Source organism: Centrocercus urophasianus, unplaced genomic scaffold (genome assembly GCF_019232065.1).
Source record: "Centrocercus urophasianus isolate 14NV4802_14NV808 unplaced genomic scaffold, USGS_Curo_1.0 seq_7, whole genome shotgun sequence".
NCBI classification, from domain to species: domain Eukaryota; kingdom Metazoa; phylum Chordata; class Aves; order Galliformes; family Phasianidae; genus Centrocercus; species Centrocercus urophasianus.
The window spans coordinates 1,223,840-1,295,928 of record NW_024885310.1 but is presented as its reverse complement, the minus strand read 5'-3'; the positions used below and the strand labels follow the sequence as shown (position 1 = coordinate 1,295,928).

The 72,089-nt window shown below is 38.5% G+C and overlaps 1 protein-coding gene across 3 annotated transcripts; it reads right to left on the bottom strand.

The window, feature by feature from the left end:
• Positions 1-14,681: 14,681 nt before the first annotated feature.
• PRMT3 (protein arginine methyltransferase 3) lies at positions 14,682-63,053 on the bottom strand. Of its 3 annotated transcripts, XM_042837273.1 has the most exons (15): positions 62,874-63,053; positions 62,595-62,677; positions 61,340-61,389; positions 59,888-59,990; positions 58,813-58,966; positions 56,692-56,833; positions 53,933-53,998; positions 50,011-50,132; positions 46,497-46,596; positions 39,351-39,429; positions 33,926-34,113; positions 31,450-31,536; positions 23,387-23,437; positions 23,104-23,191; positions 14,682-15,415 (listed from the first exon to the last, which is right to left on the bottom strand). In XM_042837273.1, the coding sequence occupies exons 1-15, from the start codon at positions 63,038-63,040 to the stop codon at positions 15,306-15,308; spliced, it is 1,590 nt and encodes a 529-aa protein (XP_042693207.1). In that variant the 5' UTR covers positions 63,041-63,053; the 3' UTR covers positions 14,682-15,305. The 3 variants fall into 3 exon arrangements, with proteins under 3 accessions (XP_042693207.1, XP_042693208.1, XP_042693209.1); XM_042837274.1 differs by lacking the exon at positions 31,450-31,536; XM_042837275.1 differs by lacking the exons at positions 50,011-50,132; positions 56,692-56,833.
• Between the last annotated feature and the right edge of the window lie 9,036 nt (positions 63,054-72,089).

Sequence of the window (72,089 nt, the reverse complement as noted above, 5' to 3'; positions counted from 1 at the left end):
GGGACTCTGTCTAAAATATCCAATATTTTCCATGTCAGAGCATGCATGACTGTGTATTGCGCCTATGGCATCAGTGGTAAGACTGCAGACACAAATCAGCAGAAGATAAAGAAGTTATCCTGCTATCCTAAAGTTATGCTAAAGTTATCCTAAAGCAAATCGTTGCTTGTGGTTTGTTTCCCTCCTCTGTGGGTGATTTTGCTATGTTTTGTGTTTGTTTCTCCATTTTTATTTCTTTCCTTTAAAGTAGTATTTTGTTCTAACAGCAGCAGTGGAAAATAACCCCAACATCTAGCTAGTTTTTATTGTTTGTCTTTTTGCCAAAAGAAAGAGCTTACTGTTTTTAGAACTTCACAGAAGAGCTAACAGAAGTTATTTTGTTTCCCTTTTTCTATTTGTTTCCTTGATGTAATCCTTGATGTAATGTGTTAATTTAAAAAAAAAAAAAAAAAAAGCAGTGATACAGTGATTGGTTTCATGCCTCTGTATATTTCCCAGTTCAAAGAAAACCATGAAAGAAAACCAAAATCACATTACTTGTGAAAGACAGAAGTAGATGTTTATAATTTTTTTTTTTTTAACAGGTATTTAAACGGTTTCAATATTTCAGCTGAACTTCTAATTATTCTGATGAGAGATAATACTAACTTTTAAAAGTGTCAGCTCAACAACCAATGTAATGTACCCTTGTTGCACAAAGAAGAGGTTACGATTACTTTCAATCACCTTAGAATCATAGAATCACAAGCTTGGAAAGGACCTACAAGATCATCCAGTCCAACCATCCTTCCACCACCATTGCTACCACAAGCACTAAACCATCTCTCATTGCTCCTCATCCAGATGCCTCTTGAACACTGCCAGGGACGGCAACTCCACCACCTCCTGGGGCAGCCATTGCAGTGCCTGACTATTCTTCAGGAGAAGAAGCTTTTCCTTATGTCTAATCCAAACCTCCTCTGGTACAACTTGTGGCCATTTCCTCAGGTCCTGTTTGTTACCTGGGAGAAGAGGCCAAACCCCTGCTCATCACAGCCCCCCTTCAGGAAGTTGTACAGTGCAATGAGGTCTCCCCTGAGCCTCCTCTTTTCCACACTCTGAACAATCCCAGCTCCCTCAGCCGCTCCTCATAAGAATTCTGCTCCAGACCCCTCACCAGTTTCGTTGCCCTTCTCTGGACACGTTCCAGGGCCTCAATGTCTTTCTTGCATTGAGGGGCCCAAAATTGAACACAGTACTCGAGGTGCGGCCTCACCAGTGCTGAGTACAGGGGATGCTCACCTCCCTGCTCCTGCTGGCCACACTGTTTCTAATGCAGGCCAGGATGCCGTTGGCCCTCTTGGCCATCTGGGCACACCTCGGCTCATGTTCAGCCGAGCATCAACCAACACCCCCAGCTCCATTTTCTCTTCACAGTCATCCAGCCACTCAGCCCAAACCTATAATGCTGCGTGGGGTTATTGTGGCCAAAGTGCAGGACCCAGCACTTGGTCTTGTGTAGTTTCTAAGCAAACAAGCTACCACACTAAATTCTGCTTTGTTGGAGACCATGTGTATTAAGGACAAATGCTAAATATTAGTATTTCAGCATGTCTAGATATCCTTACCACAGAACTGGAACTTTTTGGATGACAGGCTTCAATTATAGTGGTTCACTAGGTGACACTACGAAGACTTTTCTTTTTCCCCCACTCCTCTCCTCTTAATTTACTGCTTAAGATTATGTTTTCTGCTAGCATTATACTAACCCCCCTGTTCTCTTCAAGCACATCTAAAAAATAGAGGATAACCTACAATTCACAAACCTGCATCTCCTGTATTATGGTAATAATCTCTTTTACTATCAAAACCACATTCCCATCCCACCCCTGGGATGTAAGCTGGGCAAACTAGTAGAAGCTACATACTTACTCATGTGATGTACTTGAAAGAGAGTTTTTGACAGCAGAAATTGATGCTTTTCTGTCAAGGCATGCTGGTTCTGCCACCTCAGCATAGCTGTGGGATTTGGCCAGGCGAGGAGATGGAGGGGGGCTGCTGACTCTCTTTTGATGTCACCATTCCCATCACCAAATATAAAATGGCCATGGTACCACTCAGGTTTGGGTATCACACCGTAGTGAGCTATTTGGTCAAAGACCAGAGACAGTTAATGCCTGTACGGATGTATGCAATATATCCACCTGGGCAAACCAATTACTTCAGTGTCATTATTCTCGCCTCTGCTATGTCAGAGGAAATTTTTCAGAGCAGTAGTTGTTACTTTATAATTGAAACAAAATGAACAGAAACTTCTTGGATCTAGAGTGAGGCTCCCATCTCTTTTCACCCCATCTGCTCATCCTCAAAAAACACATCGTTACTCAACTTCAAGCAATGACATTTAGACAGACAAAATTGATTTTGATGTCTGGAGACTCGAACCCAGAGAATTTCACAAAACTTGACCAGACATTTCTTCCTCCAGCTTTCCTGCTGGGATTGACAGTTATTAGTGGTTTCACTTCAGATAAAGAAATGTTTGGTCTGTAGCAGACAGAGGAAAATCCAAGTATCACATAGCCCTGATGCTGAGGAAGAACAAAGAACCTCCAAAGAAAGTGAAGGAGCATACAAGCACACACTTCAATGCAATTTTGATAGAGACAGAAATTAAGCATATGTGAGATACAAGGAAAAACAAAGCCAGACCAACATACAGGCTGGAAACAATTGCACTCTGCAGGGAGTAGCAAAAAGATTTGCAAGACAGCACTGTTTTGGTTTTTTTTTTTGTTTTGGTTTTTTTGTTTTTGTTTTTTTTTTTTTGTTTTTTTGAATAGATGTTCTGGGAACTACCAACAGCCCATAGTGTTGGCTGGTGGTCAGCAGTGTTTGATCAGGACACCCAGGGTCTCCTCATCTGATTTTTAGCTTAGCAAGGTAATAAAGAACTGCTGCAAATCTCAGACCTTGTGACTGGACAAGAGGTGACTGGACATGACACATGGCAAGAAAGCGACATATACCTGCTTGGTATTTTCATCAAACTCTGAGTTTAGAGAGCTTCTACATGGAATCATGAAAATATTAACACCTATGGCAACTTTTTTGTCCCTTTCAAATCCAGAAAACTAGAAGAAACCAGAGGAAAGCATGCTGGTGCAAACCCCAGTCCAGACAGCGTACTACAAAGATTAAGTGTGATCTGTACAATCTACACTGGCCTTCTATCAGATTCACACGTAACTCCCTGTAGAAATCCTCCAAGTGATAGCTCATACTTTCTTTTCTGTTTCAGATAATGAAAAATAGCTTCTTCATGTACACTGCAAGAAGCTGCTAGGGAGCAAAAGGAAAATGAAATTAGACTTGTAGAGGCCTTCGTGAAGCACTGGCAAATGTAATGGGCTCTAGTGATGTTCTGAGAAACCATATTAAGTTCTAAGTTGAGAATTACTACACCAAGTTCCAGGAGAGTGTTTTTGTTGTTGTTTTGCTTTGTCTCGTATTAACTTTGCCTACCATCTGTGCTCTTGATATGAGCTTGGCTTACGGACCCTTTTTCCTTTATTCCTTTATTTCCTTTATTCCTTCAGTTCAAAAGAAAAGGTAAATTGCATTTGACCAAGTCAACGTAGGATTTTATTCTAGATGCAAAGAGAAGATCAAGCAGAGGAGAGATAATCTGGACAGAGGCTGTCTATTGAAAATACATTATGCACAAAAGCACGTAACAAATCCATTTGTTTCCCTACCCTTGCTCTTTTTCTACACACAGTCCATTCATCACCCTACACAAACCCAGTATTCAAGAACCATTTTTATCATTGTTCCTGTTCATTGGTTAAAAAGCTTTTGGCCTTTTCTATGTCCAATTTCTTGATATTCTTATGACCAAATATCCTCTTACGGTCATTTAGACATGTTGATAAGGATGAGAAGCAATGTACAGATTTAAGAAAAAATTCTGACTCTTGCTTTATTATATAACTTAGTATCAGCAACTCTGATTCTCTGGACTAAGCTTTGTTGTGTACTCTGCACAGGCCACAAGTGGCAGCCTGCTCTCATTTCATATAGAACCATATATTCTAGACCGTAGAATTGCCTGTTTCAGTGAATCTCACCACACTTCCACTCTACAGATATCTTTGAACATTTCTGCAGTGCATAAGACACTTAATGTTCACCTCAGATACTGCATCTCAGTCTTAGCTTGATGCTCAGATCACGCCTGAAGTTCAGGTACTGAAATTGATGTGCCCCTATAAATTCAGATAATTATAGCTTTCTCGCACTTTTCTATGTCATAGTCGCAGACCAAAGGTTCCACTGGAGAACATTTCATAAGCTCAAATTTCTACGCACTGAGAAATCCCTGAACGGCTTGAAGTTCTGCTGTAATATTAGGTAAGCATAAATAATCCTGGAAGGGAAGATGCTTAGATCCAGCAGTAGAATTTGCACTGACTCCACTTTTAATAGAAAGATGCCCCCAAACTCATACATCAACACCTACCTTTCCATAGAACAAAGTGCTTCTTTAAAGATCATCCTTGGTAGTAAGAAAGCTCAGTCTCCTATATGGTCTGGAAGGTCCTCTGCTTCCCATCATATCATGGAATCATATCATAGAATGGTTTGGGTTGGAAGAGACTCTTAGAGATCATCTAATTCCGACCCCCTGCTAGAGGCAAGGACACCTCCCTCTAGACTAGGTTGCTCACAGCCCCATCCAGGCTGGCTTTGAGTGCTTCCAGGGAGGGGACATCCACAACCTCTCATTACTGAGGCTTAGTTTTGGATCCTGCCCCTCTTGCTGCAGCTGTGTCACTGCCATTCTGGAGTGCCTGCCTGCTGCCTTGTCATTCTGCCCCGTTTCCTCAAAATACTGCAACCTGGGCTCGATCACTCGCTCCCAGGAATGGAAACAGTTTACAACCTACAGAGGATTTTCCTAATCCAGAAGTCAGCATCCAAACCAGGGCAACAAACCCTAATTGCCTCCACTATGTTTTCAAACAGATTGGTTAAATATTGTCTAATGTGGAAAAAACACCCAACCAATAAATCAAACAGTGTAACTATAGACTTCTGCCTCTTTCTTCCTCAAATAACATAAAGCTGCACATACCAAGTAGAGAGAATGCAGGTGTGGGAGATCATCTAAAAATATATGCTTGTCTTTTTTCTAAGGATCTATATGCTCCAGTGCTTTAAAAATATCTCTGGCAATGACCAACTCTGCTGAAAAACAGATTGATCAGCAATAGCTTACTAAAAACAAGGCTTTCAGTACCAGTAATCTATTAGCTGGGCATGCTGACTAATGGGAACGACTTCCATTTTGTTTGCAAGGCTATAACAAGTTGTATAAACACATGAAGTTATTGAAAACATTAAAGCACAGAATGGTCTCAGAGGAGAAATGGCAGGACTCAGGAAAAACAGGCAGATTGTGGCAGGCATATGAAAGAGGAACGTTTTATTCCAACCTCATTAAACTCTCCTACAAACTTATTTCCCAACCCTTTCCCAACTCTGCCTTTTCCCAACTCCGCAGACTACTATGACAATTTTCTGCTGGTAATGAATTTAAGTGGCACAGGGAGACAATGAGAAGGGTGTAATAGTTCAACCATTGCTTACTTTTCCCACTAACAGGAGCAGAGATTTCAGATGTTAAAGAAATAAGGTAAGATGGTAAGACCATAAGATGGTCTTCGAGGGTTGACAGCTCTCTGCCATCATCTCAGTTACTTCAGGAATAATTATCTGCCATATGGATGATTAAATCAGGCAGAAAATCTGATTTGGAAAAAAACAATGAAAAAAAAACCAGTGTGTGAACAACAAAATTCCATCAAAGAATGGTCTGAACCACAACCCCTACTTCATGATAGATTCCTCTGCTAACATTGCACCTAACTTTCAATGGAATGCACTGACTGAAATCTTGAATCAAAATGAACTCTGAAAGGCATCACAAATTCAGACTTTAATATAGCCATTACAATACCTGTCACCTTGCCTGTATTCAATATTCATTTTAATATAGGGAGATGAGAAATAGCATGATGCCTTTAATGATTAAAGCAAATGATTAAAGCACAGACCCAGTTAATCTTAAGAAATAATTTTCGGGAAATCTATTTCAGAGAAAATAATCTTAAACTGCATATAAAAATAAAGACTTCCCTTTTCAACATGTTTGGAAGAGTACAAAAAGTCTCTATTTTACCCCAGGAATTTCTGGTGTTATCTCACCTCATTCTTCTTTTTAAAGCTCTTGGCAGCTACATAACAATAGCAAATTGTTGTCATACACAGATATCAGAGGAGCTGGAGAGTCCAAAAATGACCAAAAATATTGACAACTATTTACTTTGATTCTCAAAAACGTTGTTCTTCAGTTAAGATATCACAAAAGGGCTTTTCTTCAGGCATTTCAGAAAGATGAACTCTTGCAAAAAAGAACTGTTTCAGCAGATAAAAAATAATTAAAAAATTAAAATCATAGCCAAATGGTTTGATAGTAAAAGAGATTGATATGTTTTCCTTAATATTCTTTACTTCCAACATCATCAAGCTTTCTGGCACATGCATATTCTCATGAAACCATTCTCCTTCCATTTTCCTCAGATGGCAGCGTTCCCTGATGCTCCTTGCTGTTACTGCCAAGAGATGTTGGTCCACTTTAGGTGACAGAGAGGAGAAAGAAAAAAAGAGGCCACCAAGCTCCAACTAGGTTGCACAGTCTGATAACATTTCTATCTGGTAATATGAAGGTGGTCAAAATTGTACTCAAATCAATTTGCAAGACAATCGTTTCCCTCTCTGGGGACCCTGTATGGTATTTATTACCACCTAAGCTAAATATACTTTAGGGCCCAAATAGATGAAACAGTTGTGAACGCTCTAAATACATAGGCTTCAAAATGAACAGTATTCAGAGTAAGACTTCGTATTAATTCAAGCAGGCAAGTATAGTGCCACTGTAACATGCGAGTTGCAGAGAAGTCCTTCTTCTCACATCCAATTTTCCAGTTGAGTAGGACTTTGTTTCAACAGTGTCCAGTGCTGTGACAGAAGTCAATATTATTAGGAAATTCCCTCTCTGCATTGCTCCTCTTTTTGCATAACCCATCAGATGGTTTAATCAAAGTCCAATCCTACTTACTGAATCCTACTTGTGTTTCGGGCTTAATTATCTGAGCCATCATTATCTAGACTGAAGCAACAGTACTTCAAAGGAGCTCTCATTGATAGGTGCCACCCAGAGCCTGTAGATTCAGTGCACCTCCCACCAGCAGACCTTGCACACCTCCAACACTTTTCACCCAAGCACACTGAAACACACTGGAAAGTTAAAAATAGTTCTTCGTAAAACTAGTATTTAATGAGAACTATTGCTAACAGGAGTACTGGAGAGTACTAAAGAGGTACTGCAAACTTATAGTAATTTGTTTGGAAAGTACCAGAGGAACTTTCCCTGTTTTACAGATACATAGCTCATGTAATATTTTTACGCTGCATGAAAACCACCTCCTTATGTGGATACAATTTAAAGCCAGGTGGGAAGATACAAAGAGAAGCCTACACAGCACAGATTACGCTCTGGTAATACTGCATGATACTCAACATGTGTTTTCACCCATGGAAATCTCCCAAATATGAACATCTTCAAGGTACTTGAATCCATTCCTTGTTATTCGTTGCATACTACTGTAAAGATGTACTCTCTCAGTTAAGGCAAGCTGTTTTTGAAAAATCTGCCCATCATTTCATGTATGTTGTAACAAATCTCAAGATGCCAGACTGGTAAGGAGAACAAAAATTGGCATCCTCAGTTCTGCCTAGCTTTCTTTAGGAGGAAAAACAGAAAGGAAAAAAAGAAATCAGAAAAGTCTCCAAACAACCATGTAAAGCAGGATTATTTTAGCATCTGCCAACTGAACCCAGGAATTGTTTTATTTGGTCTGTAGCTCTCATTTGTGGAGAGATAGCTTCACTTTGCTTGTTTTCCATGGGACATTTTTGTTATCACTTGTTTCCACTTTGAGTCGCACCCAAGTGGAAAACAGAATTAACATGCTGAGTAAGCTTTATTCCTCTTTAATTTGTTATTGCTGTCATTAGGAGTCATTTCAGTTCAGTTAATTGTTACAGGAACAGAATAGAAACGTTATAAATCTGTAAGTTGATTGCTGTATGGTACAATTCTTTCATTGGGAGAGCCCTTCTCACTTATCATGGTGGAGTCCAGGGAGTACTGGAACCTAGATGCATTCTTAAGTCAAAGAAACTAACATCCTTGCCATTTAGAAAGGTATATAAGCAAAGTTTGTTTCCATTTTGATATATGAGAGGTAGCCAAGTAAATAAAAGCTAGGAACCTGTTGGTGCACATCAAGAAACAGGTCACTAGTTACAGATTCAGAAAAGATGGTCTGAAATATTCCACCAACTGAACTTAATCTCCATGTTATCAGGACGTGTGAGCTCTTTGTCTCTCCTGTCTATGACGGTAAATCACCACTAAGAACATTGCTTTTAATTGCAAATTTGATCATCTACCTATGAATTTTATACAAGGTCAAATAATATATCAAATAGTAAATATTCAAATTACTTGGAAACCTGGAAACTGAACCATACTCAGATTCTTCTCCAGTCCAATTAAATAAGCTTCTTAAACATTTTTAACCAAATAGACTCTTCTGCAAACTCTCTGTCATGATCATAGCATTAACTGTGAACTATTTCAATGTTCTCCCTTGTCTTGTCGTGCAATACAACATTTGTCTTTTCACTGGATATTGTACTGCACTGGTTTTAACGCCTGTTATAGCCTGCATAAACAGAAGATAATAAAATCTTCGTGATGTTTCTTTGGAAGCCCGCACACCAGGAAATGTGCACAGGACTTGAATTTATTTTTGTTTGCCTTCAAGAACCCTTCAATTCCATTGCCGTGCAGTCAATCAGCGTTGTAAAGGCAAGAACATATTACACACAAAATCTGATTTCTAAAAAAACTATTTGTCATCACTTTCGTCATCACCCAAGCTGTTAGTTTCAACTTTTAATCTTCAGCTTCCTTTCCCGTACAGCTGTGGGCTCTTTCTAATTCTCCCAGAAAGTAAGTCAGACTTAGTTTGTGACATTCCTCTATGCTTGATAAATACACCATTTTTTCCTCAAAAAAATTTAACTCAGGAAAAAAAAAACAAAAACAAAAACATCACAAGTCATTAAAGGGAACTTCAAGCACTATTAAATAGACCACAGACAACTTCCTGGAAGAAAAGAAGTCTTAAAAACTAACTGCTTTCTCCTTTTTGAGTTGGTAGGCATATCCTCCCAACCAACTTTCTGAACCGTCTCTAGACCTTTAGCTACTTGCAGTTTAAGGTTTGCTTTTCTCTGGATGACAGAAGCTGGAGCTACCTCGTTATAGCAGGCTCCATCAAAGAGAATTCAGAGGGTCAAGCTAAGGTGCACATGGAAAAATCCTATTAGAGACCTCAGCACGATGCACACGAAAGAGACATTCGGTAGGACCAGGAGCATTTATCTTTCTTGCTTACCTGCTCTCCGATGGGTACAAAAAGGGTGAGCTTTGCACTGTACAGAAGTAAACATTTAAAAGCATTACAGAAAACAAAGAAGATTAAATAACAAATCACCAAAAGGGAAAAAAACCTGTAGTTCAGCATCCACATGGAAATGGAGCTGTAAGCATCGATAGTCTTTTCAGATGGAGTTATTTATGTTCAAGTGTGCACACACGGATTTCAGGACACAGACAGGTAGACAAGAGAATGTAAGTCAATCTTCAGTTTCATATGAATATTAAAAGAACTTTTAAGAATCACCTGTCAATTTAACACATCTGACCTTGGGCTAAGTATAACAAAGTATTTAAGCATGAATGAAGATTGATATTTGAGGATTTTTAATTGGGAAAAAAGGTTGGATTCATTGTCCTCTGTGCTATTCAGGACATACTTTCCTAACCAAAAAAAAAAAAAAAAAAAAAAAAAAAAAATAGCCCCACCAAAAATCCTCAGTTATTTAACACCGAACAAGCTTTCCTCCCCTCTCCCCCAATAACCCAAACCAATTCCTATTCAAGAGAGAGCAAACATAAAAATAATTATGGGTTATTAAAGCTATTTCAGTAAGGCAATGTTTTCCTCAATATTGGTGCCTATCACTCTGCTAGCTAAAATAGCCCAAAGCACTTCCAGAGTTATTAACTTGCAAACTAATTACTGAATATCAGAAATGATCAATTTTTCAGGAATCTTGCTTAAAATGCCAGACTAGTCTCCTAAGATGTTAAAACTCACCTATTAGTTTTAACATTGGACAAAAAGGCTACCCACATGCAGACATTGATTTCATGTTCAATATCAACTGCAAGAAAACGTGAAATAAGCAAGATTAAGCCTTACTAACCAGAAAATAATTAATTGCTCACCCAGCAAACCACGTCGCTGACAGGTTAAGGTCTGAAACAGTTGTATTTATATTCTACTTGTTTACAACAGTAAGAACATTCCATTGCAGTTCTCAAGATATAAACAGGTCTCCACGATCTTCTTGGTGCTGGGGGATCTCAAGACAATTGCAACAGCTGCACACTAGTTAACACGGAACAAAGCCTTCCCTGACATGTAAATCCTGCCTTCCTGATATGGGCTTCTCTTGTTATGAAGAGTATTTTTGCAGAAGTTATCTTAACTACAAAACATTCACTGAACATAGTATTGGTCTATGAAGATTGTTATTAGTATACAGTATTTTGAAAATACATAGTGCAAACTCGAAGATTTCAGAGCACTTACAGTATTTTCATATATATCATGATGTTTACACATGTAAGCAGTTCCATGACACTAATACTCGCCATTCCTACCTGAGATTGTAGTTTGGCAAGCAAGCCATCTTTTCCAATTGACAGCCACTGACAGTTAGGGGAAAGGCCAACTTTCACGCTGTTGGGAAACAGGCATGTTATTGCCATCATGGGTTCATCTGCCCTTTACCATGTGCCAGTTTTTTAGTTTTTTGAGGGGAGGGAGATATACTTTACACATCTGATCACCAAAATGAAGTTATGGATCTTTGCACTGACTTTTTTTCTTTATATCCTCCTACCTGCCCATCACAGACTAAATCACTTCTGTATTTCAGCATATTTTAGCAGCTCTCCATTAGCAACAATAACTTGTTTGGCTTTAACTTCATAAGTTCTAGGGCCAAGACCTGTATCAACCCTTGTCTGTACCTGACTTATTGCATCAGCATTCTGTTTCTGCCATAGCTGCAAATCAAACACAGTCTGTACTGATTCCATCAGTACTGCTGGTAGCTAAAGCAAAACTCATGTTTGTACACAATTTTTTGCATCTCTCAAGAACAAACTGCCCTTTTGACCTTTCTGTAGGTAAGAGGCTGCAGCGAGAATGGAAGTAGTCTTGCAAACGGGACAGACTTGGGTAAGTCAGTGTCTTCAGACACCAGGAAGCTGCAGTCATCAGAAATAAGGGAACGCTTTAAGGTAGCACAAGAAACACAAGAGGAAGACTGAGTGGTATAAACAAGACCGCATCCAACCAGCAGCAGGGCTTGCTGCATGCATTAAAAATTGCATTTGTACATCTCAGTATGCAGAAAGGAGAGGGAAAAGAGGTAAGAGAAAAAATTCTCAAGGAAAGAGAGGCAGACAAATAAACGCCAAGTTTGAATTTCAAATCTAGACAAATATAATCTAATGTAATCCACAGGACACATTCATTTGGTATTTCTTAGTCAGGAAAAGACAGATTTTGACATACGAGTTGCTACTAAGAAAAGAAATACCATGAGATAAATTATCTCATTTCAGCTGGTCTGACAGACAAGCATCAGTGAAATTCAGCTTCTCTACAAAAAAAATTTTTTTTTTCATTCTTTTCCAAATACAGGTACACAAAAATCAAGTAACGTATCTATCTGAAACTCTGATTAACCCAATTGTTTAAAAAAAAACCCAAACAAACAGTGTGAACGACAGACAAATGACTGTCTGTACATTCCTAGAATTACAACTAGGACAGCATCTGGGCTGTATCATGATGTCATGGAAGGAATTTGAAGAGGATGGATATACAGCACCTTTGTCCTCAGAAACACAGAAGCTCTAGCTCAAAGAGCAATACCTTCATTTGCACCTTTGACCATATGCCTTAGGATAAAGGATTATAATCTTGGACTGCATGAGTTCTACTCCCAGCAGTTACTTGTCACTTTTCTGCCCCCAGTTTGTTTATTAATGTCTTCAAAAAGTGTTTAATGATCCCATTTCCTAAACTATTGAATTCTCAGAATTACAATTAGAAAAGCGAAATAACTGACTGTGCTCTCAAATAAATCCTGTACAATCCAATTCCTGGGTAGAGAAAAGCCATCTGTAATTGATTGGTTCCTTCCACAGGATGCCGTGTGATGCTGCCTATTGGATCAATTTTCACCCACGTGTACTGGAAGTTCTTTGAAACAGTAATGGATTTATCATGGTAGCATCAATCTGCCTTTTAGTCATGCTAATTAACTGTTACATTCGTTAACATCATTCACATCTCCCTCACATCTTGTCCCAAATTTGACAAAAAACAACGGTATGAGAATTTTTCAGATTTGATTTTTTCAAATTTAAATACCAACAGTGCCCTAATTCTTAACAATTATTACCATTTAGTCTTCCATCTCTGCACTCCAAGTGATTTGCATCCAGCTTTATCTGTTTCTACTGACCATCTGCTCATGCACTGGTCATGCTGCTTCAAAAGTTTAACTCCTCTTTAGTCCACCTCCTACTCTTTGCTCCTGGAAGACATAATGACCAAATCTCCTCATCTTGGTGCATTTTTGTTTGTTTGTTTTTCAATCATAGCTAACATTTTCTCTTTCCTTTTAAAAATTTTCGACTGTTCATTCATTATTCTCCCCTGCTGCCAAAGATCAACAACTCTTTAAAGGCCTTTATACCACTCTCCAATTCTGTTCCTTTTCCTCTGAGCTCTCCATCTCAACATTTATACAAACACACTCTACATTTCTACAAAATCTGGAGACTCACTGAAAAAATTAAAGTTAGAAGGAACCTTGCAAGATTAGAGTCCAATATCTCAAAATTCAGTCATGCTCGAAGCACAAAACTTCACATGTACATGAAACTCTCACAGTAAATTATGCACCAAACAAATTAACATCATATGCTTACAGCTTGATTGCCACAGTGCTGTGAATACCCACCCTGTGACACTTTCACTCAGTCTGTCAATAGATTGCCTTTCTACATAGTGGAATAGTTTGAGTTTCATTCCAAGCATTTTAACAAAAAACAAACAACTTATTTTTGAAAGGAATGTATGTTACCAAACTAGAAAAATGGTGGCAGGTCACAGAAACCTATGCATCAACTATATCACTGTTGTGCCAAATACTACTGGGAAGTAAATCATCCATCTTTATTTTCTATTCAATTGTCTCAGTTATTTTTACAGTAAAGCCTACCTTGAAAACAAAATCCTGAAAATATATAGAATTTGTCAGTTGTGTGCCATCTCACTTCATAAAACAGAAGCATCTAAACATCAGCAGAAGTAATGCATTCATAACTAGATGAACACAAGGTTTCAGTACAGGTTTAAATTCTTTTGGTGATCAAGCCCTTATTTAGGCTATTAAAATGAATTAACCAGACTAAGTGAATATACTGAACACTCCAATTAAGCTGCTCACATGAGCTGAGATCTTGAACATCTAATCAGGACATTTCAGGCTTTAATGGCAATTCATTAATTTCCACACAGGAAAAAGCCCCCAATCCTCCCAAGCACACAAAACGATTTGGATGCAGATGAGTAAGCTGTGTGTTTCCACAAGAGAGAATGAGACAGTGTTGAGATGGCACAGAAATCCACAAGGCTGCTTACAATTAAAAAATGTGGTAGCACTGTACTAATTGCGGTTTCCTCCCAATACACATTTCACTGTGTGAAAAAAGGGCTGCCTTGCAAGAGAATTTCAGCTTCTGTAATACAAACTTCCACTCTCTTGCCAAATTGGCATAATCACTGATAACATTCTACTAACCTTTAGTTACAGGCAAAAAAAAAAAAAAAAAAGGAATTTCCCACACTACAGTATCTAATTACTCAAATTTTGTGGAGCAGAGTCCAAGGCAAAGAATCTCTGTTTCTTAGTCCTTCAAAAAAAAAACAAAAAAAACCCCAAAAAACAAAAACAAAAAAACCCACTTTATAACAGCAGTTCAGAAGCAACTAGCAAAACGCTGTCACTTTCCTTGAAATGGCTTTTGAATCAACATTCAGTATAAATATTGGTGTACAACACAAGCTTGGTGTTAAACTACATTAGCGTTAGAACCAAGTGTGCTTAAACACCACGACACACACATCAATCTTTGACTTCATATTCAATCTCTGTAACCAGCCAAACCAAATGTACTGTTGCAGCAACTGTTCCTAGCATTTTTCCTAAAGCTGCAAAAATATACAGTTCCACCCACCCATGCTCCAGTAGGCTAATACAGAAAAAAACCTTAGTCATAAACAAATGAGCCATCAGTGGACAGATAAAAGAGTATCCAATTAAATGGGAAAAAAAGGAAGCAGGCAACTGCATTATAAAACACACTCAGATCATTTATTTAGATTAATGTAACTGAAACGTGATACGACTTTTTATTCACAGAGTTGTAATAAAAATAAAATCTTTGGTGCTGCAACCTGCAGTTGAAATTCCAAATTTATCCTCATTGTGATTTTCTAGCTACTGCTGAGCTGCAGTGGCACACCATTTAACTGCTCTTTCCATATTTAAAAAAAAAAAACCACATTTTTTTTTCTTATTCTTTAATGGTAAGCATCACTGCCAGCTGGAGAATAAAGTAACACTCAGATATCATGATTACTTTTCCTCACAACACAACTTTAAAGTCATTTTTCTCACTCAGCTGTCTCATCTAACCAAACCCAACTTCTCTTTCTTTCCCCCACGTTATGTGAAATAAAGCAGGATCTCATTTTGTCATTAGTTGCCATACGCATGTACAAGAGCATCCAAAATTTCAATTGAAAATTTCCAAAACTCTCTCTCTCTCAGTTTCAGGTACCCTTATCACATTGTTGTGCCTGCACACATATGAAGTTCCAAGAGTTTACCATTTTTGGCTTACAGAAACAGCTACCAACAGTTAAATCTAACAGTTAAATTGGACATTTTTCATAGCTATAGACATAGAACTTTCATTGAAGACTGTAAGTCTGCTTTACATCCTTGACCAAAAGGGTTATAACGAGGGACCGTGGATCTTTTCTGTTCTTGCGGACCGTTATCTTTCCCCTCAAGGCCTCTCCTGCAAGAATGAAGAAAAAAAAAAAAAAAACCATTAATACACTTGCATTACTGTATCATGTATGCTAAGAGGATGGATGCATTAAGTATGTTTATATTGCATGAGAAGTTGCTCTCAATTAATTAGGGTCTACAAAGGTTTCCTTTATGTTTTCAAAGCTCTGAGCAACAGTCCTAACCGTCTACAGTTAAACTGGTTGAGGTGTTGAGTCACACAGATGCTTTATCGCTCAGCTGACCCACCAAGTGCTCAAGCAAGACACTAACTTCGAGGTCCACAAGAATTTATTCAATGGCTTTCATTCAGGTATTCAAAAGGTCATTCGTGCCTCAGACTTATATGCATATTATAAATTCTTGTGAAAGCTTAGGCATGACAAATGCTGTTTCAATAGCATGGCTCAAGGTTTACAACCAACCTAAAAGTTACACTCTTTTTACATTTAGGAAAACTACCATCAGTCAATATTCTACTAAGTCAATTAAAAAAATCCACAATTACAAATGCTGCTTCATATCCTAAGGAAATAGTACCTATAAGGGATTTTTAGTCACATTTTAAATGAGCTTACCAAGCAGATGTCTTAATTTCACAATGCTTTTGTGAAGATTGCTGCTTCAGGATATTAGTAAAAATTAACCCCCTTTTATTTTCAGTCCTTAACAAGGCTTGTACTTTCAGTTACATTAGCAAGCATGTAGGAAATCCACTCAGACATTTCACACCATAAATTGCAACAGCAATTAAGTTTTCTGCTACTCTTCTTTTAGTCCTTGCTCCATTCACTTCCATGTCTCATGCCCACCATGCTCACTGTTGCTTTCTTAATGTGATTTTAAAAGCTACTGTTTGTGACCTGCTAAGGAGTCGAAAAAAGAACTGCAAAAATGGTTTGATAGTTTACAGAGACAGATTTGTCTGGTAGAAGGATAGATCAGAGAAAAAAAGGCATTATAGCTTCTCTTCAGTGGGAAAGTTTAACCTAGTTTGAACATAAAAACATTTTCAGAAATGCACTGCAAAATTCACTACTTCGTGTTAATGTTCCCTAATACCAAAGGTTTTTGAAACTGTATAGATTGAAGTAAAGAATCTCCACAAGCAGAATTAAAATTCTATGACTTAAATCAGCCCAGACTGAAGTCCTGCCACATAAAACATTTTAATACAAAGCAATACAACGAATGAAGCGGAGATCTAAATATAATTTCAAAAAATACAGCTGACTTCACAGAACAGAGCCCTCAGATTATGTTTATATGACAATTTCTGAAACAAAGCATTTTTCTCAGCTATTTTCATGCAGTAACAACGTTAGATCTGCCTTCCTAAACAGGCTTTTCTGAGGGCTGAACCAAGCAGCAGCACTGCAACCAAGTAACAGGAAGGTAGTTCTGAACAATTAATCAATGTCACATAGATATAAGATGACTGATGTTTTTTCACCATTGTCCTCTCCTACAAGCTGCCTGGAGGAAGCTGTCTGTGGGACTCAGCTGCATCACCTTGCTCTTATCACGCTTAGCTGAATGCAAGTAAACTGCACAGTGCCACTGCAGTTTGATTAGGACAAAACTGAATGCATTACCATCCCCTTCCAGCATTTTTATTAGACTTCGCTAAGTCCTGAGCTTTGTCCAGAAAGAAAAAAAATGAAGAATTCAGCAGAACTGCTGTAGAAGCTTGCTAGCACAGGAGAAAATAAACAAACAAAAAATCCCTGCTTCTATACTGACCCGCTACCAAGTAACAAAGCTCATTACATGCTCTACAGAACACTCTGTACACACGCTAACCCTTAACACTTGTGATCATTTATTTTGGTTCTGACTTTCATCACCACTGAAATCATAAGCAATCATAACTTTTAATTATGTCAGTGCAACAAAATCACCCATACAGCAATTCTGTGAGATAAGACACTTCTCAGTGCAAGAGCCTCTACTACTAAGTTATTTAGGCTGAGCAATCAGTACTTGTCAGTTTATAACTTGATTCATCTGATTTGACTGAACCTGAAGATTTTGTGCAACCTTCTGCATACGTATCCATAATACCTCTGTAAAGCCTGAAGTGACCCGTGTCAATGAGCTCGTAATGTGAAGACCCCCCCCGCCTTTTAATACAGCTTGGTATCCTCTCACTTTTTGATTACAAAAAAAAAAAAGGAAGAAATAAATGAAGGCAGGCAGCAATCAAGATCTTTCAAGGCTTTTTTCTTTTTGTGGAAGAGTTTAATGAAAGTAATTGTGAGGCAAGTACGAACATGGTACTTAAAGCATTCTTTTATTCTGACCCCCCGTTAAAGCTTGAGATCTTCAACTTCAAAGACCTTAAGATCTGTCAAAGAAAAATCTCACTGAAATTGTTTTAAATAGGGCTCTTACAAGACTGCAGTAGACTTCTGCTAAAGATACCTTAACTACCCAACTGCCATTGAGAAGTATCTTTAGAAATCCCCACTCTAGGGCTGTGACAATCCCCTACACAGCAATAACCACAGGCTTGTAGGAGGTAGACATTAATGTATTAACAGTGAGATTTGACACCTCTCTTAAAGGTAAGTTCTCACACAAGACTGACATTTTAAACAAAATCTTGTTTTCCTCTCTATTTTCAACAAACTGGAATGTTGCTATCTTAAGCAACAATGAGGTCTAGCAAGTAACTGAAAAAAAGCAAGCATCACTTTGGAAGAGTTGGCTAGAAAGCAGTTTCCATATATCATCCATCTTCTGAAAACGAAGAGGAACAATGAAAGGTAGAAATCATTTCTTGCAGAACAGAGAGCATTTCCCTTAAACTCTGTAACTTGTCCTTAATCTCCCCATTCATCCAGGTAATCCACAGGCACCTACAGCTGTAGGTGAACCATCACCTTCCCACTTGGCCGCGTCACTGAATCACCAACTCAATCTTCAATAAGCAGTTTCTGAATTAAGCAAAAATCACAGGCTTCCAGTATTATTCATCTCCTCTGTGACAACACTCTTATACAGTCTGTTTAGTTTAAATACTTTCTGTCTCTTCACTGTTCAGCCTGTTGTGAAACTATCTTAAGGCCCTGTGCTTTCCTGTCATACATGAGCCTGTTCTTTGGCATACAAACAACAACCAAATTGTTGTTTCAACACCCCAGGTCAAAACTGAAACAAAAAAAAAAACCCTGAAACTAAATCTAAAGAAGTCTACACAGCATGTTAAGTAAGTTAAGACAGCCTAGTATGAGCTGCCTAACATCCACAACCCACACGTGGCAGTGCAAAAATTCCCAATGTAGACCAGGCACCAGAAACACTTGCCGCAATGGACTGTGAGTACCATGCATCAAGTGGAGCTGTAGGAGCCAAACTGCCTCACCTAGAGCTAGTCTCAAGTCACTACATTTTATAACAGAGATCCATCGTGTGGCCTGTCTCAATCTTTCTCTCAGCAGTTGGAATAAAACTCTGAGAAAACCATACTATTGCTGCCATGTGTAGCTTATCTCCTTGCAACTTCAGGCTGTGCAAAAGGAAACAGTGTGGCACAAGAAATCTGTGCAACCTTTCTTGTACAGACATAGAACTTCTATTACCTTTCAGTGATAAGAGATTCTGCCAGCTCTGTGCCCAAAATACACATTTACAGATTCTTCTGACAAGTCAACAGGATAATTTTAAGCAGCAGACTTCACGAGTTACATCATAAGACATGGAACATCTAGTCTGACCTCAAGATCCAAGTTTTAATAATTACTAGATATCGAATGCAAACCATTTTTGGAGATGCTACTTGTAAGTAAACAAGTGACTGTTCTAAAGACACCACACTGAAACTGTAGACAGGCAAAACAAACAATAAAAAGCCAATTAGGAAACAAATTACCCCATTGGGACACATAATACTGAAGTATTTCAGTATAAGATCTAAACACTCAGACAAACAAACTGCCAGTGTTGTTTTTGTGTTTTGTTTTGGTTTTTAATGTTTTTCAGTTTGTAAATTTACAAACAGCTAACCAATTATAGAGACTGGGGAGCTAACGATAATCATGGATTTTATGGGGGGTTGGTCATGTAAGCCCTTCTATTTTGCTGTGCTGGCCCCTTTTAGCTCCACTGATAAACAAGTCAAGGCTTTATTTCCACTGCAAGGCAATACCAAGAACACAAAATGACGACAATATGCTGTTTTATTGCTAATAGAATTTGCTTGCATATAGATGTGGGTTTTAACTTAATGCACTGTTACTGAACAGATTCTGGCACCCCTTTAAATAAAAAGCTTACAAAAATGATTTTATTAAGTGCTTGGGTCAACCAAATGAAAATGATATGCTGTACGTATTTTTCTGCTTCTGAGATGAAGAAGGAATATCTCAACAAACAATAAAAGGAAAAGATTCACATTTGGAGCGTTTGTAAGAGAATGGCATGGCTCTGGCATCTGAATTTCAATTTTTTAAAACAAAGACTTTTTCAAGCTATTATAAGAGCTGCTGTGAAAAGCCTTGTACTCTGTAGGGAGTCCACAATACAATACTCTTGTTTGAGAAAAAACAGTTTTCTGGCAATAAAGTATCACGTGGCTTCTTTATTTCTACTGCATGCTAAGCAGTTAAAGTCTATCCAACATGCTGATGCTTTTTTTGGTTTTAGTTCATCACACATCATCTTCAAGTCTCTCAGGACAGTCTGGGAGGAGGGAAACCAGTTCTTTGAATACGTGACTAGTAAGAGACTTCCTCCACTTCTAAAATAAATCTAATCAGCAGAAATTATCCACTAAAACTATACACAAAGCACTCTGTCATGTTTACTCATCAAGCCAAAATTCAGTAGCAAAGCACACATAGCAGCTGCAATTTTGTCCTTCCAGCCTCCACATCTTTGGATCTAGGTTAAGCCTCTCTTATTTCCTCTCTCAGAGGATATGCAAACACTGCACACCTAGCAAAGGCTGCAGCAGAAATGGCAGAGCAGGGAGAATTAATTACAAGCCCCATCCTTTATCTTGTAATGGCTTGATTCTGTTACCATCAGAATCAAGATCAAAATATTCAATCTTTTTTATGACTGAGAAAATAGATCTATTTATACAACAAATAACCTGGAGTCAAAGAACTGAAAAAAAATTAAGAGGGTTAACATGGCAGAACAAAAGAATTCTGCCATGGCATGAAGCAGCATTTCTCTGATAAATACCCAGCAGGTTCAGATACCTGTAAGCTCAACCGATTTTGCAGAGCAAATCCAAACACAGTTTTACAGTCACTTCAAGCTTATCCCCAAAACCTGTAAAGCATCTGATAGAACTAAAGTCGATTTTACTATTTTGGTCAGAATTGGAAATCTGAAGGAACCATTTTTCTTTACTGGAAAACAAAACAAAACAAACAAAAATCATGATATCCAGAAGACATATTTACTGAACAGGAGAATGTATTACCTGTATTTATTATACCAACAAATCTGTTTCGCGGCCCATTAAAATACTGGAAACAAGTGCCCCCACTGCACCATAATAAATCAGTCAGTATTTAAATCAAACACTTAAGTAAGCAACTCAGTCTTTAAAACAGTTTTAAAAATTGACCAAAATCTGAAATTGGACCACGTGGCATATGCTGTGTGCTGGTTTACCCCTTTTGCCTTCCTTCATTGAATAAGAACTATACTTGGCTATTTTTTAAGCATGCACTTAAAGTAACACGACTTGGAAAAAAGATTTTTGGAATGCTGAAGGAGAAGACAACAATTACTTAGAAATAAAGCAACACTCCTATATGTAAGTATAAGGGAACACTCTCCGCCCTGATGGACTTCTATCCTCCATGAACAACAAATACCCCACAGAAATTAATAATAGAATTACAAAGGAGAAGGAGATTAGGTCCCAGTTTCTCTCAGAACCTTGCAATAAAAATGACAGCTCCGAAAACAAAAATGGTAATTCTAAAGAAGATGTAAAATTAGATGGAATGAATAAAAGGGAAAAGGGGGCTTAACGATAAAGAGAAGGAAGCAAATAGAAAGAAAAGAGAAACATGGCAACAGCAAGATTTGTTACTGTTATAATTTAAAGAAATGTGAGCTAATAAAGAGAAGGGAAGAAGTTATGACAAAAGTAATCTTGAAGGTCGACCAGATCGTGCTCACTGCTTCAAAGCACAACATTCCTGCAGTTGTCTTGAGAAAGTCATGGCAAGCAGACAAAAATTCTAGAACCAGACACGCCTCCCAATAATTTCAGAAGTTTTGTAAATGTCAAATGATCTATGTAATATTTAATAATGTGCGTATTCCAACAAATGTCACTGCACTTCTAAAAAATTCCCTTCACACTCTATGACATTGAAACGTAATGAACAGCAGCACAGAGAGCTTAGCCAGCCTCATCTAGAAAGAGAGGCTGAACAGAACAAATCCAAGCACAAATGCACGCAAGTACTTGTGCATCCCAAGTAGCAACAGGATTTAAGAATATGTAAGTATAAGTTATTTGAGAACATAAATTCAAGCATGACAAAAATGATTTGCCATGGAACATAGATCACTGTGCCTTTACGAAAGGAGCACCTGGTAAAAAGCTCTGATGGTAACAAGCTACCTCAGTTCTTCTCCACATCACCACTAAGCCTCTTGACTTCAGCTTATTTTGCAGAATCCACATAAATTTCTGCACACTTCTCTCCCAGTACGCCTGACCTGCTTATAGACTTTTCAGTTTGAGGCCACATATTACCATGAGTTTATTAGCTGACAGAAGAACCAAACCCCACTGCCAGATCCTCTCTGTTCTGATAACCTGTAAAAAAACCATGGCCTTCAATATGAGTAACATTGCTTTGATGCATGTTTCTCTGCTGCACAACTATTCCATGATGGTAATGGACACGTTGCAGTGTTTATAAACCAAAGGATATTTGACTACTTGCATGGAAAGTTACTGTCAAAACTTAATAAATACAGCTAAATAAAACCTAATAAACATCAGTTTAGTCCCCCAAACTGTACTTCAGCAATTCGCTGTCTGAACTTTGGGTTATCTCTGATGACAAGAAAAGCTTTTTTACTTTCTTCACATCTGAGCAACAAGGAGCAAATTACGGTACCTATCAAGTTTATTTCAACATTCAGCATATCCAAATGACATCTCCATACTTCAATGGGTCATGCTCTTGGCTGTGAGTTCTCTGAAACCATTTTCTATTACAGAGTAATCCCACAGCTCCAGGTACAAGACTCATCCACGTACTCATGATTCACATTAACAAGTGCAGCAAAGTTTACGAGCGGTACAAGGATCTCCATACAATCACTGATACTTAAGAACACAACTAGCATCAAAATTAAGAGAACATTAATAGCAGTACTCTGGTCTTAAGTTTTTCTTGCATCGGAGAAAAATCATTTGAAACACAAGTGAGATTTCTCACTGTACTGTATGGTACTATGTAAGTATTTCATATATGCCCATTTACGTATACATTTGCCATTGAATTTGTAGAATATATAGATATTGCCCACTGCTTTGCTTAAGCAAAAAAAAAAAAAAAAAACAACCCTAAAGAGTAGCTGAAGGACTTTATTACTAATCCTTTTTAATGCTTACATAACTCTTGAATCTAATGTTTTAGATTTAGATTTCATGATAATACCAGTGTAGCACAACTGCTGTTGCACCAGGACTGAATTTAAATATACCTGCTTCTACAGGAATTGGTTCCTCCAGAAGAAAAACTGTTTGTTTCCAGTGTGTTTTGGTACACAGGGGACCAGTTGAAAACAAGACCTGTTTGAAGAGTTCAAGAGTTTGATTAGAGAACAACAGTTTTAATATCAGACTACATCAATCAATTACTAAACACACATGCATATGAGTGTTGCTACAGCAAAACAGACTTGCTGCCAAACACTTTGACAAAGAAAAAGGGCTCAAGAAGTATTTTCTCTTGAAGTTATTTTTAAAATGCATACCACCACATACCTTGTTGTGACAGTCCTTCTCAAAAAATATATCGAAATAACCTGCAATTGCCTGTAGTAAACAAAATACAAATAAGATGAAGAATGACAGCAAAAAAACCCTATAATAAATATACAAAAAAAATATGGATACATAAACTGAATGATAGCTGATTTACTCGTATTTTTTTCTTTCTAGTCTAAATCCAGAACAGACAACATGGTGGCAAATATAGCTTAAAGCAATAAAACATTTTGTTGAATCACCAGCTTTAGATTTTCAACTAATAGCACTCTAGAGAAGTTTGGAAAGCTCAGAAATGAACCAAGGAGACACTATGCGACCTTCATGACAAATGAATACCAGGATGTTAAAACTGCCAACTCTTCCATCCCTTAAGCAAAAGGTCCTATCACTCATTCAGTGCCGAGAATCTCATTTTCAGTTGAATTATATCCTTGTCTCTAATATGCCTTTTTCAGTGAAGATTGAGAAGTTTGACAGAGCTTTATTGACCCACCGAGACTTCTTTTACTGACACAGAATCTTTTCTGGATACTAGTCAGATATCTAAGCCATAAAAATACCTTTCAATCATTGCATCAATACTGTTGGTATGCTTGCAAATAAAAGTTAAGATACGATTACTGGATAAGGGAAGATAAAGGTTGAGATAATAAAAATGCACTAAGAATTAAAGGAAAAAAGAATGGCTTCCAGAGAAAATGAGACTACCAAGTTATGTTCCCGAGCAGAAAGCAAAAACAGTGCCCCAAACTCCAAGGAGACATATCACAGCTAGGGGGGCTGCAAACAGCTAGGCACTCGGCAGCAAGAAGTAACATCTGACAAGCTACCCTGAGAAAACATCCCCACATAAACATTTTTAGGGGATTTAGGATGAAAGGAGACTACAGTTACAAGCAAAGAAACCATCCCTCTGCTACCTGCTTGTTTCCTGTGCTCAGCGATAGAGGACTCTGTATGATTCTGTAAAGAATCAGGACAAATAACCATTTAATTCCTTGCATTATTAATGTTCTCCCAAACTAAAAATGCTAAAACACTGCCCTTGACTACCTAAATCAAGGGGTTGTATCAGTGATAATTAGACATCACAAGGTCTACCATATGCAGGGTTCCAGGGATTCTACATTGTTTTCTGCACTGATTCATTAAATTATTTCTTGCAGCATTCTAAAATGGATCCATTCCCCTCAATGCTGAAACTGAAATAATTGTTGAGCCAGAAGAAAGACCTAAAAAAGAACACAAGACTTCTGTTGCGACTACAAAGCCACTGATCCAGGAAGCGTGTATTTACCACTACAAAACAAGTTTAAGATCAAACTTGCAGAATAATTTAATTTTGGCACTTAACAGAAATCACCTGGTCTCCTACCAAAGACAGAGGGAGTACACAAAGCATTTCCATACGTAAGTTTGATAAGTAGCAAAATAGAAAATATTCTTTTCTCTAATTCTCCACAGGTTCCCATCTTGAATTTTCCTACAACTACTGAGCCAAAAGCAATGTAACATTTTCTTTCTTATTCTTATTTTCCATAGATGAGAACTTGTATGTATATTACCAAACCAATGTTTGTTATCATAGGTCTTGGAATTAGTAACTCTATCGAAATCGTCTGGAGATAAAAAAAATTGTCACTTCAGAGAACAGGCTGAGAACAAGAAACATTATAGAGAAACATATAGGGAAACATTTCCCTTCATGCATTTTCAAAAATAACTACACTGTATTTAGAATACCACTTGATCTACTTTCTCACAGACTTCCCCCAGAGTTGTTCCTCACAGCAAAGTCAAAGTCCTAGAAATTCACTACTGAATTTATGCTTCTGATAAGAAACCAGGAAGTCAAAATACCCAATAATGCAAAACTAATTGTGACTTTGATGACAATCTTTTCAGGTTCTAATGTATCTTCTCTTCCATTTTAATTTCTATTATTTGTTAGTAGAGTTTGGTGCTCTGTTACCAAAATGCACAATAAATACGCTCTGCATTTAAGTGCATTTTACTGAAATAATTCAAAATACAAAGTTCAAAGCATTTTCAGGTGGTTTCACTTTAGAACACTACCACACACTGCAGAATCTACAACTTCTTTTAAATATGCAAACTTCTTTTAAATATGCACTACTACAAAGAAAGCAATTTCCAGTGCTTGCAAACTGAAAGAAAAGTCCTCCCTTTTTGCAGTAAAATTTAAACACAGAGCTAATCAGCAAAAAGGTAAGGAAAAAAAATCACTGTGCACACATGCAGTAATCTCATGGACAAGGACATATTAAAATGAAACAAAGGGCTGGCCAGATTTTAATGAAAGATGTAAAAATGTTTTTAAAAATAACTTGAAAAAAGATTTGTAGTCAAACTAAAAGGAACAAGACAATAATGCCACTGTAAATGTCAGGTGACATTCTGTAACTACTGCATTGGTTTCTTTTGTTTTAAGCATAATGATAACAGCTATTTCTTCCATCGCAGTTTTGTTTTTGCTCAACAGATCATTTACAGCTTCACCAGGCATCAACCATTAAGAACTCCTCTGGCAGAAGCTTTCCAGTGCCAGTCTCTTGAACACCATACAACAAAAATGATGGCTTTTAAACTGGTAATAAATAACTAAAACTCTACTTAGACACATGTTCCAGCCTCAAAGGATGCTAAATATAAGAAATGATGCAGAAATATTATTCTTCCTGCTTTCAAGTAGACTGTCAGAAAGAAAGCAGAGCCATGAGGACAAAAAACACAGCCTCAGAATAAACTCCCCACAATTAGCTAGGGACCTAAGAAGGTTAACTACAGAGCTAAAGAAACAATTAGGAACAGATTTGCATTACTGAGATGGCAAAGGCTAGCAAAAGTTTACTCAACAGTTTAAGAAATTTATTTTTGAAATTATTATAGTATCCAGTAACCTCTCCTCAGTTTCATCCAACCCAGGCTTTGACAAAGAACTCTCAGAATAGTTTAAGGTCTTCCCCCATCATTGAGGGACACTAAGGTGTTCATGCAAGCATATGATCTGTAAACGAAGCACTTCCTCTCCACGCGACTCATTTCTTCAACATTTTCTCCCCTCACAAGTGATTTATCTTAAACCTATTTTTTCTTTTATTCATATAAGATGTACAAAATATATTAAGATCATAAAATCCTTAAGAGCTGTAATGGGTGTACGCATTCTTCACTTTGCAGCCCTTAGCTGAAATGGGAAGAAGAGACCAAATTTTAGTTCAGACATATGTGAACAGTAGGCTTATTCCATAACGACTGTCTGTTTTGTGCAGCTTTTTAACAGGATAAAACAAATGAGATTGCTTGACTCCTTATGGGAACTCAAAGGCAACCTTACCAATTCACTTAGGAACAAGGAAATTAAAAATTATCATCACCGCTATCACCTACAGTGAGTAATTTATCATTCTTGCTCTTCACTAGCATCATGTTCCAACAGTGAGCGGCTACAACAAATACAATTAGACAGCTGGCCACAGAAGTGGGAGATAATGTGCTTTTGATGGAGTTTATCCAAGCATGGAGATGGAATGTTTGTAATCCATGCGGCAGAGTTGCTGCCTTTTTATCACAGTAAAAAAATAAAAAGCACTTGCTACCAAAAAAGAATTTTTTTTGTTGTTTTAAAAGGAACACAAATCTGGATCTCAGTGAAGAGGGGATTACCAATAACTGAACAGATCATAAGGCCACATCCTGCTTTGTACTGGGATATTGTGGTCTTTAAGGCAGCAGACATTCAAGGTGTGTTTTGCAGCAGGACCAAAGTCAGACTTCCAACTCACAACTAAAAAGTGTATTTCCTCACTTAAGATTTAGATGCTAACGCTCATTTTTGGCTCTCAAGTGCAAGACTGGACATTACGGGACTAAACCGCTTAACAGAGAAGACTTAAAGATACATTTTCCTAACTCAAAACAATTTTCAAGGCAACTCAATTTCCTTTTTCTCTTGAAGGTTTTAATACATCAGTCACGTCCTGTGGTTCATTATCCTTCTTTCACACCCTTCTTCCCTCCAACTTCTTACACACATCCCCTGCTCTTTGACAACATCTCCTGGGAGCAATGAAGAGATACTGCCATTTTCCTCCCAAGGGATATTGTTATTCAGCTAGGAAAGATCAACAATGATGGGCTCACAGGGGAAACACTCACAAACAAAAGAGGAAGTTTGTCAAATTGATTTCTACACTGAGGGTAATCACCATTATATTTTATCTCAAAAGCACACACAGTGATCAACTCAGAATACAATTAATGCAATACTTTCCCAGCAGCATCTACTAACTGATATTAGCCAGATGTCTCATTAAAATCAGCAGTGACAAACCCTAATTCATTACCACAAAAATACACTTTCAGAGACTAATTAAATTTATTTTTGGCCATTATCTTCGTAAGACCGAAATAAAGCTAACATGCACTTAAAAGTGCTTTGAGTCTATCAAATACAATCATTCCAAACAACTGCTTCACGCTTTTATTATCTTCAGTCTTTGAAATCTTACTACTTCTAGGACACCCCTAGGATACTACTGAGAAAAGATGTTAAGTGGCAAATCATAGTAGAAAAAAAAAAGCAAACATGAATACTTGCTATACTTGCTCTCAGAAAAGCTTAGACTCCTCCCATGCCAAAATGACTTCTGAAATACTAGGCACCACATACCAAATAATTCAAAAGAACTAAGAATGAATAAACTAAGAAGAGATCAGTTTCTCTGTTAAGGCCGAAAGTAAACAATTTCAAATAGTATCTACTAAACGGGAAAAAACCTGAGAAGAAACTAAGGTCAGAGTTTAGATATGTTAAACATCTTACCACTGTAATTAGAAGGACTGCCTATACTTGAGGTCCTTAGGGGCTTCCAAGTCATAATGAAAGTAAATGCACTAATTAGTTATTAAAGAGACTGCATTATTAGTTTGATTCCTGTAAATTTTTACTATTTAACGTCTGTCACCGCAGAAATGGAAACAGGTTGATGGGAAGGAGCAGCAGACTGCAAGTTAAAAGTTAATTTCTTCAATGATTAGCACTACACTGCAAGCTGCAACAGGCTTAGGCTACAATTCCTTGCTCTGGGTACTTACTAAATTACCTCTCACTGGTCTATGCTTCTGCAAAAACAATTTTAGCAAAAGCAGCAATGCTTTCCACTCTGCTGTTACATTTCTATAGAGTGATGCCTATTGTACAACCACAGTGGTATCTTGGAATAATGCAACATGCAAATCCTCACTCCATAGCCCAAATAACAGTGTACACTAGTAACCAATCTACTGTAGGATTCACAAAATATTAATGCCATCTACCTGGATTTCTGCAAGGCCCTTGACACTGTCCCTCACCACATCCTTCTCTCTAAATATGAGAAGTGTGGATGTGAAGTGGATTAGGAAATGGCTGGCTGGCCAATGCACACAGCAGGGGAGTTGAAACTAGATGATCACTGTGGTCATTTTCAACCCAGGCCAGTCTATGATTCTATGATTATGATTCTGTGTAGAAACAAAAAGCAGATGCAAACCAGAAAAACATCAAGTGTTATTTTCAAAGGACAAATCGCAATCCTAGAGCACCTCCCCCAAAATTCTCAAGATAAATGATGGACTTGCATTGTTCATTTGCTGCAAGGTTAGGCAGCCTGATATGATGGATGAACTGTCAACCCCCACCTAAACTTCTACAATTCATCATAGAAAGAGTGGAAATTTCTCTCTAAGTGTCAATAAACCTAAATGATGAAGAGCAGAATACTTTACAGAGTTCTGGCCATTTTTTAAAACCTGCACTCAGTGCAAAATTTCAGACACACCATTCTTCCACTTACTCCCTCACCTTCACCGCAGAAGTCACAACATTTAGGCATGTATGTATCTGGATTTACACATTAGTGACACACTTGCCAGGAGAACAGAATTGAAACAAAGTTTTTGTAAATATATATTGTTAGGGAAAAATGATTTTTAAGAAATAAACTACTTTACTTTATTCAAGCAGTTAAGGCGACAAAGAATTTGGATCAATTTCCATCTGCTTACCAGTTATTCAAAGAAGTGGACAAGTGAACTAAATTAACCCATGATTCATAACATACAGATCTATCCAAAACCAGTTACATAAGGAAGAACTTTTTCTCTCAGAGAGTGGTCAGGCACTGGAATGGCTGCCCAGAGAGGTGGTAGAATCACCATCCCTGGCAGTGTTCAAGAGGCATCTGGATGACGTGCTGCATGATATGGTTTGGTGCTAGTGGTGGCAGTGGTGATGAGGAGACGGTTGGACTGGATGATCTTGTAGGTCGCTTCCAACCTTGTGATTCTATGATTCTTTGATTCCTCAACTAGCCCTGCAATTTGCTAAGCAGACCTATCATCTCATGAGCTTCATCTTTAAAGAACTTACTGGAATGCTCACCCTTGGACACTTTCAAATAATCAAACATAATGAGAAAACAGAAACACTGATTAACAGATACTGAATGACCAAGAAAAAAAAAACAAAAAGTGAACTTAGGTAGTTCAGTGTATGTAGTTTACCTTTATCTATTTTGTTTTTACTATTTTTATTAAACTTAAATCTCTTCAGAGAACAGTGACCAATTCACTCTTCAGCATAATGGTAACAACCTGTCTGAACAGAGAACTTGTGTTTCAGGAAATCAGTGGGCTAGAAAACAGCAACAAGAACAACGCTAAGACCCATTATCATAGAATCATAGAATGGCCTGGGTTGAAAAAGACCATGATGATCATCCAGTTTCAACCCCCTGCTATGTGCAGGGTTGCCACCAGCAGACCAGGCTGCCCAGAGCCACATCCAGCCTGCCCTTGAATGCCTCCAGAGATGGGGCATCCACAGCCTCCTTGGGCAACCTGCTGCAGTGGGTCACCACCTTCTGTGTGGAAAAACTTCCTAGTATCTAACCTAAACCTCCCTTGACTCAGTTTAAAACTATTCCCCCTTGTCCTGTCACTATCCACAGTCGTAAACAGCCATCCCCCCTCCTGTTAAATGCTCCCTTCAAGTACTGGAATGGCCACAATGAGGTCTCCCTGAAGCCTCTTTTTTTTTCCCTCCAAGCTAAACAATCCCAGTTCCCTCAACCTTTTGTTATAGGAAGAGGCACTCCAGCCCTCTGATCATCTTAGTGATGATCAGAGCCGCGCTGCCTGCCTCAAATCACCTTTTATCTCATATGTGCTTTAACAATGCTTCTAGAAGGATCTGCTCCATGATCATCCCAGGCACAGAGGTGAGACTCAGTGGCCTTCAGTTCCCTGAGTCTTTCTTTCTCCCTTTCTCAAAAATAGGAGTAATATTTCCCTTTTTCCAGTCACCAGGGACTTCACCAGACAGTCATGATTTTATGACGGAGAGCAGCTCAGCAACCACACCAGCCATCTCTTTCAGAACCCCACGATGGATATTATCCAGCCCCATGGACTTGTACACGTTCAATTTCATGAGGAGGGACCAGACTTGTTCCACTGTTACAGTGGGACAGAAACCACTCCCCACACCCTCACCTCAGGGTCCTGGTAGACATGGGAAGCCTGACCACTCGTGAAGACTGAGGCAAAGCACTCATTGAGTACCTCAGCTTCTTCTATGTCTGAGAAAGCCAGCTCCCCATTACCTTCTATGAGAGAAGGAGCACTCTCCTTGGCCTGTCTCTTTCTGCCTTTGTACCTGTAGAACCCCTCCTTGTTGTCTTTCACATCTCTTGCCAAGTTCAGCTCCATCTGTGCCTTGGCTTTCCTAATCCTATCTTTATACACACAGACAACAGCCCTGTATTCCTCCCAGGCTACAGGACCCTGCTTCCACTTCTCTTCCTCATACTGTACCATGTCATCATACTACAGGAGTTTAAACTCTTTGTAGAAAGAGGGCTCATGTCACATCTCTGTAATACAGAAATTAAAGTTTCAAGACATGGAATAATGAAAAACAAAGGTTTATTTCAAACAGCGCATTAGTTAAAAGGTTCTACTGACCATATAAGAAAAAATTAAAATTATCTTACTGTACACTTTGTGCTTGTTCTGACTCTTAGGGTGAATTCTGATGAGAATTCTAAATCAGGAATAGATGCAGTATTACAGTCAATACGCTGTTGAAAAGAATAAAACAATTCTGTCAGATAACAGTGCTTAATAGAAATTGAGACAGCTCTTTGGATGATTTTTACAGGTTGTACAGTTACTTTCATATACAGACATCTCTGTAGGGCAGTATTAACACAGCTTTTTAAAAAAGGAAAGAGCCAACTATACATGCACACTGACCAAGTACCTAAAGATCCTTTCTCCCAGATGTCAAATTCAATAGACAGTGAGGAGTAATAGATTGGTACTAGGCACTGTAGCTCACCGCATTCAAGAAAGTTGCTTTTAAGTAATGCTGACAGCTTTGCATAGCTGACATTAAGCATCATTCACAGTTATATATATATGGGTATCCTGAGCAGCAGCTTGAGCAATCTGGGCCAACATTCAATCATCCTCTCATTAAAAATAATGAAATTCCTCATATTTAAGTGGAATTGCATCCCTGTGTGACAGATTCAGCTCTCATCAAACTCATCCTCTTGGATCACTAGACTTCAAGTACACCCAGCTTGCCCATGCGCTCAGGAGCCAAGACTGGCCTGGTGTTCTACCATCAGGCTTCCCAAGACTGACAAGAGAAGGCTTCCATCCCTTGACTTGCTGGCAGCAGCCTTCTAGTGCATATTGCAAGGCTGTCATCCGACAGCCTTTGCTGCAAGAGGGTGTGGGGCTGATCAGCTTAGGCTTAATCAGGACACTCAGTTGTGTTTCCACAAAGCTGCTTTCCAGACAGTAGGTCCCAGTCTGCACTGGCATAGGGGTTATTCCTTCCCACTGCAGGACTTTGCATTGACCTCTGATGAACTGCACAGAGGACGATTGGCTCCTTCCTGCAGCCTATGTAGGCCCTCTGCTGAACAGCAGAACAACCATGGAAGCATCAGAATGTGAAGTAGGTGTGATAGAAAAGGAACACAGGAGGTAGAGAACAGCTTCTGTATTGTCATATAGTCATAGAACAGCATCCAGGATAATTATGATACTGTCAGATCCAATTGCAACCTGCATTTCAAAGTTTTTTTTTTTTAATTTTACTTTAAATATGTAAGTATCAAATACTTGAAGTTAAAAAAAAAAAAAAAACTGTTTTCAGTTAATAAAAAAAATCCATCACAAGTGGCATTGTAAGAAGTTCCTTAGTTCACACACCCAGCTAAAATGCCTTACATTATATATATATATAATATATCATATATAATATTATATAATATTATATACTGTTGACACAAAGCACTTCATACATTACTGGTCAGTTTTTGTTACCTTGATTTTCTTTAGGAAATATCATTCTTCCTGAAAATTACATTATAAGCTATTCAAAACAAGAACTAGTTAATATGAGAAAGCACATTAAGACACTGTCTGTAATAAGCTAATGATGAATTTTTAATCTTTCTCTCAAAAATACAATCTATTTGTTTTGTAGAATACTATTGATTTAAACAATTTACCTATAAGGCCACTTTCGCTCAACTCATTAATTTTACTATTTCGTACTGTAATTTCAAGCAAACAAGCACATACATTGACTACAGTCTATTTTAAAAACCATGACTGTTACCAAAATAAGTAAGTACAAAACCATTAAGCAGAGCCATTATGTTAAATGCTGTACAATGTGAAAGTTTGCTAAGCCCATGCAACTGTGCTGGCCAGTGACTGCTCATAATTATATATAAATTAAAAGGGACATGTGTATTGACTATGAAGATAGCCTGGTAAAAACAAGCTCAGTTAATAAAATCTAAGACATCTATAATGACTACCATTTACAAGGAAAGAACCCTGAAATTAAACAAAAGAATGAAGAAATGTAGAGGAAGGTCAAAATTAGTTATTCCCAGGTATTTATACAATCTGGGAGAAGAACCCCTTGAGAGCAGCCCTCCATATTAAAGGGATTATCAGTCTCAGCACAGCTATTTTTGTTGAAGAAAGCCATAGACAACAGTGAATAATGCTGCAACTCAAGATCTTCAAAGCTAGCTAACTATGCAGACATAGCTAAGGAATCACCCTGTAACTCCATGCAGTAACTTAACTGAAGAGGGAAGGAAAGTAAAATGGAACTCTGTTATTCTGTTAGTTTTTATTTTCCACTTCAGTTATGCAACTTGCACCTTATTGAAATGCAAGTAAATTTTATTCTTGTTGGAGGAAAATATCATGTTTAGATGGTTCTATCCTACAAGACATATTTATGGTCTTGTTTAAACTTGGAAAAAAAAATAATAAATATGGTGCCATATAGTCTCAACATCAAGAACCTTATAGCATTCACACAATTTTTGATATGCCAAAGTGTGTCTACATATCTGTTCTCTTCCCCACAAATAATAAAATGGAACTTCTAATCTGACTACTGAATATTCAGAAGGATCTGGTACGTACCTTAATTACGCTGGTTTCAGATATAAGAGTGCTTGGATCCAGCACCTCCACAACAGCTTCTGGAATTACAGCTTTCTTCATGCAAGACATGTCAAAGCCATATACATCCTCCCAGAAAAGTAGCTTTTCTGTATGTTTATTCATATCTCCTACAGCTACTAGACTGATGGTGCAAATGTCAGGATAAACTGCAACAACAACAAACAGATGAGTGAAATTCTATTTTCAGGCATAATTCCCTTTCTAAGTGATTAACATTTAAAAAGACAAAAACTTTTTTCAGTTCTTAGACAAGATTTTTTCTGCTGCTTTCTTTTCTGTGTATGTCCACAGGGGAGACTAGACACTTTCCCCACACTACTCTGATAACAATATTTACTCCTTAGGAGAAAATCTCTTTTAGCCAAACCCCACTGTCAGGACACAAATGGAAATTTTTATGTTTGATGAAAATATTTTGGAGCATCCTATTCTGGCTTCTAGAGACTGCACTGAAATACATTTGATAATTCCTAGATAGATACGCAAAGGAAAATCCAGATAAGGAATCTGCAGTAGCAAGAAAAGACCTTATTTTCAGTGAAGAGCAAATATTTTCACTGAGGTATTTGGTTCCTATTTCTTATTGTGTTCAGCTGATACATGCTTTACAATCTGAAAATGACTTCCAGACACCCAAAAATAAGAGAAACTTCTATCTCTAACCAAACAGCATGACAGGAATCCAAATGACAGAAGACAAGCCCCTCACCAATTCTTCCCCCCAGTTTTACATCAATATCTATCATTCTTGCATTATCTTCACATTTGTGCTCACCTCTTGCAAGAATGTTTTTAGAAAACCCATCTATTCACAGCTTTTCCAAACAGTAGTGGAAAGTTGACATTTGCCTTTTCAAGAGCTTCCTACAGGAAAGATAATCAATTCCTTACCCACTACTGATTGGAAAAGACAGGTAGAACAGCTGCTATAAATATGGCTGTCTAAAGCATTATCGAACACTAAGAGAAGCCCATTTTAAAGCTAGCATTAAGTTAGGCTTCCTTCCACAAATAAAATTCCCATTTGCCGTTAGAGCTTTAAAGGCTTCCAAATCACACAAATTAGTGTTTTTTTTAGTCTGGCTTTAGAACAAAATGCTTCCTATTAAGCACTTTTTTTTTTTTTTTTTTACTGATACATCAATGTGATGGCATTAATAAAACTAAAGCAAAGTTTCTCTTTTACTCCCCAAAAAATCTAGTGAACTGTAAAATTAATTTTATCTTCAGCTCTGCTTGAAATTGGCTTACCCAAATGAGCACAGGGGAAAGCACTGGTCAGAAAGGCATTACTTTTTTTGCCTTGAAAAATACTGAAGATAGAAATAGTAAACTAGAATTATTCTGTTATACTGTGAGAGTATGTTTAACATAACCAAAACATCTTTTGCATGTTGTAAAGATGACTGTTCTTTAAAGAAGCTATTTCTCACATGGAGAGATTAAATTAGAACAAACAATCACACGTACATTTCAATCTACTACTTTATGCAAAATATGGGCACAACGTCATTTTTCTCACATTCTGACTAAAACAGAATAATAAAAATCTGCAAGCTTAAATTGGAATCGCACTGGTGAACTATCATCCTCACTTTGCAGATGAGAGCTGAAAACAGAAGGTTTTTCCATGGACAGCCTACAATTAACTCAGCAGTAAGAAGATAATTCGATGAGTATCAAAACAGGAAGATGTTCAAACTGCCTTGTTTGAAACAAATTGTTTGATTCAGCACACCTGACAGCTGTCACGCATGCACAAAAATCAGTATCGGGTGTTGAAGTATCTGAAAGTAGCTTCTAGAGCCATCAATAAGGGATTTATACTTCTCAAAGCTTTCATATTGCTGCTTACTAGTGTGAGAACTGCATTACATGCTGTATCACCAAGCATTCCAAACCTCCAAGAGCAACCACGGGCACTCCAGAAATTAAAACACAACTTGACACAACGACATTAAGTGACTACAGGATGCAAGGAATGCAGTGAAAGCATACAAGAGGGGTGAAAGAGGACCCAGATACAGAAAATACTTACAGAAATGTAGAGAAACTACATACAAAAATGACAGCGAAACATGATGGACTATTCTATAACATTCCTTCCTTAGACTAGCTTGCATTTCCAGCATGTTCTCTTAAGGGAAAAGTTTTCCTATCAAGTGTTCAATCAGACTTTATTAAATCTCTTTATCCACATAACAAATCCTTTAATCAGCAGTGAAATGTCTTCGACCACATAAAGTACAAGCAAAACAAAACAAAACAAAAAAGGTAAACACTGCTGCCCAAGCCTAATTGATAGTTCTTGTTCATTCCATCAACAGAACAAAAAAAGAAAAAAAAAAAAAAAAAAAAAAGAAAGACTAAGCCTGTTCTGACTTCAGAAAAATAAATCCGAGCTCCATAAACAAGTCGTGGGCAAAAGATGACAGTGATACACCAACTGCTAAATTTGCAAACCCAATCGCATCTGGAAGCATACACTGTATTGAAGTTTGACTGGGAACGTAAGCACATTATCCAAGTACCATTCTAAATCATGCGAAAACAGAAGAGTTTTGTCAAGGTTTAAAAACATCTCCTTCAACCTGCATTGCAACCATTATCCCCGATCCTCCAAAAGTCTCCTGCTTTTTCTGCAGCTTTGTAACACCTTCCTGTGCAATCTTGACTGAGTTGTCATTTTTTCCCCCTGATGAAAGCTATGATTCAATAATCATTCCTTCTCAAAGATGAGCTGACCAAAATGCTGACTGGACAAAAGCACATGCTCCACAATGCTCTCAGATTCATCGCTTTGACATCTGTGTCCTTCTCGACTCAGTGCCTTGAAGTCATCTGTCACTAGTAGCAGCTCACGTGGTGAACAGTACACAATGGGAAACCCTTTCTCCCTTAGCAATGCCTCACAAATTTCAGGACGCTGAAGGGTAAGACAGTAGTCCCCTGGATATGCAGAAATAATTCCAAGTGAATACACCATCTTTTTTATATGAACGAGCAATTACATTTTGAACTATACCTTCCTTGCCTATGTCACTCCTAACTGATGTGCACTGTACTCAAGTACATGGAAAAAATATGCACTCAAGCAAATAAACAGCTTTGAAGAACGAACAGATGGGTCACAGACAGCAAGAATTTTATGTTCTCAAATAAAACTATTGCATACTATACACACTACCCTAGACAGATTGGCATAATCTGACTCAGTATGCCAATAGGTTAAGCTGAAGTGGCTATGATATGACCAACTGGACACATATCTGGGAATCTGGGTTCTCCTCCTGCCTCAGTCACTGATGGATTTGGCCAAGTCACAGCTGCTCCTACTGCTTTTCTCAGCTTGCAAACAGCCCCTATAAATAACCGTTTGGGTTTAATATCTCTAAGAGGCTTCAGACAGAATTAATCTCTATGGCAGAATTCAGGAGTTTCTCTGTTAAGATGTTAAGTACTGGATGAGCTCTCAGTTTCAGCTCGTTCAAATTTGGATGTGCCCACACTGCTGCTGCTGTACATCTATGCTGCAGAAGCACCGGTTTTGTTAAACTGATTGTTGAACAATTTTGGCACGGATCTTGGGCACAGCCATTTACCTGCTATGCAAACTGGCAGAGCAGTAACAGCAAACATCTTAAGCATTCTGTTTAAAACCTGACAGTACCAGTCTGGTACTGGAGTACAGTATACCTAGTAGCAAGCTTCAGCTAAGAACCCAAGATCATTCTGAGACCACAAAGGTTAAGCATACTACAAAATCATCACACTCTCTCAAATGGAAACCGTTGAAGCTCAAGCCACTAGCAAATATGCCAACAATACAGAAAGATCCTAGAGAACAAGATTCTATTATCGTTTCCACAGAGGTCAACAATTTCTGGCTCCATTCAAAAGGCTGTGGAAGTACTAGCTAAGAATAAAGTGATTCCTTACCATTTTAAAATATGTCCTCAAATTTAATAATTGATGTAAAATGATTAGCATATACCTACACAGAGCACATTACAACTGCGCTCCAGATCTGGCTGAAAAGAAAAATGCTTTTATTCTGTGTCAAGTTGTTCAAGAGGCTTCTATTTTCACACATGAACAGTAATCTCAACCAAATGTTAAACTGCATTAAAAAACTGTTTCTTTTCTTCTGCACTCTGCAGCATACAAAAGCTTACTGCAATCAAAGTGAAGCACTGCAGCGAGCACTGTTACACAGTCATTAATCCAATCATTAAGGCAGCCTGGTGAAACTAACTATGCGCATGGTTAGCACAACTGGGGGGAAAAAAACCAGACTGATGGCTATGATTGAAAAGGTCAGTATGAAATACAACACTGACAAAGGAATCAACTGAAAGGAATAAAGCATAAGCAGAGCACAAGACCACCTCATGCACACTAAATATTTACATTATAAACTATTTAAACATTGCTCAAGATGACGCTATCTAATTTACTTAAAAGGACAAAAGGACTCAATTTCAAAGTGAAATATTTTTCTTCTGTCACTTCCCCACCTCTCCAGCCAAAAAGTCCATTTTTATCCTGGCACAGGATAAAAATTCTGAACAGAACCAACGGAATTCCATTGGTTAATTCATAATTTTTAGCATATGAAACCGTATGTCTTCCCCACACTTCCACTGCCCTAGAAAGCACTCTATGCACTTTTCCTTTAATTCATCATCGTGAATTCTTCATCCTAGATGTACCTTACTGAACAGTGCTACATCTTAAAGAATAAAACTTCTTCTGTTTGTAGTTCTGCATAAACTGATATTTAGAGAAAGGAAAACAAATGCAACCTTTTCTGATTGCTGCTATTTAGCTTCATGTATTTTGAAAGGTTTTAAACCCAGTGCCCTAATTTGATTAAAAGACATTTATACATCTGTATTTGTCCAGATAGGCAACACTCATTCTTCAAATCAGAGGATCTGGGGGAAAAAAAATTAAGCATTTCTCATTGAAGTATACAGCTTGAGGTTACCATCCAAATCCTTCAATTAAAGAAAATAATACCTCAAAACATAAAAGTGTACTCTTAAAATGAAGTTTATTTGCCACTGTGTTTCTTTCTTCCCCATCCACAGGGGTATGTGCGGAAAGAAGTAGGGAGGAAAAATTTAGGCCGTGCTTAAGAATAAATAACCCCTTCAAATCTTAAAAACACCATTAACATGAGACCTTGATACCCAACCTAATGCTCTTCTACTATCCACACGGTAAATTAATGCCTTGAAGCTCATGCTAATGGAAACATTTTTCATTTAGACTGGCAACTTTCTCATTCATGCATAGCTTATTCCAAGTCTCTGAGTTCTCTGAGTTAATTTAGTTTTCCCTCAGAGCTAAATTTATTAAAAGAATTATGCACACCAACCTGAGCCTCCCTCTGCCAGGTACTTGTCCTTTGCATAGATGACAGAATCCAGCATAGACTCAAAGAGAAGGAAATAACCCTGTATGCACACAAGGGAAAGAATTTTAGAAGTCATTACAGTTCTCATTTAGCATACTTAGTAATACAGACAGACTCACCAACACGGTTTGAGATTTTTACATGTCCACACTCCCTGCTAAGCGCCAGCACCTAAAGAATTTCTCAGTAGCGCCATCACTTCGAACCTCATGAGATAAACACCCCCATGCTACACATACCTTAACATCTAATCAATCAACAAACTGTAGGCAATAAATATCCACCTAAACCAACTTCCTGAGTTCCAAAATGTCAAATTCACCTTCAATCCCAAGTGAAAAGCTCTAAGTATTATTTTATAGCAATAACTCACAAAAGAAATTCTTTTCCTACTGCGAACTGCAAGCAGCGTTAGAACTATCACAATGTAGGAAGTCACTGAAACACAAAAGGAATGCATCTTTGCTTCTTGACATTTGCAACCTAGTGGTACCCTGCACCAGACTGGACAATGCTCAGAAAGATAGGTGGAAATGAATCACACTGCGAATACACGAGGTTCTCTGAATGGTCTGCATCATACAACAGCACCAGAACTTAAAATGTTCTCAGGATAAAATTCCTGAGTGCAATGTTTGCTTAGTTTTTTTTGTGCTATGGTTAATTTTAGAGAAGGTTGTACTCTACAGCATAGATTAAAGCAGAGAATACCACTCTAGCCAAGTAGAGCAGCTTACTGTAAACTTCCCAGATTTTCAGTCAGGCATTTTCTGAGCGCACAAGATAGAGAAGAGCATTACACACCATTAATATTTCAAATAAAACATTAAACTGCAACTACTTGTAAGTCAAATCCAAATTTCAAAGAGACATACAGCCAAAAGTTTTGCTACCATCCTGTCTCCAAGTTTGAATATGATCTCTGCTGAATAGTGCAGCGCATTTCATTCACATTCTTATGACATCAAATAAATTCAGACAAATCCAACCAGGATACACTTTGCTTTTTCACTTCAAGCAAAATCCTTATTTTTGCTCGTAACACAGCTTAACCATGTGGCTTGATTTGTACAAATTGACTGACAATAGAGAAGAACAAAAAAGAGAATGGAAAGTCCAGATTTCAGACTTGCAGTCCCTACAAGGCAAAACAGCAGGAACCAAGCAAATCTGTAAAGACTACTTTCCCTTCCCTCACCCTTCCAACAATTCTATATTTCTACAGCCACTGTTTTTTTTGCCCTTTGGTTCAATAAAAGAACAGTTGGAAAACTACAGAAATGTCCTTTTCTCATCCTATTTCTAAGATGACAGTGCTCTACGGGATACTTTTCATCCAAATGCTGCCCTCTCTTCCACTTTATTGCCTAACTTTCACAAAATCCTTCGAGTGAACCCCAGAATGAACATTACTGCTTTGTGAGCAATATAGTCTTTTGTAAGCTTTGCAAAATGGTTGAAAAGGCCAGGAGCTCCTATTGCACCAGATTATTTTATGCTTTCAGCAAAGCTGAAAGCACAGACTGGAACCACAAAGCTCTTCTTAATTCTTGCCGTTCTAAAAATACGATGCATTTGGCTCATATAAATTCTTCTCATGCTTTTAAATGAAAATGTGACCTCAAAGACAAATCTTACAAATAGTTAACACCAACAGTCAGCAAGCTGCAAAGCAACATCTTAATGTATATCCATAAAGATAGATACAAAGAAGGATATCCACTTCTTTCTGTCTGAGGTGCCCACTATCTACAATCTCTGGAAGATGCACCTCCTAACAAGCAATACAGTGAAATTCTCACAGTCCTTTTCCCAAACCATTCCACTCCAGCATTGCTGTTGTTCTTCCCCTTATCCCCAGTTCCATACAGCATTCTTGCAAATTGCACAAACTGTCAGAGGTACTGAATCAAGTCATTTATTACTTATACCAAAACATTTTGCCCTGTGCGCTGTGTTCAGCTGCAGTGTAATTTAGAATGTAATTTCACAGGCTGCTGCCTCACCTGTAGGGGTGCCATCTGGAGAGAGAACTACACTGGTTTTCTCCCCATGATGCTGTGGGGCAACATTCCTGCTTCCATGTTTCCACCTCAAAAAATGCTCAGTGTTTTGTTTGTCTGTTTTACTTCAGTATATATTGGCACCCTCAAGATTAATGAGCACAACGAGATTTCTAGAACACAAAACTGTGAGTAGAATACTGATAATTTTATCTTGCTACTGGCTGAGCTAATAGGCATAAAAGACATCTTGTATGCCCCTTATATCCATATCTTTCATTTTGTAACAGGATTGTAAAACAGTCCGAGAACTTGGACAGCTTAGTATCCTGTATTGTTACATTTTCCTTATTATTCAAATAGACAACATCATTCTAAGGTTCACTTCTATTTAATTCAATACATCGTAAGTATAAGCAGCTCTTTCATTGGTGAAATCCAGATACAAATCCAGATATATCCAAACAGTGGTATTAGCATGCTTAGATCAGCAGAAATTTCTAGAACTTTTACTATAGCAGAGAAAAAAACCCCACGCAGCAAGCACAGAACCAAGAAACAATATTTACCTACATGCCTACTCTATGATTTAACAAAAAAAAGCAAAAAATGAACAATACTTCCTGTTGTATCCTTGAACTCATGCAAGATGAGCAAGAACATCAAAAGAGCAGATCTGAAGTGTGCAAAGTGACATTCGCTATTAACATAAGAAAATAAAACACTCTTTCAAAATAAAAAGAAAAAACACCAAAAAAAACCAACACTGCAGAGAAATCAAAGTACTCAGGCACTTAGTACGCTTCTCACACAGAATTAAAAGAAATAAAATCTTATGTAAACTTGAAAACTATATTTTTATTGTTTTATAGGAGCAGAACACCTCAACATAGAATACGAAGACCACAGAAACACTAGCAAGTGTTAGAAAAAACAAAAAACCAAGCACCATCACTGGGTGTCTACATAGAAACAGGGGAAAGGAGCAAGGGTTGATAAGATTGCTTCCAGTATTTCAGACACACTCACTTCGTAGTACTTTTCCCAAGATCCAGGCTACCTCTACTCACAAATCACATCAATATCATTTCAAAATTACATAAGACAAAACAAGAAAAGGGTTATTAGCTGCCTGAGCAACATGAGCACTAGATGCTATTTTTGATTTTAAGAATCCGATAAGAATCCGATTGTTTCCCAGTTTTTCCACTCTTAAGATGACACTGCATGTTCAGTATCATACAGCACTACGTAAACCAGCAATTTATGGCAATGCAGTGTTCTGACATTGAATTTGAGACAACCATCTCAAACCCCCTACCATTAAAACCTGAGGACACTTGATAGGGGGATAAATACTTGAGAGGGGAACAAGCCTCTCAATCTGTACCTTCATATTCCTAGCTGCAGAAGCAGAAGTAAAAGCACTGACTGGAAACAAAACAACTGTAAACAGACCCAGCTGAATAACAGCATTCTAGAAAAACACTGTATTTTTTGTTTCTCATCCTTTCAATGGGCTGCCTGCAAAGCTGATGATTATACGGCCAGACTCCACATGTGCAATAACACAGCCACATTCTGTACGCTGATAGCAAATCTTGTCCTGCCAAATATTCCATTTCACCAAAAACAGGCTTCAAGGACTTGGCACAGCAGCTCCTCTTTCAAATTTATTTATACTTTATTTGCATCTTTCCTTAGAAATTCATGTAAGCCTACAATTTGTGCAAGAAGAGATTTGTTTGTAGGTTTCCTAAGGTAAAAGCAGATAAGTAAAAACATAACCACTAAAACATAACTGGTAGTTTTACATCTTAAGGCTTCCAAAGCTTTGGCACGTGTGAACTCGAGACAATTAAGGAGGATGGAGCATCAGAAGCTTATAGCCCTGGAACAGATTATTGGGCAATCCTGTACAGGGAAACCTCTACGAAGGACACCAGCAGTGAGATCTGGTACAAGATGCACCCACTTGTACATTCAGTTTATCTCCAACAACCAGAAGACCTTGGTCTAACAGAATCAGTTTGGTTAGCAGAACAGATTATGATTTGGCCATTCTTATCCACAAGCTAATATGGTTCATGATATGAACTGGCTTTTCAGTCCTCCCAGCCTACAGCACTCAAAGCACATGCATCTAGCCAATAATACTTCACCAGTGTTCTGCTACAAAGAACCCATAGCTGTCTTCAGAATGCAAATATCTAAATAGACGGATTTATCCGGGTGTCCACTATTGTAAGAGGTCCTCCATCTTCAGCAGTCTTCCTTTCAGACACCAGCAGAAGAGCTTATAGCTTAAAACACATTCCACTGTCTTTCAGAACAGTCTGCATGCTGGTTTTAGTAGGATACAATTACACAGATGCCCTTATTGCCCGATTTTAATTTTGGTATATATACTTCAGACGTCACAAGTAAGTCACTTAGCTGTTACGTCAAAAGTAAGATCACTGTTCACTGTCTGCTAATTTCTTTCACAGGCTGGAAAAAAAAAAAGCCACCAAAGAGGCAGTTGCTCATGGTTCACCCTCTAAGCCTTGAACAAAACAAAACTGGATCTAAATAAATTTTCAACTGAAAAACATTATTTCAGATGATGACAAGTATAGATTTGAAATACTGTTTGGATTTGTCTGTATCTGACATACAGACACCCAAACTACTCATTACATAATACTTAAGATGGTTCTCCCATTTCTGCATATTCTAAGGGAATAAATGTAAAAATGGAATAGGTAGGAATAGCAACCTGTGGAAGTCACAGGTCACTTACACAAGTAGAATAATCACCAGAAATCACTGCAGTGAAGGTGCTCGTAAAGCAGTGCTGTACCTTTGATAACACACTCATGTGCCAGTTTTCTCAGAAAGTGCATTCTAGAAATATTCCTGCTGGATGCAGCATCTTTCCCTCCCTCCAGCCTCCGTTCTATTGCTGCACACCTGCTTATAACTTCCTGATGCATGGCTCTAAAAAGCTTACAGAACTGGTCTTCAGCACCGCTCTCTGCCAAGCAAAACCAAGCGATGGCATGAAGGGTTTAGTAATTGCTAGTGCAGCAGCTTGCTGGCTAAAAGCAGCAGCAAGTTTTCATATTTTTTGTTACAAAGAAAAATTACCCATTGAGGTTTCCCTGCTAGTTCATCCAGACATTCCAAACAAAGAACAGAAAACATGATATACTGAGATCCTTTTTGCTTCCATGCTTAGCAAGTACAAGATCTTCAAGCAGGTGGTCAGTCAATTTTCAAGCACTTCTGTTCTCATATTAACACAAAATATTTCACACTGCTCAGAATCAGAGAGTGAAAAGAAAAAGCCAATTCACACAGTTGTGAAAATGGGGAACATGAGAAAGCCAGACAAAGAGGAATCTTCATTTGCATCTAGACAACATAAGACTCCTCTCTGGACAGTGTTGGAACTGTCTGTGCTCCATACCCAGCTATCAATCTTACACTCACAGCATTGTCCTCTTTATCTCCGTATTGCAGCAACCTATAAAAATAGTAACACCCCTAAATGTTTAGAATACCTCATTAAGTCAAGCGTACATTTATATAATTGTAACATTAAAAGCTAAATCAGCACCAAAATGGGAAACAGAGAACATCCATTACCTGATTTCTTACATGAAGTGCTTTACATCGTCCTCTATTTTACCTCAGAGGAATCCATTTACAACACATCTTAGGTTCTGGAGTGCCCAAATCATTTTCAGAAGCAAAACTTGGACTCAAAAATAAAAAACATGCTCTTGAAAACATGATTCTGGCACATATATTAGAAACTGATCAGAAGTTTCCTCAAAAGAGCTATTATTGTTTCTAGTGAAGTCACTACGTTGTCAGAAATCACCAATCATAACACACTGGTTTTTAATCCACTACTACCGCTGCTACTAGTTTAAATCTTTACTGAAACAAGCAACCTCCACATTAAATTCAGCTCATGCTTTACATAACATTCTTTACAGCAGTGGAACAAAACACATTTATAGTTTGCCAGCACATGAAAATACTTCAGAACAATTTATTTTCACCTTTATCTGGAAGTTAAATACATACGGATGCATAGTGAACATGCCCAAAGGCCTCTCTGCATCTAGAACAGCCACACAAAAGAATTTAAGCTTTCACTACTGATCTTAATGAAAAATTCTTCTATCCTTTAAATTCAAATCCGAACAGTGGCAATTATTATGGAAAAACAACAATATTTTTTTAAGAGCTTTTTCAAGGTCTGTGACATAGGAAACTGAATTGTGGAAATCCACAAAAAAAGTCAGAGTGCTTCCTACCACACTTTTGACAATGAACAGACTAAACCACTACGTAATTCAGCCTGACCCTGGGTCTTGTCAAACAGATTTCTTTATTAGTAGCAGTGCAAGGCAGCAAGCACAACTGTGTTTGAAAGAAAGCATATGAAAGAATGATAACAGTCCAGCACCTGAAATCTAACACATTCCATGAAATAACCAACAGGAAATGCACTAAGCAGCATACAAATGACCCATTATCATCATCATGTACTTTTACAATCAGTTATTTCATTCATACACTAAAAACTCTGCAATCAGTAGCAATGCTGTTTTCAAGTTCTCTCTATTTACAGATTTCGCAGCATACACGCTCCTCTAATTCACTTTCCCTGTCTTGAGTTGTCTTCATGGACTTAAAGGTATTTTATTTATCAAAATGATCTAAGCTACATGACTAATACAAAACATGAAGTATTATCATAAGAGCAGCTGCAATATTACTATTCATGAGTATGGAATAGTTCCATAGATTTGCATGCTCAACTACGTAACTCCAACTTACTGGCTATATCCAAAACAGCTTAACTGTACCTACAGAACTTTGACCTGAAGTAACATGTACAACGAAGATGAAGAATTCTATTTGAATACCACATAATTTAAACTGTCATCCCACCTCCCAGGTTATGAAAAACACTGCTATAAGCACAGTGTCTTGTTGGTTTAAGAAGTAATCCTTGAAGAAGAACTTTTCAGGCGTTTATAACGAAACAATGCATTTTTTTTCCTAAGAACAGCAATGCTTTGAAAAGAACATTCATATGCCTTACCATCCATTCAGATATAATTACATCCACTTTCTCCAAAGGCAGATCTACTTCTTCAATTCTTCCTTTGATTAACGTAATGGTATTTTCAAGTTTATTTAATCTGCAAGTCATAACATAAGCCAGTTAGTTTATATTTCCATTAGATGCTGTCAAGAGAGATATATTGATGTCTCTACTGAGCTGTTCTTCCCTCCTCCCCCCAAAAAAGGCTAAGAGGCAATATTATTCTTGTTAGTTATACTTCAGAGGGTATGTTACCAGAATGCCAAAAATTTCAGGACATTAAGCATCAGGCAAAGGTGGCAGACAGTACAACTGTGTACCTCCAACTTCTTGTGCATGCAAGCGTGCAGACTTCAGAACCCAGAACAGAAAAGAAGCCAATTTACAATTATACTCCTTTTTATTTAGAGTTGCTTGTTTCTAATTATCCTTCTTTGACCCTTGTAGTGTAAGTCTGCAGTGATTAGAGGCTACTCATCACACTAGGACAGAAATCGAAGTTAGCTTTGTACAAAGCTCTTCTGCACAACTGTGCTGTTTTGCTTTCTTTTGTCATTTGAGGAAGCCAGCAGCAAAGCCACTGTGAACATTCCCATTTAGAACAATATTACAGTTACTCCATAATGAAGGCCTTGTCCTCGCTGTGATTTTTGCCAAAATTATCTGCATTGCTTAATTATCAATCAGTATTACCTCACGCACAAGTAATGACACAAATATTCTTTCTGTATAAGGAAGGTATTTTTGAAACAAAAAACTCCATGACAGTTAAATTGCTACATACCTATAGCTAATGTTACAGAGAGCAAAAAAGTACTCCCAAAGAAATTTATCTATCCACTGTAGTTCCCATCCCTGCCCCTTCCCCCCACAGCCTGACATCTCACTCTCTCACACCATCTGACTCTCAATGCAAATCAGTAATCACATTAAAAATTCCATCTAGAAGACAATAGGAGAAATCAGAAAAAAAGGAGGGAAAGGGTCAAAGGGCTGCTTGAACACGTGGGCTATAAGAAGCATCAATTAAATTCTGCACATGCGACAGCCTTCCCTTAGAAGAATAGCAGTTCACCACTAATATCATACTTAGTTTTGTAAACAGGAGTCAAAACAGAAGTTCAGAGGGAAAAATAAAAACAGAAATTAAAAGGGCTATCACTTGTATCAATATTTTAAGAGCAAAAAGGACGTAAAGATAACATTGTAAATGACACTGCACAAGGACACTATAAATCAGTACTCTTCCTCAGTATTTTTAATTACATATTTAATTTCAATTGTAACATACAAAGAAGTTTACAGACTGTAGGAAAAACAACTTGGACACTATTTATGCACTCCACGTTGCAATTAATACTTAATATTGCACTTTTCTTAACCTGGTATTTATTTAACAGAAAAACGTTACAGCACCCAAGTGTGACATGTTGTGTCCCCAGAATTACACCTCAAGAACAATATTACTGTATCATTAAAATCCCATGAACTGTGATCCCCAAATTCCTCAGCAGCTATTTTTGCTTTTTATTTCATAGATGCTCTGAATAGAAAAAGCATTATTAACCTCAGTTATCAACAGTACATATTTTAGCCTACTTTTCCCATGCCTCAAGCTCGAAAATCCTTAAGTGCTCAGGCACCATTCTTTTATTTTTACACAAACTCACAAGCCTCCAATATTATCCCAATAAAGGTAAATTAGTGAAACATTGAATAGATAAATAAACTATTACATGAGAGGAAAGCCTTCCAAACCATGAGATCTGAAAGAGTTGAGAAAAGTAATACAAAGTCTGACAGCCAGGTATCAGAGGTGTCCCTCAGGATTCAGCGCTAGATCTGATACCAATCGAGCAACCTAGACGATGGGAAAGAATGCACCCTTATAAAATTTCTGGATGGATCTCAACTGAGGAAAGCAGATGATAAATTAGAAGGGAGAGACTGTAGAACCGAGCTGAGAGGAACCTCAGCTTCGCAAAGACAAAGACCACCTCAGCTGGAATAATCACAAAACAAGACAGATTGGTTCTTGAGGGTTAGAAATCAACTCTGGTTGCTTTTCTCCACTCTGTTCTAACAAGGGGTGCTGGTGAACAAGTTGAACATGAGCAACCAGCACGTCCCTGTAGAAATAATAACCAGCTGTGTCATATACAGAAGATGGGAGCAGCAGCTCAAGGAACAAACATTTCCTATTTGACACTTGTGAAAATACACCTGGAGTGCAGCATCCAGATGGGAGACCTGCAGTACAAGACAGTGACATATGGGATTCACCAGGATAACCAGAGGCTGGAGCACATAACACTCAAGGAGAGACTGAGAAATGGGTTTCCTTAGCTTTAAGAAGGAAAGGATAAAAGGTGAATACCCACTGCCTGCCCCTACCTAACAAGAGGTTGAAGAGGTGACAAAGCAAGCCTCTAATATCACAAGGACTGGATGAGAGGCAGTGGACAAAAGCTGCAACCACAGAAATTTCAATTTGATATTTAAGAAATAAGAGTGAGGCTAGTCAAATAAGACATTTGCCAGAAGTTCAGACAGAAGTGGCAATGTCCAGAACTTGACCAAACAATGTCTGAATCACCTGCTGCAACAGAATCCGAACTGAATGGTGCCTAGACCAGATGTCCTTCAGGGGTACCTTCCACTCTACACAATTCTGTGACAGTTTACATGGTACACATTGTATTTGTCGTTTTCACTGAAACATCTTTTCTTAGCAACCTCACAAATAGCATGCTGTATAGTGCTACTGAAATGGATCTTTTTTCCCCTCAAACTATAGAAAACAGAGTACAATGGTAATCACCAATTAGTGAAAAAAAAAAAAAAAAAAAAAAGAGCACTATGTTTCCAACTAAATAAAATGAGATAGTAGACTTTTATTACTCCCTACAAAGAGTGAGTCCCTTAAATATAGTAACATAGAAAATCTTACTAGAGAAAGGTTGATACCACATGATCACAAAATTTCACGTCTCTGTTGGTGTTAAAACTGGTGAAAATAGCTAATACATAACAGGTTGCACCGGGAGGTGGCGGAGTCACCTGGAGGTGTTCAAGAACAATTATATGCTGTACTAAGGGGCCAAGAACAATTATATGCTGTACTAAGGGGCATGGTTTAGTGGGGAAATACTGGTGGTAGATGGACGGCTGCACTGGATCACCTTGGAGGTGTTTTCCAACCGTGGTGAGTCTATGATTCCATAACAAGCTTTTTTTCTTTTTTTTTTTTTTTCTTCAAATCCACAACAGTTCCAACAGGAAGATCTAAATATATATATTTGTATTTAAATGGACACAGTAAAGTGAAGCTTTCAATTTTCTGTAATCCACAAAATTAGCTTACAGAAATTAAAGCCTGTTTTAATCTTCAGATCAAACAAGGACTTCAGTAAAAGACAAACCAAGTGATACGTGATCATTAATTAGGAAAAATATTTTAATAACTTTTTACAGCAATATTTACCATACGCTCTTTCCACAGCTTTCCTACCTAATGATGTCCATGGCTTGATAAATGATTTCAGATTGGTCTACTCCAATCACTTTCTTTGCACCTGCTTTGGCAGCAAACATGGAGAGTATTCCAGTTCCGCAGCCAACATCCAAAACAACCTGAAATGAGTAAGCAACATATTTTTGCTTCCATTTATTTCCTTTGCTCTGATTTTTCTACACACCCTTCTACACATTCTAATGGAAGAAAAAAAAAAAAAAAAAAAAAGGTAGCACCAAATCTTCCTATTACATTCAGATTTCCAAGTCAAATCACAATTGTAACTTCAGATCTCCTATAGGATCCTCTGCCTTTTACAGACGGGAAATAAAGCAGACCAGCTCCCGCTGCTGCTGAGATCATTTTCATCCCAAGTAACTACTTAGGAAACAACTAAAAAGTTACATAAAAAGGAGAAAGAAGAAATAAGAGCCTTAAAAATTGTAATATTAGTGAATCATCCTAACAACTGAATTTAGCACATTCTAACTTTGCAGTTTCTCCTGAAGTCTGAAAAAATTGTATTCTTTCCAGTAGTTTAATTCCAACTGTAGCACAAGAAGATAACATATACATAAATACTCACAAAGCCAAAAGCCTTTATATTTTCTTTAAGTAGATCTGTTAAGTAATTTCAACAAGTGTAAAAAACATCCACAAATTAATTCTAAAATATCTACATTGCTCAACATAAAGAACATCTGAAGTCACTGAAAATTCCTATCTCTTTGTGTAAGAAAAGAAATGTCTCAACCACAGACTGTTCAACACTAAAAATGCATTCTCTCAACATTCTTACTATATCAATATTTATCTTCTTCATTGGCTATGTCCTTTTTAATCCAAAGTAAATTCACACAACTGTTCCTATCTTACATCTTAAGATTTCTGATTTTAAATCATAATTACATGTTTGTGTGTTTCATTCTTCCCTTCAAGTATAAAAACTCAATGCGATAGTTAAGAGGTACATATGCTTCAAAAGGAGAATACAAAAAGAAAGAAAATGCCTACTCATTGATAACACCAGTGTGCCATACCTTCTGAAACTACTAGTAACAGTAATCAAAAGAATCATCCATTAGAAGGGAGTACCAACTTATTTCACTAGCTCCCCTTAGCACAGATTCCACTGTTGTAAAACGGTCTTCATAGCTTTCATGACATGAATTCTTCAAGACATGGCATTAATTCATTAAGGAGATACCACATCACTTAGTAATCAATGTCACGCTTGAGAATTACAACTCCTTTTTACAAAATATTTCAAGGCAATAATGCACTCTTATGAACGAACAATTAAGACTGCTTGGCACAACAAAAAACTTACATAAGCCCTTTTAAATTTCACACTACAAGTTTTCAGAATTTAAGCTCATGAATGTTCTGCACAATAGGCACGTTTGCACTGTATATTATACAACTTTGAGGATGAATACAGACAACAACACTGAAGCCAGCAAGAATTAAAATACCCTTTTATACTTTGCAACAAAGCGTGACTTCTGTTGCGGTGCACAGGGAAGCAGCAACTGATGAAGCAAATGCCACCTGCCTTCATAAACAAACTTACTATCTGGAATCAGCCTAGAAAACACTGGCATCCCAGCACTACCTCTGAAACAAAAGTTGGAGACATAGTTGTTCTACTTGAAGTCTGCAGCTTTCTTCCAAAGGGAGTCTGTGCTGCGACCCATCTGCGACACGTTACGCAGGAGTAGCAAAGGCTACAGGAGTGCCTAGGCTGAAATCTTCTGGAGACAGGAATAGGAAGTGAATAGAATGTTCCTGCAGCTGTTGAAATCTCATGCCCCCAGAATCATCTGTTCTAGCACATGACCATGGTAGTTAACAGAACTGCTGAGCCATGATAGCTAGAAGTCAGAGCCAAAAACAAACCTCTGCAAAAGACTGCTCTTGACATGCAGTTGTATGAAAGAGAGCAATCACCACAAATGGGAAAAAAATCAAAATGGACAACATTTGGACAGCTGCCCTGGTCACTTAAAAACCCAGATGGAACTCATCTAGACTTAGGCAGGGGACAGGGACGGAGAAAAAGGCAAGGGAGAGAATACGCACAAGCTGGAACACATCTGAGGAAGGGAAAGGCGAGCAGAATGATCACCAGTTAGCCTAAGGACAAGGGTCTGCAGCCAACACATTCTTGCAGTGATCACATATGGCCACTCACCAGGGATCTGGAACAGCTGGACTAGTGATCTGACTATACCATAACACACGCAGTTATCTTGTTTTCATAGTAGGAAAAAAAAAAAAAAAGTACTTCAAATTCAGAAAAACAGGCTTTTAGCTAATTTGGTCAATTAAATTAATTCCATCTATGAATTCTTAGTAGAAGGGATGTTTTAAAAACCTCTTTTTTTTCTCCTCAATACAGCATTGATGACATAGATATGCTGATTTCATGCACTTCTAAGGGACACTTCAGATTAGTAATTAAAAGTTTAGATAAGCTCTCTTAATAAACTACTCTCATAGCTATCTTTTCATAAACAACAAAAAAGCATCACCACATATCTCCTAAAGGGAAATGTCATATGATTTCTATAGATACTACAAGAATCTTGGAAACAGTGTCAGACTATTCCTTTTATTCATTTTCTTAGCAATTGTAAACAAACTTTTAAGAGGAATCTGCTTATTTTCTCAAGATGGAAGTTTCACTCCTCAATACGATTTTGAGAGCATCATATGACACCCAAGTTAAACAAAGCATGTGAACACTTCCTCAAGCAGAAATCTGCAACCCAAAGATCATCTGGATACCAGCTAATTGGGAACTCAGAGATCAGCTGCCCTCTGTGAAAATCCAGTTATCAATTCAAGGTTCATCTGTGAAACTGAACTGCACACGGGAAAGTTTTGCTTCTTTACTGAATCTTTCTGCCCTGTAGGACGAGCCATCAAGCTATCTGATCATTCACAACTTTTGACAAACTGTCAGCATCATGTTTTAAAGACACTTTTGCTCGCTGTCACTGCAATGAAAACCTTAGCTGTGTTTAGTAAAAACAGGCTTATGACATGAGCTGAAGCAAAAGTTGCTAAAAGAAATCTGATGTAAGAAATATAAAGAGCAGCTATTAGATGGGCACATCTTCATTTCCTCCACAGCTATTCTCAAGTCTTGCTGATTAACAAAGTATCAATCAAAATTCAAATAAAAATTGGAAGTTTATGGAAGATTCCATGAACTTGCCAGCTGAAGAATGTAAGTAGTAAGTGGATGAAAGCTACTCCAGAACAGAAGCCTGCGTAGCATAACTCAGAAGACATCAAATTCATCAGAAACAGCCAAGCAAAATACAGAAGACAAGCAGGTTACAACTGCACTGGGGTCATAACCACAGTAGGATCATAAAGACAGGTCTCTTTTTTCCTCATTGCAAGTGGAATACCAGCTGCTGATTTCAAGTCCCTTCGTAATAACCTAGCCTGGATGCATTAAGCAACAATTCAGCAAGGCAGTTGCATGTGAATTCTTCCCCAGTTTTAATTACTCAGTGCTCCTAGGATGTCTTTACTGAAATCAGGCACAGATTGAAATTCACTTAAATTCTGTTTGAGCCCCTCTAAGATGGATTCTGCTTAATATACTAGACAAGAAAGGCTCAGCCTAACCCCACCAACATAATTAATGAACATCCTGACACAGCACACACAACAGTGACAACAGCAATCAACACTTCTGTTATCAGCACTATCCACCCTCCAGCAGCTGAATAACATTCTATCAACTAATAAAAGCTGAGTCTATTAAATCAAACCTTGTCAGTGCAATACTCCACTTCCAAAGCCACAAAGCAGCTGGTCTGTACCATTTCTACCACTTCAAGGAACAGAAACATAAAAAAACCCACAGAAATTACTGAATTTTCTGAACTGTTTTACGCACCTTGTCTTTGAAGATATGTGGATTTTGATAGATGAAGTCACGATAGCTTTCTGTACGCACTTTATCCTATGATTTAAAAAAAAAAACAAAAACACACACAATGTTTAATTGGCTTATTTGTACAGTTCAAACATGCTGAGCAACTGGCTTTTAACCTGACCTTCAGATGTCTTGTTGCTACTACACCTATAAGGATTCTGCAATCAAAGCAAATCAAGTCAGCTGAACCTCTACAAGTGGAGGAAAAAAAAATAGCAAAAACAAACATACAAAAAAGACAACTTACACCATACTGACCTTCTATGTTTGATTTTTGGATGCTTTAAAGTTCCTAACGAGCATCTAACCAAGAATTTATAGCATCTTAGTGTATGAAAGCTGATGGAGTAGCTCAATCTGCCAGAATGGTGATATATTAATTCATTTAATGTGCATCAGCCAGTACACAAATTTACAGCTAGGAGTCAGTTTTGGAATTGCTGTTGTAAGTCAGATGTTAGAACAATGCAAATGAAAGCCTTACAAAAGTGATCTTTATCTAAGACATTTGGCCTAGAAATAATACTAAAGTAGAAAAATAATCAAGAGTACATTCTTCTACTATGGCAGATAATTTTCAGAAAAAATATTTAAATTAAATAAATTTTCTCTAGTGAGAAGTGTTTTATTAGGAAAAAAAAGATTGGAGTGAGAACAAAAGGTATATTCATAAAAATTATTTAGACAAACTAAGCTATACTCAGTCTTGAAAACCCTAGAATCCAGATAAGGTTAAAAAGCATCATCTCACATACAGCCCAAACAGTGTAGAAAATTGTACTTTAAAAGTACACAACTATGAATAAAAAAGTGAATCCTCTAAAATTATATTTTATTACTATAATATTACATTGAGAAAAAATATTTCAACAATAACTATTTTTACTAGTTCACTTCTATCACACTATTTGCTGAAACAACCAAAATAGAATGAAAAAAAGGGTTCAACATCAATCAATAATGCAGTCAGCTGCAAAGCTTTCAGCTTTACATCCTGCCCACTGACACTGCCTCAGCACTGCCCCAGCTTAATCAATACAATGCAAGATCCTGTGTCTCCTATATGCATTACTGGCTTGAGTAAGCCACAGTCATTCACTTTCAGGTCTCTCTACTTACGAATTACTTTCACTCACCATTGCCACGTCACACTTTTTTTTTTTTATATGAAGTGGAAAGAAATTTCACTCAGATTACTATACAAGACATTCTCAAGAAAAAAAATAAAAAGGAACAGGGAAGTGACTGGGCATTTCACTGCTGAAAAGCAGCAGCTATCTTTCCTGTATTTGAAATAAGTGCTGTAAAAGAAACAAACAAACTTTGTGCTGTCACTACTAAGAATAAAGAAAAAAGGTTTCAAAACAGAGTGTTGTCAGACAAAATGCAGACAGCCTCCTTCCTTCAAACGTAGCGAGTTACTGGCCAATTTAAATAAGGTTGATGCACCAAAACCTAAGTAAACATCAGGCACACAGCAAAACATTGAATTTATGCATGGTAAAAATCAACCTTTTCCTGTTTAGAAAAGAAGTCAGAATTCTGAAAGGCATCCTGACAATCACTCCCTGAAATCAACAGAATATGATTTTCTAAAAAAAAACAAAAAAAACAAAAAACAAAAAAAAATAAAAAAACAAAAAAAAAAAATCGATCTTCTGCAGAGATGCAGAATTACTAAGAACTTCAGTAGCAAAGGCTTCCCCATCCATTCCCGTGACATCTCAAACACTTGTCTTAATTTTTAATATAACTGACTGCCAACCCCAACTTCTATTATTTATCTTCAAGGTTTTGATCATATTTCCCTAGCTTATGCATTCTGGAGAACATCCCTCCACCTCTGCAGCAGTGCTTTGTCTCTCCACAGCACTCCCTCCCCTTCATAACCTACCTCATACTTACACTATTCTTAATACAGATCCATGAGTATTTCTACAGTGGGGCCACTAACTGATCTCCAACACAGAAGGATACACATACTACCTGTAAGGACTAAGGTACTTCCACAAGTTCATATTTTATCCATACAGGCAGGAAAGAATTTTATTTATGCCATAAAACAGTAAATCTGCTTACAACACTCTTAATCGTGACTTTTTCTATGAAAGGAAGCATTAAGGGATGTTGGTTTGCATGCCAATTATAACATTATTTTCTTTTTTGAAGTTAAAAGGGCATTACAGGTTTCCCTTTGAACAATTCTGACTATTTTATATCATCTTTATTATGTAAGAGGTACACATAATTTTTCCAGCTGTTCTGTGTTCTATTATCAGTATGTTGGATGGTGCACAAATACCTAGTTTCAGTTTTACAATATTTCTACAATACTACAATAAGGCAAACTCTAATTGTTCAGAAAGTATAAACTTAGAAAAATTCATTGTCTGTACCACATTATTTCATTTCTCTTTTAAGCCTACGCGAAAAGCTGCTTCTGCCAAGGTAGAGTTGTGGTATGGAAAACAACATTTCAAACCACGTATCTGTAGTGAATGATTCTGTGTACCTAGTACTTCCTGTACAGTAAACAGAACTTACACAAAAGGAATAAAATTGAAAATAGGAACTCAACTAATCTCCAAAGGAAAAAAATATTTTGCATAGAAAGGGTTAAAAATGCAGCTGCTCTGCAGTATATTTACAGGCACACAGCCCACTTCATTCCATCTCTCCTCTTTAGTCCTACTAAGATGCAGTTGAGATCACTTTCTAACCTTCAGCATCTCTTCGTGTATCCCATAATGCCCATAGGAGCTGAAGTAAACGCCATCCTCATCCTCATGAAGGTCTGCAATGGTGTTGGATGACGAGCTGCTTCCGACATCGGCATTCATCACGAAATCCTGTGCAAATTGTCTGTAATCAATTCGAAATATACTCTTGAGACATGCTTACGAGAGCACGACCAGGAGGTGGGGGCAGGGGCTTGAAAGAGAGAAGGAATCCAGACTGCCCAGGGGTTTCTACAGCAATGGGTCTGGCATAGACTTCAAATGCGCACAATCTCCCTCTGCTGGCGTCTGGAGGCTGCTGCATGACGATCCAGCACTTGGTGCATTACCCTTCAGCATTTCTCTCTCACTTGAAGCAGTAAACATCAGCACTGAAACACTCACTGTATTTATCTATGTGCCAGCCACAATTCGTAGTTAATTTCTACTTTTATATAGGAATCATCTGTTCTGCACTTGCTGGTCTAATACAAAAGCTAGAGCCACAGTGGTAAACATCCACAGGGCAACAACAGAGGTCATGTCGTGTCACGTAGATACGGACTCAGTAAACAAGCAGTACTGAAGAACCATTCAGCACACATCACTGAATAACTCGTGGACAGCTAAAGAAAGAACTTCAAAGCTGAAGCATTAGGGCGGAACCAATTTCGTCATAAACGACTGCAGAGCCTGGCAAGCCTGGAGAAACATTTCCACAGATATTACATTATACTCATTTAGCAGGCCCTCCCATATTCTCACACTCATAAGGCAACAATTTCCAGGGAGTTGCACGACTAATCCTAAACAGACAGTCATTAAAACACCTAACATTTTTTCCCAATTCTAGAGAGAAAAATCTGCATAATATAAACACTGAGACAAACTGCAGTTGCATAATCTCCCAAGAAGTCTCTGCAGACAGGTAAAGCACGAGAAAGCTCCTTCACCTAGCTTTTATATTCCAGAAGCTCGGGTCAATGAACCAGCCTTCTAAATACTGGCATAAACCAATTTCAATGACCAAAGACAAGAGAAAAAACAGGCTGCTGTAGCTTAAGGTCCCTTAAATTAATTTCCACTTCACATTTGACTTCCGAGCTACTTTAATCGCACTGAGGGAAGCCCTATGCTGTCTGCCTGAAAGAAAACACCTGTACACAGTCATAAATAACAGTACAAACCAGTATCACTACAAACTACAGCACACAGGCTACTACAATGTAGCCGGTTAATCTGCCCATAATTTCAAAGCAGGCTGCTTCATCACATCTACAACTGGCTACTTTTCCTGCTGGTTGATCCCTTCTGAATTGGAAAAACCTACACTGAAAAAGAGCAGTTAAAGGGTCCCGCTTATACCAAGGGGTAGCTTGATGAACAAGCCTAAAATACGTAAGGCTGAATGAACCTTAGAGAGCTGAAAAGAAATTGCAAGAGAAGACCTGAAATTCTTAGAACAAAACTGCCTATTTTGCCATAGTTGTTGGGATTTGAAGGAGAGTATGAATTAAGTTCAGTCAACCCAGTTTTTCAGTGCCTTATCACTGCAGTTATCATCTTGAAATGATATTTCCATATAGCATTGAATCTCATGTGTTCTCTAAAGGAACTTAAATTCCTGTTTTTATGCATATGTATCATTAACCTGCATTCTGAAGACCTCAAGATTTACAAGCATGACGTACAGCTGTTGAAGGAACTGGATTCCACTTAAAAATAAATGGGGAAGGGGAAAATTGAATCAGCACAAAAATATCTCTCAAGATGCTCCAAGTCTTGTAATTCAGACTCCCTCTTCTCCACTGCATACATCTTCAACACTTAATTCATATTTAAAGGACTACTGGAAAAGTGTTTGAAAAACAGAGTGGTCTGAAGAAAAGTACATGTTTCTGTGTGTTTACTCAGCCTTCCTAACCATGCTTTGTTTACACAGTTTTCACAATTTCACTGATCATCAAGAAGAGAAAAATTAAACCACACAAAATTTCTAACACAAGATATGAGTTCTATTCCACTGTTACACTCTACTACTTCTTACAAATCCTACTGGTCTTAGAAACTGTTCTATCTTGCCTAAAACACATCAGATAAAAAAACCTCACCTAAAGCACTTACCTCATTTTCTGAAGATCATCTTGTGCTCTAGCGAAGGCTGCTTCAGCAAGTCTTGCTCTGTCTTCTGCATGCTTTAATTGTTTAAGGAGCACCGAGGTATCATTGAAGCCATTAGAACACAAAATGTCTGTGGGTTCACATAGGTCTTCTGTATCTGTTGAAACAAAAAAGGAGGAAAAACCATAAAACTGCTTATAAACATAATACTCAACCAATACTGCTATTTCTGTTTCTTGTAGGCAATAACATCGCTGAATTTGAGAGAGCCAGCTGCAGAAACTCAATAAAAGCAAGATGCAAAAAGTGAACTCAAACTTAGCAAAACAAGTACATCCTGAGCTGAGACTTCTTTAAAAAAGTTATCAGCGGTTCAAAGGACAATGCCAGCACGTTTCCAGGGGTGTTAAGAAGCAACTGCAGCTTGTCAGGATAACAACTTCACTAACAAAAATAAATAAATAAATAAACCATAACCAATAAGCCAATAACCATAAGCCAAATAAGCCAGTAGGAGGTTTGTGGGCTGCTAAAGGACATTCTGAAGTCAAACTGTATTCCTAAGGATTTCTAGCAAACAGACTGTCAGAACCACTAGAAAGCCTAACTCTCATCTTACATTCCCTTTATCCAATAACAATCCATATAAAAGATGAAAGAATTTTCAACACAACTAATTCCTTGCTCTATTCTTCTACTGTGGATTTTTTTTATTGAAGTCACCCAGTTTTAAGCGCCTATGTTTAGGAGGTTTATAAATCCCATAGAAGCCTCACTGAAATATAGGTGTAATACGCCTTTCATCTGCTTAATTACTACACATAGCAACTAAGAACATATTTAATGTAAGTGAATGCAGATAATAAACAAGGCTACAGAAATCCCAGCCATTAAAACTAATTGACAATATGTGGTAGAAATATCAGAGAACGATGTAACATCCTGACTTAAACTATCACATGGACCTTCTTAAGCATACTGAAATTAATTTCAGTACAGGAAGGGTTACTTTGCATGATGCAAACATCACATTTACCTCAAGATACAATACATTCAATTCTAAAATACAATCTCTTACCAAACTGAAGCAGGAGATCATCTTCCAGCTCTGGTTTCAGATATTCCTCTCCATCCCAAGGCAGCGGGCTGCTGAGTGAATTCAAATAAGCTGGCATAGGTTTCTAAAGGAAAGAAGAACAACATGTAGGCTACAACATGTTGAACAGAACAACATGTTGAAAAGAACAACATGTTCCTTCGAAAAAACAAACCATCCAAGTCCATTCAAGACAATAAAGCAAAGGCCTTTTCTTCCACCCATTAAAATAAATGTGACATTTCCAAAGCAGCTTTATGGCAAGGGCTGTGAAAAATACCGTTTTAAAGCACAAGCAGCTACAGTAAAGAAATTAAGTTCTGTCTTCCATCCTAGTTCTGACAGCACATATCCAAAATAGCATACTAACACTACAACCATGGTGACCATAGAACAACACAAAAATACATCTAGAAGCTAGACTGGTAGCAAAACCCAGGATTGTGGAACCCAGTACAAGCAGCAAAGCATAGGAGACTGACAGATGTCAAAAGGTATCTTTAGGATTGCACTGCTGCCAGGAATCAAGCTTACTCAGGTGTTCAGCTGTGCCAGGCTCACAGCTTACAACAGGGCTAATCTGTAAAGCCAAGATCCTAATTGTGCAAAGTCTTTCCACATCCACAGCGCTTTGGGGATCAATTTCAGAAACAATACATTCTCTTCCACTTGCATAATTAATAGGAATTAATTCCTTTCCTTAGGAAAAGGAGAGGTCAGATTCTGGACCAGTTTTTTCATTTAAATGATTTACTGTGAATAGTTAGTTATGCTTTAAATAACCATCCAAGGATTTAAGTAAAGACTTGAAAATTTCATTTAAAAAAACTTCAGTTGTGCAAAATGTTCTTCCTTATAAACGTAAACATTCTCAGAACAACCAAAGAACCCATATTCAAGTCAACACAAACACAAAAGCTAGCCAAGCCTAACTTAAAACCATAGGTGCCCAACAGCTTTTCTTGTTATTTTTTGCAAAGCTTAATTCTACATTCTGAGACCTAAGTTTCCTTGCGCTGCAGCAGAGTTCTACCTGGCTCACATTCCCACGAAAGCCTTTTTTGCACACTTGTTAACCAAGAAACTTCTGTCACTGTGAGGTGACCCCAATACTAGAGCCAGACCTCCAAGTCAGAGGCCAAGACGAAGTAACAAAATAGTATCACAGAACACAGCACCAGCTTTTTGCAAGTATAAAATTTATCTCATAGAAACAACAGAAGTCACATTAAATAAACACATCTGAAATTAAAACAACTTTATAGTTAAAATGCTCACACCTAAATAAACCAATCAACGGCTACGAAATTCTTACTTCTACAAGTGTCATCCTAGTTTCCATACAGTTATTTTTAAAAAGAACATTGAAAGCATAGTGTCTTGATTTCACATTCTCCAGACATCAACTACAGAAATATTACATGGCACACTTACCTTCAGCCTGACAAAGTTTATTAGTTTAATGTATCCATAAAAATCAAGTCCTGGAAAGAAAAAAAAAAAAAAGCAGAGACAGCTTGTGTTACTGAAAATCCACATTTTACAGTGATAAGATTAGTAATTACCTGTTCAGTCAGCCAGCTTCCCCTTAGGGTGTACATCATCACCCAGTACAGTTTTCCTATCTCAGATATGCCATCTACAATTCTGCTCTTTTTAGGTTCAAACTATGAAATCCTCACCTTTAGTACAGATACTTTCACCACATGTCAAGAAAAGAAAACATGCCAACTCATCTCACTAGCAAGTATTTCCTTCATTTAGCAAGCAATGTACATTGGAACAGCCATATTTATCTCCTACCAGGCCATCTTGCTGATATTTTAGACTGCTGTGCTCCTTGTTATACTTTTCAGCTTTCTGCTTAAAAACAAACAAACAGGTAAATTGATCCTACTAATCAAGAACACACACTTATAGTAATTTAAAACCGCAGCCTAACTCAAAAAGATCAAGTTACTGTAATTATGTACTTTCCTCAAGAGCAGAGAGGATGCCACATAAACCCAAAATACCTTCTCTTGGGTTTTAGACTGAAAGCAGACCAGGTGTAAGTATTTCACACACAGATTTCTAAACACTTCAGGTAGTTCCCAACCCTTCTTCTCTCCCATTTTTCATACACACTCCCAAAACACTGTTTCTCCAATCCTCTTTCTCTTTCCTCTGTTGCCTAGGTTTTCCTCTACCAGCAGTAGGATGTGAATTTGAGGTTCAGCAGTTCAACACTTAATTGTTCCAAAGCACACCCGTTAGCTTCATGTACATCCTCCTGTATGTTCTTTCCTTTAGTCACCATCTTGGCCTAAATGCACAGGAGTCTTAAGCAGAAATTAACCTTAAAAAAATCATCATTAGATTTTTGGTTCTCCAGTTATAAGTCCAGACATCACATAGCAACTTGCAAGACAGGTGACTAGCTCAACTCTATTCAAGGCCATGCACACTTAGCACAGTGCTTGAGGAGACAAAGCAGACAGCAGAGACTCAGTGAGCCAGCAGAGAGCTACTAACCAAAGAGAGCCTGCTAAGAGCTCTCTCAGTAAAGAAAACATGCAGGTAACAACGAGCATGAATATAGATATTGCTATATCCTATCACCAACATGAAATCCATTAAGCTGATCTTCACAACTTGTTTTTAACAGACAATAATACATAGGTAGTTATTAGTCAGGGTCAGCACCTACCGTGTTTTCTGACCACATCACGAACATTAAACTGATGCTCCGCGTTACAATGGCAGAACACATCTTCGGGGCTGCAGAACCACCTGCAAGCAGACAGTTACTGAGTACACAGCACTCAAACACCATTACGTGGGAGCTGTAACGCACGCAGCTTACACTGCTGCATTCCGACACACGGACATAACACGGCAGAGCCAGAGACACAACCTGAGGGCTGGGAGCCCCACCTGCTGCACGCCTGCCCCTTTCCTGAGAAGCCCGGCCCTGGGGGCCGCTCACCTATCGCAGAAAAGGCAGCGGGCACGCAGCCCCTCGCCTGCTCTCCGCTCCTCCTCCTCTTCCTCCTCCCAGGCCTCCTCGCCGTCAGACAGCTCAGCCATCTCGTCGTCCCGCTCAGGCCCTGTGGGCACAGAGTTGCCAGCCGCCTCCTCTGCCCGCGAGCCCATTCCCGCGCCGCGCCCCGCGTGCGCCGCTTCCGGGCCGGCAGCGCGCCCCGCCCCGCGCGTCAACGTGAGAGCGTGGCAGCGCGCACCCTGGCGGCGCCCTCCGGAAGCCGGAAGTTGCAGCTTTGCCGGCCGTTATTTTTCAAAAGCGCGCGCGCGCCTCTGCGCCGCGAAAGGAGGGCCGCCAGGCGCCACCTGGCGGGCCGAGTCGGGAAACGCTTGCAACCAGCAGCGTCCGCCTGAGGGGAGACTTAAATAGCGGGAACGGCAACTGCAAGCTGGCTTTTAAATAAAGTTTAGCAAGAGATTTTCAGGACTGCCAGCCAGAGTGAAATGCAGAAAAATAAATAGAAAAAATAAGATGGTTGGACACCACAACCTGTGGTGTCTGAGGAGCTGCAGTTTGCGTTCTGTTCTGACTGAGGGCTTTGTGCCTGTCAGTAGCTCCATGTGCACCAATCTGCCGTACTGCTAGCAGAAATATTTCCAAACATAATGGAATTCCTGCTTTGGCTTCCTTTTAAAGCTAACAAGACTTCTAAATGCCTTACTAACTCGACAGATTGGAGCTGCCTCAATTTTGCAGTTTCAGGCAAACCCAAAGAGCACGAGAAAATCCAAACACAGAAACTGATTTTGGATATGAGCGGAATGACAGATTTTAAAAAGGAAAGTTGTTTCCGCAGCTATTGAATCAGTCTCCTTCACAGCCTCTGTTTTTAAATTCCATTATCCATTCAGCATTGCTCCTTGTGGACACAGCAGTATGCAGCAATTCTGCAAGTGCTGCTTCGTGGGGTAAAGCAATGCTCCTGATGAAATTTGGTTTCCTTACAAAGTGATGCATCACTGCTCCTTGACTAGGAAGCAGTGCAAAACGCTGTTAAAAAGCACTGCATGCCCCCAAAGTGCAGAAGAAACCGAGGCAAGCCAGATGCTGCTACCCTTCCTCCCAGAGTAGAATCTGATCCTAGGAAAGAAACTGGTGTGATGCAGGGTGAGAAAACACACTTTTCCCTCTGATTCAAGCAGCTAATCACAGAAATAGATCCAACAGCCACTGTTGTGCAAGTAGTCCTTGGCTGATAGCAGCAAGGCAGGAACAGCAGCGTCTTTGTGCTTTCCTGAAATTCTCCCCCACTGAAGGGGCAAGGGGTCACTGATTGCATAGTCTTTGCTCCATTGCACACCCTCAGCTATTGTTGAGCCTACTCAGAGAGCAACAGAGTGAATGTGCCGCCAAGCCTTGGAACTGAATCTTTTTTTATTATTATTTCCTTTAATTGCTTGGAGTAAGATTCTCAATAAATGTAAAGCACCTGTTCATCCAGAGCAATGTCTGTAACTCATTGGGTGAAGACTGTATGAAGTCCTGCATCCAAAGCACACAGCTTACACCAGAACCTCTTGGAATATGATCATCTTTGTTACCATCTCCTAATCCTTATAAAGGGATTTGCATGGTACAGGAAGATTTACAATGTAATTACTATTCCATAATCCGGGCCAAGGGGAAGAAACTTCAAATATTTACGATTTTTTTGGACTGCATTTCAAACTTTTTTTCAGCTCTAGAAAAACACTGGGGAGGCCACCCAAGGGTGTTCACACACCAAATGCAGTGTCATCATATTGCTTGTAGGCCACGTACATTTATTCTCTACCCGTCACCATCATGCTTGCCATTATTCAAAAGCATAGAAAGTGCGTTAATGGAAACTGCTTGGAAAGCAAGTGAAACATTTTTGAGCAAACTATTACTAGGCTGCTATCACTTTACCTTGTGTAATGTACACTTGAGAAAAATAAAGAGAGAGAAAATGTAAAAAAAAATGTATAGATAGATAGATAGTAAACCCAATTGATTCCTAGTCAGTTGTATAGGTCTAAATTTACATAGCAGTGACGTTCTTCAGTTTTAACCACTCAAGGTCTCCAGCAGAACAGGCAGTTACACAGAACCATGAAGATCAAGACTGAAAATAATGGCTCAGAAGCAGTGCTTATGTGGAAAGGCCCAAACATCTGAAAAGTTATCCCACACTCCTTTGGTGCTAAACCCATCCTGCTACACGTATGTGCTAGGAAAGATACTCCCAAAATCACATGTATGATGGCAATTACTATTTTATATCCAGTCCTCCCCTCCCAGTTTGTTGGACTTTTTATTAACGATGCAAACTCTCTGGAGCAAGCAGTCTTTGATCTATAAGCAGATCTGGCTTTTCCAATACTTTATGAGGCTTTTTTGTTTTTTTTTTTTCCCAATACCTTATGAGGTTTTTCCAGACTTTATGATGTCTAGCAACAAGGAGGTTCATACAACGTTGTCACTGCCCAACGTCACACAGCAATGTAAAGCACAGATGCAACAGCGGCAGTCAATGCAACAGAAAGAGGCCCAAAAACCTCATGCAAAAACCACAGGGGCATCACTGCAAGTAAAGCATCATTAATGCCGGTGACAACCTTACACCTTTATTACCTCTCAGCTGAAGGGTGAGTTTAGACTGTGTTAATTAAGAGCGAAGAAAGATGCAGTTGAAGCATAAAACAGAAAATTTTAGTGCCAGTTAGCATACAGTGGGAAACAAGATGTGATATAGTGAATTGTAATAATAATAAAACTCCTTATCTTCAGGGAAAGCCAGTAGTTTTGAAAGTGGGATCACAATCTGGATTTACATACTCAACTAGTCTTTAGAAATTTCATAATGATGGCTATATTCCCCTTACTTCCATACTGAGATAACGGGGCTGTGAGGCATTTTTTATCCGGGCAGACATCCCAGGGGACTCTGTGTAAGGCTCACGCTGATCATAGGGTGGGAATAGGATTGCCTTTGACAGAGAAAGCAAGCCTGTATATGCAGCTGGAGTGGGGCTGGAAAGGGGCTGCCGAGAGAAAGCGTGGGATACAAAAACCACCAATGTTACCAGTTTTTCCTCTGGGCAGGTGGCTGCTGGCTTTCTTTTCAGGCTCACCCTGGAATTATGGCTGGGTTATGTTACTAAATGTGGGACTCAGTATGTTGCACAGATAATTTTCATCAACCACTCCCCTTTCTCCATTTTCTCTTCTTTTACAGTCAAGCAGCATTTCTCAACCTGTCAGAAAATCAAAGGCAATACAGGGCATCTCTTCCTATCCATCATACAGTCCCTTTGCAACTCAGGTGACAGCTTTTATCCTTACATTTGAATCTTGTCTCAAGGCACAGTTAGGTGAGACGATCCAACACACTTGTTTGCTCCCAGGCAAGGAGCCCTGCATCTTCTGCATCCGTTCCTGTGAGAACTTCGTGCACTGACACATCTTGCTAACTTGGCAGACTGTGCTTGTGGAAGTGGCAAAGGGCAGTGCTCCTCTGCTGCAGAGCTGCTGCATTTAGGGGCAAACCTACAGTGCTGAAAAAGGAACTTAAAAAATGGAAATAATAAATTAAAAGGGCACTGATATTAAGAGAACCTAGAGCTTAGTGAGCTTAGTGCCTAGATTTTCACAGCTTGCTATTGGTAAAAGCTCACTTGAGAGGCAAGTAGAGGAAGAATGTGAAATTTTGTAGGTTACAGAGTAAGTAGTAGAGAGCAATGTAATGCAGTTGTATTTCTCGTGTCTTCTATGTATGCAGTGTAAGTGATTTGCCCTGAACATGTGTTAGCTTACAGCTCAGACCATTCTCTCTGTTACGGTGGATGCAACAAAAACACGATTATTTCTTTCTCCAGCTCCACTCTCCCTAACGTGTGGCTACCCCAGCAGTACGGGGAGCGATCCTGATGATCAGGAGAAGCTTAAGTGTGTCAGAGAAAGAGAAAAAAAATTAGAAAGTAGAATCAAGCATAGGATTAGATCTACCAAATCACTTTTGCTTTTTCAACAAAGATGCAAGAGAGTATAGATTGCACTGCATTTTTAATAAACAGGTTTCATAGCTCACTGGGCTCAATTCATTTAGTTATTTGCAGAAGAAATGTGCTGTTTTACCTGTGTTTCCATCTCTGGAAAAATGACAGTGACTTCTACAGTGTTTTGACAACACAGTGATGGGGAGCATTATAGGAGTTCAAGGTTTCTCTCCTTGAAAAATTTTGAAAACACTTTGCAGAATACCAAAAAGTTTGGGAAAAGCATTCTCTCAGACAATCTAGCTGCCCTAAAGGCTTCTCTGAAGAAAGGCAGAAGACTGACTTAAACTTGCATAAATAGTGTAAGTAAACGGTAGCACAATGTAAAGGTGCTACCAAAAGATCTAAAAAATAAAAATAAATTGAGGAAACTGAGGTATCTGCTGCTAATCAAAGATACTAAGCAGCATCAATCTAGTATTTTGGGTTTTGTGCCAGCTTTTTCCAAGTTTAGGTTGTCTTTTGGCAGATTTTTGCCTCATTCTCAGTTCGTTTCACTGAACAAAACTAAAGAAAATGGAAATATCCTTCAGTAAAACAGCAAGTTCTTCTGATAACTATTAATTTCCACTTTTTAAAAAAAGGTGCTTGTTTGAAGTTTTGTAAGTAGTAGCTATGTGTGTTAAACCTCCCATTCTTTGCATCAGCTTATTTTAAAAAAAAATAAACCAGCCAATCAGAAGTGCCTAGACTGACGCTGTCTCCCTCGGCTAATCCAAGGCCAGTAGAGGGATAATTTGATTAAACTGAGACCCCAATTTATTTAGCTTTAGTTCTGGATCAACCTCTCCTTAATAGAGTGCTGTCGTCTCCAATTGTTTGATGAAAATTAAAGTGACATAAATACCATGGGACTTTTTCAATCTGATTAGTCAGCTAACTTGCATCAATACTGCCCCAGCCATCAGGCGCTGGCGTCCTTCCTTTCACCAGCCTCACTAACAACTGACAAGTTCTCCTTGAAGAACGGGCACCCACGCTGCCACTCAGACCCCCACACTTAACCCATCATCCGTCCTCAATGGCTCTTGTTTGACAAGGTGCCCACACCTTTTTCCATTGCCGTTCATCAAACAAAGCTAAATATTGTTTTATTAGCAATCAATGGCCTGTTAATCCCAAACGATTTCACAAATCCACTGAGCTCCCAAGCTGATTATAAACGTTTGGTGGGGTTTTTTTTGTTTTGTTTTGTTGCGGTTTTTTTTAAAGCTGCTAAATTTCAGATGGATTTTCTCCTCTCCTGACCCTCCTGCACTGATATGGGACATTGAAGCTGGTAAGCAAAGCCACACAAAAAAAAAAAAAAAAAAGGCTTGTTGTTTTATTGTTGCCTTTAACTGAACATTTACAAAGTTTTGTCAAAGATCTTCAGTTTAAATTTGATCAAACCTACACCTTGTGGTGTTAATCAACAGATTTCCCTGCTCCTCCACTTTCTGGCCATTTGTTTGCAACTTAAGAATAAGAAAGCTTCTGAGCCTTCCTCTTGCTTTCACAGCAATATAGTAAATTCTTGCTTAGTCTGTGGGCTGATGGAATAAGAAGTGAGAGAGGGAACTAAGCTTTTTTTATTTACAATATATAAAATGGTAACAAAGTTGAACGCTGCACCGCTGAATGATGCACTGTTCACATCCAAGTCAGACAGAATGCTTGGGCAGGCTGATTCACTCTGACAATCCTTTCTTTGCATTCTGGGTCTCGGATGTGTCTTCTGTGAGGCACAAGGGGAGCAGCATCACAAACACATTTCCTCTTGGACGTACCCATCCTTGCTTGTTTTACTTCACCCCAGAAATGCTGATCATGACAGCTGGTAACATAATGATGGCCCACTGGCCATGGTGCAGATCACCAGGCCATGGCAGATGGGCTCTGCTGGGAGGCACACACATATTGTAGCTCCTGGAAGTAGATCCTGAGTTTTGAGGCATGGGGACTTAGCTTGGCACCTTTGGCTTGTCCTTTGCACATTTCTGTTTTTTTTCTGTAGGACGTGCTCCCTATGACAACTGGAAAAGAGGAACTATTGCAAGCTAACACCTCAGCAATGATACCTCAATGGGTCCAGAGGAAGGCTGCAAGGATACTCAGGGAGCTGGAGCACCTGCCCTATGAAAAATGCTGAGGAAGCTGGAGCCTGGAGAAGAGAAGGCTCTGGAGGAGACCCCATTGCAATCCCAGTACTTAAAGAGAGCTCAAAAGAAGGAGGGAGACTGACTTTTTACACGGTCTGATAACAACAGGACAAGGGAAATGGTTTTAAACTAAAACAGGAAAAATTTAGCTTAGATATTAGGTGGAAATTCTTTCCTGAGAGGGTGGTTGGGCACTGAAACAGGCTGCTCAGACTGTGGATGCCCCATCCCTGGAGATGCCCAAGGTCAGGCTGGATGGGGCCCTGGACAGCCTGATCTGCTGGGGGCCACCAGCCCATAGCAAGGGTTGCACCTGGGCGTCTTTAAGGTCACTTCCAAACTGAGCCAGCCTGATTCTACAATTCTATGAATGACTGTGCATACTTTGCCCAAAATAAATCTTGGAATAGGCAGATTTTGCTCTTCGATGCAAGAAAACCATTCAAAGGTTAGTTGTCTTCTTCCTGGACCTGAAAGATTCAGCTATGACTCAACTGAAAAAACAAAATGGACTAAGCATGTGTTTTATGCCCTCTGTGCAAGGCTTTAACATACCTAAATCTTGTGTTAACTAGGAAATGAAAAGCTGTTTTGGCTGATAAATTCCTCTGGGCTGAAACAAAACAGTTTTTCCACTTCATCAGCCATGTAACAAAGTACCAGTTCTGAAATGGATTATAAAAGTAATGCTTTAAAGGCAATGTTTCAAATTAGTAACTACCTTTTGGTAGAGCACTTTTGTGCTCCTCCATACCTAGGCACAATTAATGTGAATGCAGTTGCTCAGAGAATAACATTAATATAGCTCCAAAGAGGACTGTATAGTCTGTTTTAAATGGCTTTCACATATACTCAGGTCTCTCTTGGGATTACCTCAAACTCTTTTTCTAATATATTTTCATTTGGACAAATATCTATCCTGTCAAAAAAAAAAGAACATCAGAAGATTGGAACATACTATCAGAAAATACACCTACCTACTTTCAAAAAGGATAACATTTTAAATCTCAGATATTTTGACCAAGGCATGCAAGTTTTTGACAGGACGAATAAAATAGAGGTGTTGGGTGTTTTTTTTTCCCCACTATTTTTTGGCTACTGACATAAATAACCCTCTTTTGTTTGCCAGGAGTAAAAATGGGCCTACAGTCTTGAAGAAGTTTTTTCCAGTTTTGTATTCTTAAGAACAAACAACAAGGACTAACACAGAGGGACAGTTTGTTGTTCAATTATTGATCAAAATACGTGACCTAAAAGATCTTTACTGTTTGTTTTAAAGGCAACGTTTTCTATGGGAAAAAAAGAAAATAAATGTATAAATTTATTGGTGAAAACAGAAGTTGCAGACCTGCAAATACAGTTGTTTTTAATTTAAGTGCTGGCTTACAGCCATGACTTTATGTCAAGATTGTAGTAGCTGCCATCTACCAAAGCATTTTGTTCCATTCCATAGCACTGGAAAACAGTATCGTGGTTCTGAAGTGAATTTCCCATGATCCCCACTTAACTCTGTTGTTTGGATCAGCAGACTGAATGAAGCTAAATGAGAGGTCTCCAGTCCAGGTGCACAGCAAATACATTCCAGCAGCAGAAATTAGGCTCTGAAGCAACAGCAGCTTCTTCGGACAGCTTCAGACCACAAATGCGGTGCAGATGGTGAACCCAGGGAACCAGACTGAATCTTAGCTGGTGGATAACTTAGTGTGGCACAGCTCACACATCTCACGCATCTCACTTCTGTGTATTGATCTGCCCCTAACAAATTACTGATGTATACATAACGTTTTCTGGTGCCAGGCTGAGAACACTGTTACTCCAGAGGAATAATCCCTGTGGATTGATACAGATTGCCTCTACTTAGAGCAATTCCCCTGTTGTTTCACCACTTCCTGCTAGGAGCCACCTGCCTCCACAAACCAACCACTGGTGTTCACTGATGCAGTACAAATTCAGGTCATCCTTCTTGTTTACTGGAAATCTGACTAGTAGCCAAGTCACATATCTGGAAGCCAAGGCAGATGCTGAGCAGCTGTTGTCCAAGTTACACAGGCAGGAAGGAGTCTTCCTGCTTTGCTCAGGCTGTCCAGCCCCCTGCTTCGTTTGGCAATATTCAGAGCACAGAGGATACTGAAGCTATGTAGTTTTCCTACTGATTGACCAGATATTTTTGTTACCTGATCACTTAGACACTACCTGGTTTGTTTAATGGCCACATGATTTGTGTGCCTAAGTTCTGCCTGCTGAATTCTAAGAGTCCAAAACTGAACAATGTGACACTCAGAGAAGCTGAAGATCAAATCTGGACCCTGAGCCAGGGCAGAATTACACTGAGCCAGCAGTGAATGCAATTCCCAAGCAGATTCATCTGGGTGGACAGTAATTCAATAAAACTAAAACTGAGTCTCAGCAGTTTTAAAAGTAATGGCTTGTTTTGCCCTTCAGCTTTCCATGCTTTGATATATATCAATAAAAAATTCTATTTGTGTTATTTTCATTTTCCCCCCCTAGAGAAAAATCTGTGATTGCAAAAGCACAAAAGACTGTCTTTGAAAAACAGCAGAATGAGGATTGCCACTTTATGTAACCATTACAGTAAACTACAGTAAACTGCAGTGCTACATAGCTACTAATACTAGGGTGTTTTATCCCAGCTCTACACCTCTCACCCCAGCAGCCTGTTTGCTCCTTCCTAAAGTTGTGTGTTCAATCTCCTGTTTCCTGCTTTCATGGCTTACTTATTTCTGTTTTGCGACATACAAACCCCCGTGCTTGCCTTCTAGGAAACCCTTCTCACGTGGAGGAGACAAAATATACTGGAGGAGGGAGGAGCGCCCTGCTCAACATGCAGATTGAGCTGCTTAAAGGAGAATGGGTGTGACCCTCCAGTGAACCCCTGATTTGTGTATAGCAGCAGAGGGCACTAGATAACAAGCAACAATTTTCTGTGTCTGGCATAGATTTTCCCTTTCTGTCTCAGAAGCTGTTTGACTCCTCCTGGAACT

Coding starts and splice junctions, on each gene's coding strand:
- PRMT3 (XM_042837273.1), bottom strand. CDS start 63,040: ATGGGCTCGCGGGCAGAGGAGGCGGCTGGCAACTCTGTGCCCACAGGG. Junction 61,390..62,594: donor TGATGTGGTCAGAAAACACG/GTAGGTGCTGAC, acceptor TTTTCTTTCCAG/GACTTGATTTTTATGGATAC. Junction 56,834..58,812: donor GATGATCTTCAGAAAATGAG/GTAAGTGCTTTA, acceptor AATTGATTACAG/ACAATTTGCACAGGATTTCG.